Source organism: Nothobranchius furzeri, chromosome 13 (genome assembly GCF_043380555.1).
Source record: "Nothobranchius furzeri strain GRZ-AD chromosome 13, NfurGRZ-RIMD1, whole genome shotgun sequence".
NCBI classification, from domain to species: Eukaryota; Metazoa; Chordata; class Actinopteri; order Cyprinodontiformes; family Nothobranchiidae; genus Nothobranchius; species Nothobranchius furzeri.
The window spans coordinates 10119746-10191834 of NC_091753.1; positions in this window are offsets into that span (position 1 = coordinate 10119746).

Here is a 72089-nt window from a genome sequence, read left to right on the forward strand (position 1 = left end):
TACTCCAATCAACAGCCCCTACAACCACAAAAAGGAATGGAGTCATTAGCACTTATGGTTTGTAAGTGGCACCCAGAATTATGTTGCACGAAGCACAATTTCACATCATTCTGGGTCAATTTGTGTGAAAACAAGGTCCAATCCGGCTGAAACGCTACAAGAAGGTAGAATCTATTGAGTTGTAAGTGATCTGAACGTTTCAAGATGATCGCACATTCCTAAAGGGGGTCAAACCATGTCCCAAAGGTCACCGGGCCAAGTGTCACTTTAAAGAAGTAGTCCAGTTACACCTTTGTGGGCTTATAACTTGGCTTCTGAATGTCCTAGAGAGATCAGGTTTATTTTAATGTACTCCAATCAACAGCCCCTACAACCACAAAAAGGAATGGAGTCATTAGCACTTATGGTTTGTAAATGGCACCCAGAATTATTTTGCACGAAGCACAATTTCACATCATTCTGGGTTCATTTGTGTGAAAACAAGGTCCAATCAGGCTGAAACGTTACTGGAAGCTAGAATCTATTGAGTTGTAAGTGATCTGAACGTTTCATGATGATAGCGCTTTCCTAAGGGGGTCAAACCATGTCCCAAAGGTCACCGGATCTGGTGTCAATTTAAAGAAGTAGTCCATTTACACATTTGTGGGCTTATAACTTGGCTTCTGAATGTCCTAGAGAGATCAGGTTTATTTTAGTGTACTCCAATCAACAGCCCCTACAACCACAAAAAGGAATGGAGTCATTAGCACTTATGGTTCTTAAATGGCACCCAGAATTATGTTGCACTAAGCACAATTTCACATGATTCTGGGTCAATTTGTGTAAAAACAAGGTCCAATCCGGCTGAAACGCTACAAGAAGGTAGAATCTATTGAGTTGTAAGTTATCTGAACGTTTCAAGATGATCGCACATTCCTATAGGGGCTCAAACCATGTCCCAAAGGTCACCGGGCCAAGTGTCACTTTAAAGAAGTAGTACCAGTTACATCTTGGTGTGTGGGCTTATAACTTGGCTTCTGATTGTCCTAGAGAGATCAGGTTTGTTTTAGTGTACTCCAATCAACAGCCCCTAGAACCACAAAAAGGAATGGAGACATTAGCACTTATGGTTTTTAAATGGCACCCAGAATTATGTTGCACGAAGCACAATTTCACATCATTCTGGGTTCATTTGTGTGAAAACAAGGTCCAATCAGGCTGAAACGTTACAGGAAGGTAGAATCTATTGTGTTGCAAGTGATCTGAACGTTTCATGATGATAGCACTTTCCTAAGGGGGTCAAACCATGTCCCAAAGGTCACCGGATCTGGTGTCAATTTAAAGAAGTAGTCCAGTTACACATTTGTGGGCTTATAACTTGGCTTCTGAATGTCCTAGAGCGATCAGGTTTGTTTTAGTGTACTCCAATAAACAGCCCCTACAACCACAAAAAGGAATGGAGTCATTAGCACTTATGGTTTTTAAATGGCACCCAGAATTATGTTGCACGAAGCACAATTTCACATCATTCTGGGTTCATTTGTGTGAAAACAAGGTCCAATCAGGCTGAAACGTTACAGGAAGGTAGAATCTATTGAGTTGTAAGTGATCTGAACGTTTCATGATGATAGCACTTTCCTAAGGGGGTCAAACCATGTCCCAAAGGTCACCGGATCTGGTGTCAATTTAAAGAAGTAGTCCAGTTACACATTTGTGGGCTTATAACTTGGCTTCTGAATGTCCTAGAGAGATCAGGTTTGTTTTAGTGTACTCCAATCAACAGCCCCTACAACCACAAAAAGGAATGGAGTCATTAGCACTTATGGTTTGTAAATGGCACCCAGAATTATGTTGCACGAAGCACAATTTCACATCATTCTGGGTCCATTTGTGTGAAAACAAGGTCCAATCAGGCTGAAACATTACAGGAAGGTAGAATCTATTAAATTGTAAGTGATCTGAACGTTTCATGATGATAGCACTTCCCTAAGGGGGTCAAACCATGTCCCAAAGGTCACCGGATCTGGTGTCTAAAGAAGTAGTCCAGTTACACATTTGTGGGCTTATAACTTGGCTTCTGAATGTCCTAGAGAGATCAGGTTTGTTTTAGTATACTCCAATCAACAGCCCCTACAACCACAAAAAGGAATGGAGTCATTAGCACTTATGGTTTTTAAATGGCACCCAGAATTATGTTGCACGAAGCACAATTTCACATCATTCTGGGTTCATTTGTGTGAAAACAAGGTCCAATCAGGCTGAAACGTTACAGGAAGGTAGAATCTATTGAGTTGTAAGTGATCTGAACGTTTCATGATGATAGCACTTTCCTAAGGGGGTCAAACCATGTCCCAAATGTCACCGGATCTGGTGTCAATTTAAAGTAGCAGTCCAGTTACACATTTGTGGGCTTATAACTTGGCTTCTGAATGTCCTGGAGAGGTCAGGTTTGATTTAATGTACTCCAATCAATAGCCCCTACAACCACAAAAAGGAATGGAGTCATTAGCACTTATGGTTTGTAAATGGCACCCAGAATTATGTTGCAGGAAGCAAAATTTCACATCATTCTGGGTTCATTTGTGTGAAAACAAGGTCCAATCAGGCAGAAACGTTACAGGAAGGTAGAATCTATTGAGTTGTAAGTGATCTGAACGTTTCATGATGATAGCACTTTCCTATAGGGGGTCAAACCATGTCCCAAAGGTCACCGGGCCTGGTGTCACTTTAAAGAAGTAGTCCAGTTACACCTTTGTGGGCTTATAACTTGGCTTCTGAATGTCCTAGAGAGATCAGGGTTGTTTTAGTGTACTCCAATCAACAGCCCCTACACCCACAAAAAGGAACGGAGTCATTAGCACTTATGGTTCTTAAATGGCACCCAGAATTATGTTGCACGAAGCACAATTTCACATCATTCTGGGTCCATTTGTGTGAAAACAAGGTCCAATCAGGCTGAAACGTTACAGGAAGGTAGAATCTATTGAGTTGAAAGTGATCTGAACGTTTCAAGATGATCGCACATTCCTATAGGGGGTAAAACCATGTCCCAAAGGTCACCGGGCCTGGTGTCACTTTAAAGAAGTAGTCCAGTTACATCTTTGTAGGCTTATAACTTGGCTTCTGAATGTCCTAGAGAGATCAGGATTGTTTTAATGTACTCCAATCAACAGCCCCTACAACCACAAAAAGGAATGGAGTCATTAGCACTTATGGTTTGTAAATGGCACCCAGAATTATGTTGCACGAAGCACAATTTCACATCATTCTGGGTCCATTTGTGTGAAAACAAGGTCCAATCAGGCTGAAACGTTACAAGAAGGTAGAATCTATTGAGTTTTAAGTGATCTGAACGTTTCATGATGATAGCACTTTCCTAAGGGGGTCAAACCATGTCCCAAATGTCACCGGATCTGGTGTCAATTTAAAGTAGTCCAGTTACACATTTGTGGGCTTATAACTTGGCTTCTGAATGTCCTAGAGAGATCAGGTTTGTTTTAGTGTACTCCAATCAACAGCCCCTACAACCCCAAAAAGGAATGGAGTCATTAGCACTTATGGTTTGTAAATGGCACCCAGAATTATGTTGCACGAAGCACAATTTCACTTCATTCTGGGTCCATTTGTGTGAAAACAAGGTTCAATCAGGCTGAAACGCTATAAGAAGGTAGAATCTATTGAGTTGTAAGTGATCTGAACGTTTCAAGATGATCGCACATTCCTATAGGGGGTAAAACCATGTCCCAAAGGTCACCGGGCCTGGTGTCACTTTAAAGAAGTAGTCCAGTTACATCTTTGTGGGCTTATAACTTGGCTTCTGAATGTCCTAGAGAGGTTAGGTTTGTTTTAGTGTACTCCAATCAACAGACCCTACAACCACAAAAAGGAATGGAGTCATTAGCACTTATGGTTTGTAAATGGCACCCAGAATTATGTTGCACGAAGCACAATTTCACATCATTCTGGGTTAATTTGTGTGAAAACAAGGTCCAATCAGGCTGAAACGTTACAAGAAGGTAGAATCTATTGAGTTGTAAGTGATCTGAACGTTTCATGATGATCGCACATTCCTATAGGGGGTCAAACCATGTCCCAAAGGTCACCGGGCCTGGTGTCACTTTAAAGAAGTAGTCCAGTTACACATTTGTGGGCTTATAACTTGGCTTCTGAATGTCCTGGAGAGATCAGGTTTGTTTTAGTGTACTCCAATCAACAGCCCCTACAACCACAAAAGGAATGGAGTCATTAGCCTTATGGTTTGTAAATGGCACCCAGAATTATGTTGCACGAAGCACAATTTCACATCATTCTGGGTCCATTTTTGTGAAAACAAGGTCCAATCAGGCTGAAACATTACAAGAAGGTAGAATCTATTGAGTTGTAAGTGATCTGAACGTTTCATGATGATAGCACTTTCCTAAGGGGGTCAAACCATGTCCCAAAGGTCACCGGATCTGGTGTCAATTTAAAGAAGTAGTCCAGTTACACATTTGTGGGCTTAAAACTTGGATTCTGAATGTCCTAGAGCGATCAGGTTTGCTTTAGTGTACTCCAATCAACAGCCCCTACAACCACAAAAAGGAATGGAGTCATTAGCACTTATGGTTTGTAAATGGCACCCAGAATTATGTTGCACGAAGCACAATTTCACATCATTCTGGGTCCATTTGTGTGAAAACAAGGTCCAATCAGGCTGAAATGCTACAAGAAGGTAGAATCTATTGAGTTGTAAGTGATCTGAACATTTCAAGATGATCGCACATTCCTATAGGGGGTAAAACCATGTCCCAAAGGTCACAGGGCCTGGTGTCACTTTAAAGAAGTAGTCCAGTTACACCTTTGTGGGCTTATAACTTGGCTTCTGAATGTCCTAGAGAGGTCAGGTTTGTTTTAGTGTACTCCAATCAACAGTCCCTACAACCACAAAAAGGAATGGAGTCATTAGCACTTATGGTTTGTAAATGGCACCCAGAATTATGTTGCACGAAGCACAATTTCACTTCATTCTGGGTCCATTTGTGTGAAAACAAGGTCCAATCAGGCTGAAACGCTATAAGAAGGTAGAATCTATTGAGTTGTAAGTGATCTGAACGTTTCAAGATGATCACACATTCCTATAGGGGGTAAAACCATGTCCCAAAGGTCACCGGGCCTGGTGTCACTTTAAAGAAGTAGTCCAGTTACATCTTTGTGGGCTTATAACTTGGCTTCTGAATGTCCTAGAGAGGTTAGGTTTTTTTTAGTGTACTCCAATCAACAGCCCCTACAACCACAAAAAGGAATGGAGTCATTAGCACTTATGGTTTGTAAATGGCACCCAGATTTATGTTGCACGAAGCACAATTTCACATCATTCTGGGTTAATTTGTGTGAAAACAAGGTCCAATCAGACTGAAACGTTACAAGAAGGTAGAATCTATTGAGTTGTAAGTGATCTGAACGTTTCATGATGATCGCACATTCCTATAGGGGGTCAAACCATGTCCCAAAGGTCACCGGGCCTGGTGTCACTTTAAAGAAGTAGTCCAGTTACACATTTGTGGGCTTATAACTTGGCTTCTGAATGACCTGGAGAGATCAGGTTTGTTTTAGTGTACTCCAATCAGCAGCCCCTACAACCACAAAAAGGAATGGAGTCATTAGCACTTATGGTTTGTAAATGGCACCCAGAATTATGTTGCACGAAGCACAATTTCACATCATTCTGGGTCCATTTGTGTGAAAACAAGGTCCAATCAGGCTGAAACATTACAAGAAGGTAGAATCTATTGAGTTGTAAGTGATCTGAACGTTTCATGATGATAGCACTTTCCTAAGGGGGTCAAACCATGTCCCAAAGGTCACCGGATCTGGTGTCAATTTAAAGAAGTAGTCCAGTTACACATTTGTGGGCTTATAACTTGGCTTCGGAAGTCCTAGAGAGATCAGGTTTGTTTTAGTGTACTCCAATCAACAGCCCCTACAACCACAAAAAGGAATGGAGTCATTAGCACTTAAGGTTTGTAAATGGCACCCAGAATTATGTTGCACGAAGCACAATTTCACATCATTCTGGGTCCATTTGTGTGAAAACAAGGTCCAATCAGGCTGAAACGCTACAAGAAGGTAGAATCTCTTGAGTTGTAAGTGATCTGAACGTTTCAAGATGATCGCTCATTCCTATAGGGGGTAAAACCATGTCCCAAAGGTCACCGGGCCTGGTGTCACTTTAAAGAAGTAGTCCAGTTACACCTTTGTGGGCTTATAACTTGGTTTCTGAATGTCCTAGAGAGGTTAGGTTTGTTTTAGTGTTCTCCAATCAACAGCCCCTACAACCACAAAAAGGAATGGAGTCTTTAGCACTTATGGTTTGTAAATGGCACCCAGAATTATGTTGCACGAAGCACAATTTCACATCATTCTGGGTCCATTTGTGTGAAAACAAGGTCCAATCAGGCTGAAACGTTACAGGAAGGGAGAATCTTTTGAGTTGTAAGTGATCTGAACGTTTCATGATGATAACACTTTCCTAAGGGGGTCAAACCATGTCCCAAAGGTCACCGGATCTGGTGTCAATTTAAAGAAGTAGTCCAGTTACACATTTGTGGGCTTATAACTTGGCTTCTGAATGTCGTAGAGAGGTCAGGGTTGTTTTAGTGTACTCCAATCAACAGCCCCTGCAACCACAAAAAGGAATGGAGTCATTAGCACTGATGGTTTTTAAATGGCACCCAGAATTATGTTGCACGAAGCACAATTTCACATCATTCTGGGTTCATTTGTGTGAAAACAAGGTCCAATCAGGCTGAAACGTTACAGGAAGGTAGAATCTATTGAGTTGCAAGTGATCTGAACGTTTCATGATGATAGCACTTTCCTAAGGGGGTCAAACCATGTCCCAAAAGTCACCGGATCTGGTGTCAATTTAAAGAAGTAGTCCAGTTACACATTTGTGGGCTTATAACTTGGCGTCTGAATGTCCTAGAGAGATCAGGTTTGTTTTAGTGTACTCCAATCAACAGCCCCTACAACCACAAAAAGGAATGGTGTCATTAGCACTTATGGTTTGTAAATGGCACCCAGAATTATGTTGCACGAAGCACAATTTCACATCATTCTGGGTCCATTTGTGTGAAAACAAGGTCCAATCAGGCTGAAACGCTACAAGAAGGTAGAATCTATTGAGTTGTAAGTGATCTGAACGTTTCAAGATGACCGCACATTCCTATAGGGGGTAAAACCATGTCCCAAAGGTCACCGGGCCTGGTGTCAATTTAAAGTAGTAGTCCAGTTACACATTTGTGGGCTTATAACTTGGCTTCTGAATGTCCTAGAGAGGTTAGTTTGTTTTAGTGTACTCCAATCAACAGCCCCTAAAACCACAAAAAGGAATGGAGTCATTAGCACTTATGGTTTGTAAATGGCACCCAGAATTATGTTGCACGAAGCACAATTTCACATCATTCTGGGTTCATTTGTGTGAAAACAAGGTCCAATCAGGCTGAAACGTTACAGGAAGGTAGAATCTATTGAGTTGTAAGTGATCTGAACGTTTCATGATGATAGCACTTTCCTAAGGGGGTCAAACCATGTCCCAAAGGTCACCGGGCCTGGTGTAAATTTAAAGAAGTAGTCCAGTTACACATTTGTGGGCTTATAACTTGGCTTCTGAATGTCCTAGAGAGATCAGGTTTGTTTTAGTGTACTCCAATCAACAGCCCCTACAAGCACAAAAAGGAATGGAGTCATTAGCACTAATGGTTTGTAAATGGCACCAAGAATTATGTTGCACGAAGCACAATTTCACATCATTCTGGGTTCATTTGTGTGAAAACAAGGGCCAATCAGGCTGAAACGTTACAGGAAGGTAGAATCTATTGAGTTGTAAGTGATCTGAACGTTTCAAGATGACCGCACATTCCTATAGGGGGTAAAACCATGTCCCAAAGGTCACCGGGCCTGGTGTCAATTTAAAGTAGTAGTCCAGTTACACATTTGTGGGCTTATAACTTGGCTTCTGAATGTCCTAGAGAGGTTAGTTTGTTTTAGTGTACTCCAATCAACAGCCCCTAAAACCACAAAAAGGAATGGAGTCATTAGCACTTATGGTTTGTAAATGGCACCCAGAATTATGTTGCACGAAGCACAATTTCACATCATTCTGGGTTCATTTGTGTGAAAACAAGGTCCAATCAGGCTGAAACGTTACAGGAAGGTAGAATCTATTGAGTTGTAAGTGATCTGAACGTTTCATGATGATAGCACTTTCCTAAGGGGGTCAAACCATGTCCCAAAGGTCACCGGATCTGGTGTCAATTTAAAGAAGTAGTCCAGTTACACATTTGTGGGCTTATAACTTGGCTTCTGAATGTCCTAGAGAGATCAGGTTTGTTTTAGTGTACTCAAATCAACAGCCCCTACAACCACAAAAAGGAATGGAGTCATTAGCACTTAAGGTTTGTAAATGGCACCCAGAATTATGTTGCACGAAGCACAATTTCACATCATTCTGGGTCCATTTGTGTGAAAACAAGGTCCAATCAGGCTGAAACGCTACAAGAAGGTAGAATCTCTTGAGTTGTAAGTGATCTGAACGTTTCAAGATGATCGCTCATTCCTATAGGGGGTAAAACCATGTCCCAAAGGTCACCGGGCCTGGTGTCACTTTAAAGAAGTAGTCCAGTTACACCTTTGTGGGCTTATAACTTGGTTTCTGAATGTCCTAGAGAGGTTAGGTTTGTTTTAGTGTTCTCCAATCAACAGCCCCTACAACCACAAAAAGGAATGGAGTCATTAGCACTTATGGTTTGTAAATGGCACCCAGAATTATGTTGCACGAAGCACAATTTCACATCATTCTGGGTCCATTTGTGTGAAAACAAGGTCCAATCAGGCTGAAACGTTACAGGAAGGGAGAATCTATTGAGTTGTAAGTGATCTGAACGTTTCATCATGATAACACTTTCCAAAGGGGGTCAAACCATGTCCCAAAGGTCACCGGATCTGGTGTCAATTTAAAGAAGTAGTCCAGTTACACATTTGTGGGCTTATAACTTGGCTTCTGAATGTCGTAGAGAGGTCAGGGTTGTTTTAGTGTACTCCAATCAACAGCCCCTGCAACCACAAAAAGGAATGGAGTCATTAGCACTGATGGTTTTTAAATGGCACCCAGAATTATGTTGCACAAAGCACAATTTCACATCATTCTGGGTTCATTTGTGTGAAAACAAGGTCCAATCAGGCTGAAACGTTACAGGAAGGTAGAATCTATTGAGTTGCAAGTGATCTGAACGTTTCATGATGATAGCACTTTCCTAAGGGGGTCAAACCATGTCCCAAAAGTCACCGGATCTGGTGTCAATTTAAAGAAGTAGTCCAGTTACACATTAATGGGCTTATAACTTGGCTTCTGAATGTCCTAGAGGGATCAGGTTTGTTTTAGTGTACTCTAATCAACAGCCCCTACAACCACAAAAAGGAATGGAGTCATTAGCACTTATGGTTTGTAAATGGCACCCAGAATTATGTTGCACGAAGCACAATTTCACTTCATTCTGGGTCCATTTGTGTGAAAACAAGGTCCAATCAGGCTGAAACGCTACAAGAAGGTAGAATCTATTGAGTTGTAAGTGATCTGAATGTTTCAAGATGATCGCACATTCCTATAGGGGGTAAAACCATGTCCCAAAGGTCACCGGGCCTGGTGTCAATTTAAAGTAGTAGTCCAGTTACACATTTGTGGGCTTATAACTTGGCTTCTGAATGTCCTAGAGAGGTTAGTTTGTTTTAGTGTACTCCAATCAACAGCCCCTAAAACCACAAAAAGAAATGGAGTCATTAGCACTTATGGTTTGTAAATGGCACCCAGAATTATCTTGCACGAAGCACAATTTCACATCATTCTGGGTTCATTTGTGTGAAAACAAGGTCCAATCAGGCTGAAACGTTACAGGAAGGTAGAATCTATTGAGTTGTAAGTGATCTGAACGTTTCATGATGATAGCACTTTCCTAAGGGGGTCAAACCATGTCCCAAAGGTCACCGGATCTGGTGTCAATTTAAAGAAGTAGTCCAGTTACACCTTTGTGGGCTTATAACTTGGCTTCTGAATGTCCTAGAGAGATCAGGTTTGTTTTAGTGTACTCCAATCAACAGCCCCTACAACCACAAAAAGGAATGGAGTCATTATCACTTAAGGTTTGTAAATGGCACCCAGAATTATGTTGCACGAAGCACAATTTAACATCATTCTGGGTCCATTTGTGTGAAAACAAGGTCCAATCAGGCTGAAACGCTACAGGAAGGTAGAATCTATTGAGTTGTAAGTGATCTGAACTTTTCATGATGATAATACTTTCCTAAGGGGGTCAAACCATGTCCCAAAGGTCACCGGATCTGGTGTCAATTTAAAGAAGTAGTCCAGTTACACATCTGTGGGCTTATAACTTGGCTTCTGAATGTCCTAGAGAGATCAGGTTTGTTTTAATGTACTCCAACCAACAGCCCCTACAACCACAAAAAGGAATTGAGTCATTAGCACTTATGGTTTTTAAATGGCACCCAGAATTATGTTGCACGAAGCACAATTTCACATCATTCTGGGTCCATTTGTGTGAAAACAAGGTCCAATCAGGCTGAAACGTTACAGGAAGGTAGAATCTATTGAGTTGTAAGTGATCTGAACGTTTCAAGATGATCGCACATTCCTATAGGGGGTCAAACCATGTCCCAAAGGTCACCGGATCTGGTGTCAATTTAAAGAAGTAGTCCAGTTACACATTTGTGGGCTTATAACTTGGCTTCTGAATGTCCTAGAGAGATCAGGTTTGTTTTAATATACTCCAATCAACAGCCCCTACAACCACAAAAAGGAATGGAGTCATTAGCACTTATGGTTTGTAAATGGCACCCAGAAATATGTTGCACGAAGCACAATTTCACATCATTCTGGGTCCATTTGTGTGAAAACAAGGTCCAATCAGGCTGAAACGTTACAGGAAGGTAGAATCTATTGAGTTGTAAAAGATCTGAACGTTTCATGATGATAGCACTTTCCTAAGGGGGTCAAACCATGTCCCAAAGGTCACCGGATCTGGTGTCAATTTAAAGAAGTAGTCCAGTTACACATTTGTGGGCTTATAACTTGGCTTCTGAATGTCCAAGAGAGATCAGGTTTGTTTTAATGTACTCCATTCAACAGCCCCTACAACCACAACAAGGAATGGAGTCATTAGCACTTATGGTTTGTAAATGGCACCCAGAATTATGTTGCACGAAGCAAAATTTCACATAATTCTGGGTCCATTTGTGTGAAAACAAGGTCCAATCAGGCTGAAACGTTACAAGAAGGTAGAATCTATTGAGTTGTAAGTGATCTGAACATTTCATGATGATCGCACATTCCTATAGGGGGTCAGACCATGTCCCAAAGGTCACCGGGCCAAGTGTCATTTTAAAGAAGTAGTCCAGTTACACCTTTGTGGGCTTATAACTTGGCTTCTGAATGTCCTAGAGAGATCAGGTTTGTTTTAGTATACTCCAATCAACAGCCCCTACATTCACAAAAAGGAATGGAGTCATTAGCACTTATGGTTTGTAAATGGCACCCAGAATTATGTTGCACGAAGCACAATTTCAAATCATTCTGGGTTCATTTGTGTGAAAACAAGGTCCAATCAGGCTGAAACGTTACAGGAAGGTAGAATCTATTTAGTTGTAAGTGATCTGAACGTTTCATGATGATAGCGCTTTCCTAAGGGGATCAAACCATGTCCCAAAGGTCACCGGATCTGGTGTCAATTAAAAGAAGTAGTCCAGTTACACATTTGTGGGCTTATAACTTGGCTTCTGAATGTCCTAGAGAGATCAGGTTTGTTTTAGTGTACTCCAATCAACAGCCCCTACAACCACAAAAGAAATGGAGTCATTAGCACTTATGGTTTTTAAATGGCACCCAGAATTATGTTGCACGAAGCACAATTTCACATCATTCTGGGTCCATTTGTTGTGAAAACAAGGTCCAATCAGGCTGAAACGTTACAAGAAGGTATAATCTATTGACTTGTAAGTGATCTGAACATTTCATGATGATCGCACATTCCTATAGGGGGTCAGACCATGTCCCAAAGGTCACCGGGCCAAGTGTCACTTTAAAGAAGTAGTCCAGTTACACCTTTGTGGGCTTATAACTTGGCTTCTGAATGTCCTAGAGAGATCAGGTTTGTTTTAGTGTACTCCAATCAACAGTCCCTACAACCACAAAAAGGAATGGAGTCATTAGCACTTATGGTTTGTAAATGGCACCCAGAATTATGTTGCACGAAGTACAATTTCACATCATTCTGGGTCCATTTGTGTGAAAACAAGGTCCAATCAGGCTGAAACGTTACAGGAAGGTAGAATCTATTGAGTTGTAAGTGATCTGAACGTTTCATGATGATAGCACTTTCCTAAGGGGGTCAAACCATGTCCCAAAGGTCACCGGATCTGGTGTCAATTTAAAGAAGTAGTCCAGTTACACATTTGTGGACTTATAACTTGGCTTCTGAATGTCCTAGAGAGATCAGGTTTGTTTTAATGTACTCCAATCAACAGCCCCTACAACCACAAAAAGGAATGGAGTCATTAGCATTTATGGTTTGTAAATGGCACCCAGAATTATGTTGCACGAAGCACAATTTCACATCATTCTGGGTTCATTTGTGTGAAAACAAGGTCCAATCAGGCTGAAACGTTACAGGAAGGTAGAATCTAATGAGTTGTAAGTGATCTGAACGTTTCATGATGATAGCACTTTCCTAAGGGGGTCAAACCATGTCCCAAATGTCACCGGATATGGTGTCAATTTAAAGAAGTAGTCCAGTTACACATTTGTGGGCTTATAACTTGGCTTCTGAATGTCCTAGAGCGATCAGGTTTGCTTTAGTGTACTCCAATCAACAGCCCCTACAACCACAAAAAGGAATGGAGACATTAGCACTTATGGTTTTTAAATGGCACCCAGAATTATGTTGCACGAAGCACAATTTCACATCATTCTGGGTTCATTTGTGTGAAAACAAGGTCCAATCAGGCTGAAACAATACAGGAAGGTAGAATCTATTGAGTTGTAAGTGATCTGAACGTTTCATGATGATCACACTTTCCTAAGGGGGTCAAACCATGTCCCAAAGGTCACCGGATCTGGTGTCACTTTAAAGAAGTAGTCCAGTTACACATTTGTGGGCTTATAACTTGGCTTCTGAATGTCCTAGAGAGGTCAGGGTTGTTTTAGTGTACTCCAATCAACAGCCCCTACAACCACAAAAAGGAATGGAGTCATTAGCACTTATGGTTTTTAAATGGCACCCAGAATTATGTTGCACGAAGCACAATTTCACATCATTCTGGGTTCATTTGTGTGAAAACAAGGTCCAATCAGGCTGAAACGTTACAGGAAGGTAGAATCTACTGAGTTGTAAGTGATCTGAACGTTTCATGATGATAGCACTTTCCTAAGGGGGTCAAACCATGTCCCAAAGATCACCGGATCTGGTGTCAATTTAAAGAAGTAGTCCAGTTACACATTTGTGGGCTTATAACTTGGCTTCTGAATGTCCTAGAGAGATCAGGTTTGTTTTAGTGTACTCCAATAAACAGCCCCTACAACCACAAAAAGGAATGGAGTCATTAGCACTTATGGTTTGTAAATGGCACCCAGAATTATGTTGCACGAAGCACAATTTCACATCATTCTGGGTCCATTTGTGTGAAAACAAGGTCCAATGACGCTGAAACGCTACAAGAAGGTAGAATCTATTGAGTTGTAAGTGATCTGAACGTTTCTTGATGATCGCACATTCCTATAGGGGGTAAAACCATGTCCCAAAGGTCACCGGGCCTGCTGTCACTTTAAAGAAGTAGTCCAGTTACACCTTTGTGGGCTTATAACTTGGCTTCTGAATGTCCTAGAGAGGTTAGGTTTGTTTTAATGTACTCCAATCAACAGCCCCTACAACCACAAAAAGGAATGGAGTCATTAGCACTTATGGTTTGTAAATGGCACCCAGAATTATGTTGCACGAAGCACAATTTCACATCATTCTGGGTCCATTTGTGTGAAAACAAGGTCCAATCAGGCTGAAACGTTACAGGAAGGTAGAATCTATTGAGTTGTAAGTGATCTGAACGTTTCATGATGATAGCACTTTCCTAAGGGGGTCAAACCATGTCCCAAAGGTCACCGGATCTGGTGTCAATTTAAAGAAGTAGTCCAGTTACACATTTGTGGGCTTATAACTTGGCTTCTGAATGTCCTAGAGAGATCAGGTTTGTTTTAGTGTACTCCAATCAACAGCCCCTACAACCACAAAAGAAATGGAGTCATTAGCACTTATGGTTTGTAAATGGCACCCAGAATTATGTTGCACGAAGCACAATTTCACATCATTCTGGGTCCATTTGTGTGAAAACAAGGTCCAATCAGGCTGAAACGTTACAAGAAGGTAGAATCTATTGAGTTGTAAGTGATCTGAACGTTTCATGATGATCTCACATTCCCATAGGGGGTCAAACCATGTCCCAAAGGTCACCGGGCCTGGTGTCACTTTAAAGTAGTCCAGTTACACCTTTGTGGGCTTATAACTTGGCTTCTGAATGTCCTAGAGAGGTCAGGTTTGTTTTAGTGTACTCCAATCAACAGCCCCTACAACCACAAAAAGGAATGGAGTCATTAGCATTTATGGTTTGTAAATGGCACCCAGAATTATGTTGCACGAAGCACAATTTCACATCATTCTGGGTTCATTTGTGTGAAAACAAGGTCCAATCAGGCTGAAACGTTACAGGAAGGTAGAATCTATTGAGTTTTAAGTGATCTGAACGTTTCATGATGATAGCACTTTCCTAAGGGGGTCAAACCATGTCCCAAAGGTCACCGGATCTGGTGTCAATTTAAAGAAGTAGTCCAGTTACACATTTGTGGACTTATAACTTGGCTTCTGAATGTCCTAGAGAGATCAGGTTTGTTTTAATGTACTCCAATCAACAGCCCCTACAACCACAAAAAGGAATGGAGTCATTAGCATTTATGGTTTGTAAATGGCACCCAGAATTATGTTGCACGAAGCACAATTTCACATCATTCTGGGTTCATTTGTGTGAAAACAAGGTCCAATCAGGCTGAAACGTTACAGGAAGGTAGAATCTATTGAGTTGTAAGTCATCTGAACGTTTCATGATGATAGCACTTTCCTAAGGTGGTCAAACCATGTCCCAAAGGTCACCGGATCTGGTGTCAATTTAAAGAAGTAGTCCAGTTACACATTTGTGGGCTTATAACTTGGCTTCTGAATGTCCTAGAGCGATCAGGTTTGCTTTAGTGTACTCCAATCAACAGCCCCTACAACCACAAAAAGGAATGGAGACATTAGCACTTATGGTTTTTAAATGGCACCCAGAATTATGTTGCACGAAGCACAATTTCACATCATTCTGGGTTCATTTGTGTGAAAACAAGGTCCAATCAGGCTGAAACAATACAGGAAGGTAGAATCTATTGACTTGTAAGTGATCTGAACGTTTCATGATGATCGCACTTTCCTAAGGGGGTCAAACCATGTCCCAAAGGTCACCGGATCTGGTGTCACTTTAAAGAAGTAGTCCAGTTACACATTTGTGGGCTTATAACTTGGCTTCTGAATGTCCTAGAGAGGTCAGGGTTGTTTTAGTGTACTCCAATCAACAGCCCCTACAACCACAAAAAGGAATGGAGTCATTAGCACTTATGGTTTTTAAATGGCACCCAGAATTATGTTGCACGAAGCACAATTTCACATCATTCTGGGTTCATTTGTGTGAAAACAAGGTCCAATCAGGCTGAAACGTTACAGGAAGGTAGATTCTACTGAGTTGTAAGTGATCTGAACGTTTCATGATGATAGCACTTTCCTAAGGGGGTCAAACCATGTCCCAAAGATCACCGGATCTGGTGTCAATTTAAAGAAGTAGTCCAGTTACACATTTGTGGGCTTATAACTTGGCTTCTGAATGTCCTAGAGAGATCAGGTTTGTTTTAGTGTACTCCAATCAACAGCCCCTACAACCACAAAAAGGAATGGAGTCATTAGCACCTATGGTTTTTAAATGGCACCCAGAATTATGTTGCACGAAGCACAATTTCACATCATTCTGGGTTCATTTGTGTGAAAACAAGGTCCAATCAGGCTGAAACAATACAGGAAGGTAGAATCTATTGACTTGTAAGTGATCTGAACGTTTCATGATGATCGCACTTTCCTAAGGGGGTCAAACCATGTCCCAAAGGTCACCGGATCTGGTGTCAATTTAAAGAAGTAGTCCAGTTACACATTTGTGGGCTTATAACTTGGCTTCTGAACGTCCTAGAGCGATCAGGTTTGCTTTAGTGTACTCCAATCAACAGCCCCTACAACCACAAAAAGGAATGGAGACATTAGCACTTATGGTTTTTAAATGGCACCCAGAATTATGTTGCACGAAGCACAATTTCACATCATTCTGGGTTCATTTGTGTGAAAACAAGGTCCAATCAGGCTGAAACAATACAGGAAGGTAGAATCTATTGACTTGTAAGTGATCTGAACGTTTCATGATGATCGCACTTTCCTAAGGGGGTCAAACCATGTCCCAAAGGTCACCGGATCTGGTGTCACTTTAAAGAAGTAGTCCAGTTACACATTTGTGGGCTTATAACTTGGCTTCTGAATGTCCTAGAGAGGTCAGGGTTGATTTAGTGTACTCCAATCAACAGCCCCTACAACCACAAAAAGGAATGGAGTCATTAGCACTTATGGTTTTTAAATGGCACCCAGAATTATGTTGCACGAAGCACAATTTCACATCATTCTGGGTTCATTTGTGTGAAAACAAGGTCCAATCAGGCTGAAACATTACAGGAAGGTAGATTCTACTGAGTTGTAAGTGATCTGAACGTTTCATGATGATAGCACTTTCCTAAGGGGGTCAAACCATGTCCCAAAGATCACCAGATCTGGTGTCAATTTAAAGAAGTAGTCCAGTTACACATTTGTGGGCTTATAACTTGGCTTCTGAATGTCCTAGAGAGATCAGGTTTGTTTTAGTGTACTCCAATCAACAGCCCCTACAACCACAAAAAGGAATGGAGTCATTAGCACTTATGGTTTGTAAATGGCACCCAGAATTATGTTGCACGAAGCACAATTTCACATTATTCTGGGTCCATTTGTGTGAAAACAAGGTCCAATCAGGCTGAAACACTACAAGAAGGTAGAATCTATTGAGTTGTAAGTGATCTGAACGTTTCAAGATGATCTCACATTCCTATAGGGGGTAAAACCATGTCCCAAAGGTCACCGGGCCTGGTGTCACTTTAAAGAAGTAGTCCAGTTAAACCTTTGTGGGCTCATAACTTGGCTTCTGAATGTCCTAGAGAGGTTAGGTTTGTTTTAATGTACTCGAATCAACAGCCCCTACAACCACAAAAAGGAATGGAGTCATTAGCACTTATGGTTTGTAAATGGCACCCAGAATTATGTTGCACGAAGCACAATTTCACATCATTCTGGGTCCATTTGTGTGAAAACAAGGTCCAATCAGGCTGAAACGTTACAGGAAGGTAGAAACTATTGAGTTGTAAGTGATCTGAACGTTTCATGATGATAGCACTTTCCTAAGGGGGTCAAACCATGTCCCAAAGGTCACCGGATCTGGTGTCAATTTAAAGAAGTAGTCCAGTTACACATTTGTGGGCTTATAACTTGGCTTCTGAATGTCCTAGAGAGATCAGGTTTGTTTTAATGTACTCCAATCAACAGCCCCTACAACCACAAAAAGGAATGGAGTCATTAGCACTTATGGTTTGTAAATGGCACCCAGAATTATTTTGCACGAAGCACAATTTCACATCATTCTGGGTTCATTTGTATGAAAACAAGGTCCAATCAGGCTGAAACGTTACTGGAAGCTAGAATCTATTGAGTTGTAAGTGATCTGAACGTTTCATGATGATAGCGCTTTCCTAAGGGGGTCAAACCATGTCCCAAAGGTCACCGGATCTGGTGTCAATTTAAAGAAGTAGTCCAGTTACACATTTGTGGGCTTATAACTTGGCTTCTGAATGTCCTAGAGAGGTTAGGTTTGTTTTAGTGTTCTCCAATCAACAGCCCCTACAACCACAAAAAGGAATGGAGTCATTAGCACTTATGGTTTGTAAATGGCACCCAGAATTATGTTGCACGAAGCACAATTTCACATCATTCTGGGTCCATTTGTGTGAAAACAAGGTCCAATCTTGCTGAAACGTTACAGGAAGGTAGAATCTATTGAGTTGTAAGTGATCTGAACGTTTCATGATGATAACACTTTCCTAAGGGGGTCAAACCATGTCCCAAAGGTCACCGGATCTGGTGTCAATTTAAAGAAGTAGTCCAGTTACACATTTGTGGGCTTATAACTTGGCTTCTGAATGTCCTAGAGAGATCAGGTTTGTTTTAATGTACTCCAACCAACAGCCCCTACAACCACAAAAAGGTATTGAGTCATTAGCACTTATGGTTTTTAAATGGCACCCAGAATTATGTTGCACGAAGCACAATTTCACATCATTCTAGGTCCATTTGTGTGAAAACAAGGTCCAATCAGGCTGAAACGTTACAGGAAGGTAGAATCTATTGAGTTGTAAGTGATCTGAACGTTTCAAGATGATCGCACATTCCTATAGGGGGTCAAACCATGTCCCAAAGGTCACCGGATCTGGTGTCAATTTAAAGAAGTAGTCCAGTTACACATTTGTGGGCTTATAACTTGGCTTCTGAATGTCCTAGAGAGGTTAGGTTTGTTTTAATATACTCCAATCAACAGCCCCTACAACCACAAAAAGGAATGGAGTCATTAGCACTTATGGTTTGTAAATGGCACCCAGAAATATGTTGCACGAAGCACAATTTCACATCATTCTGGGTCCATTTGTGTGAAAACAAGGTCCAATCAGACTGAAACGTTACAGGAAGGTAGAATCTATTGAGTTGTAAAAGATCTGAACGTTTCATGATGATAGCACTTTCCTAAGGGGGTCAAACCATGTCCCAAAGGTCACCGGATCTGGTGTCAATTTAAAGAAGTAGTCCAGTTACACATTTGTGGGCTTATAACTTGGCTTCTGAATGTCCTAGAGAGATCAGGTTTTTTTTAATGTACTCCAATCAACAGCCCCTACAACCACAAAATGTAATGGAGTCATTAGCACTTATGGTTTGTAAATGGCACCCAGAATTATGTTGCACGAAGCACAATTTCACATCATTCTGGGTCCATTTGTGTGAAAACAAGGTCCAATCAGGCTGAAACGTTACAAGACGGTAGAATCTATTAAGTTGTAAGTGATCTGAACGTTTCATGATGATAGCACTTCCCTAAGGGGGTCAAACCATGTCCCAAAGGTCACCGGATCTGGTGTCAATTTAAAGAAGTAGTCTAGTTACACATTTGTGGGCTTAAACCTTGGCTTCTGAATGTCCTAGAGCGATCAGGTTTGTTTTAGTGTACTCCAATCAACAGCCCCTACAACCACAAAAAGGAATGGAGACATTAGCACTTATGGTTTTTAAATGGCACCCAGAATTATGTTGCACGAAGCACAATTTTACATCATTCTGGGTTCATTTGTGTAAAAACAAGGTCCAATCAGGCTGAAACAATACAGGAAGGTAGAATCTATTGAGTTGTAAGTGATCTGAACGTTTCAAGATGATCGCACATTCCTATAGGGGGTCAAACCATGTCCCAAATGTCACCGGGCCTGGTGTCACTTTAAAGAAGTAGTCCAGTTACACCTTTGTGGGCTTATAACTTGGCTTCTGAATGTCCTAGAGAGGTTAGGTTTGTTTTAGTGTACTCCAATCAACAGCCCCTACAACCACAAAAAGGAATGGAGTCATTAGCACTTATGGTTTGTAAATGAAACCCAGAATTACGTTGCACGAAGCACAATTTCACATCATTCTGGGTTCATTTGTATGAAAACAAGGTCCAATCAGGCTGAAATGTTACAGGAAGGTAGAATCTATTGAGTTGTAAGTGATCTGAACGTTTCATGATGATAGCACTTTCCTAAGGGGGTCAAACCATGTCCCAAAGGTCACCGGATCTGGTGTCTAAAGAAGTAGTCCAGTTACAAATTTGTGGGCTTATAACTTGGCTTCTGAATGTCCTAGAGAGATCAGGTTTGTTTTAGTATACTCCAATCAACAGCCCCTACAACCACAAAAAGGAATGGAGTCATTAGACTTATGGTTTTTAAATGGCACCCAGAATTATGTTGCACGAAGCACAATTTCACATCATTCTGGGTTCATTTGTGTGAAAACAAGGTCCAATCAGGCTGAAACGTTACAGGAAGGTAGAATCTATTGTTTTGTAAGTGATCTGAACGTTTCATGATGATAGCACTTTCCTAAGGGGGTCAAACCATGTCCCAAAGGTCACCGGATCTGGTTTCAATTTAAAGAAGTAGTCCAGTTACACATTTGTGGGCTTATAACTTGGCTTCTGAATGTCCTAGAGCGATCAGGTTTGTTTTAGTGTACTCCAATCAACAGCCCCTACAACCACAAAAAGGAATGGAGTCATTAGCACTTATGGTTTTTAAATGGCACCCAGAATTATGTTGCACGAAGCACAATTTCACATCATTCTGGGTTCATTTGTGTGAAAACAAGGTCCAATCAGGCTGAAACGTTACAGGAAGGTAGAATCTATTGAGTTGTAAGTGATCTGAACGTTTCATGATGATAGCACTTTCCTAAGGGGGTCAAACCATGTCCCAAAGGTCACCGGATCTGGTGTCAATTTAAAGAAGTAGTCCAGTTACACATTTGTGGGCTTATAACTTGGCTTCTGAATGTCCTAGAGAGATCAGGTTTGTTTTAGTGTACTCCAATCAACAGCCCCTACAACCACAAAAAGGAATGGAGTCATTAGCACTTATGGTTTGTAAATGGCACCCAGAATTATGTTGAACGAAGCACAATTTCACATCATTCTGGGTCCATTTGTGTGAAAACAAGGTCCAATCAGGCTGAAACATTACAGGAAGGTAGAATCTATTAAAATGTAAGTGATCTGAAGGTTTCATGGTGATAGCACTTCCCTAAGGGGGTCAAACCATGTCCCAAAGGTCACCGGATCTGGTGTCTAAAGAAGTAGTCCACTTACACATTTGTGGGCTTATAACTTGGCTTCTGAATGTCCTAGAGAGATCAGGTTTGTTTTAGTATACTCCAATCAACAGCCCCTACAACCACAAAAAGGAATGGAGTCATTAGCACTTATGGTTTTTAAATGGCACCCAGAATTAAGTTGCACGAAGAACAATTTCACATCATTCTGGGTTCATTTGTGTGAAAACAAGGTCCAATCAGGCTGAAACGTTACAGAAAGGTAGAATCTATTGAGTTGTAAGTGATCTGAACGTTTCATGATGATAGCACTTTCCTAAGGGGGTCAAACCATGTCCCAAATGTCACCGGATCTGGTGTCAATTTAAAGTAGTAGTCCAGTTACACATTTGTGGGCTTATAACTTGGCTTCTGAATGTCCTGGAGAGGTCAGGTTTGTTTTAATGTACTCCAATCAACAGCCCCTACAACCACAAAAAGGAATGGAGTCATTAGCACTTATGGTTTGTAAATGGCACCCAGAATTATGTTGCACGAAGCAAAATTTCACATCATTCTGGGTTCATTTGTGTGAAAACAAGGTCCAATCAGGCAGAAACGTTACAGGAAGGTAGAATCTATTGAGTTGTAAATGATCTGAACGTTTCATGATGATAGCACTTTCCTATAGGGGGTCAAACCATGTCCCAAAGGTCACCGGATCTGGTGTCAATTTAAAGTAGTAGTCCAGTTACACATTTGTGGGCTTATAACTTGACTTCTGAATGTCCTAGAGAGATCAGGTTTGTTTTAATGTACTCCAATCAACAGCCCCTACAACCACAAAAAGGAATGGAGTCATTAGCACTTATGGTTTGTAAATGGCACCCAGAATTATGTTGCACGAAGCACAATTTCACATCATTCTGGGTCCATTTGTGTGAAAACAAGGTCCAATCAGGCTGAAACGCTACAAGAAGGTAGAATCTATTGAGTTGTAAGTGATCTGAAGGTTTCAAGATGATCGCACATTCTTATAGGGGGTAAAACCATGTCCCAAAGGTCACCGGGCCTGGTGTCACTTTAAAGAAGTTGTCCAGTTACACCTTTGTGGGCTTATAACTTGGATTCTGAATGTCCTAGAGAGATCAGGTTTGTTTTAGTGTACTCCAATCAACAGCCCCTACAACCACAAAAAGGAATGGAGTCATTAGCACTTATGGTTTGTAAATGGCACCCAGAATTATGTTGCACGAAGCACAATTTCACATCATTCTGGGTTCATTTGTGTGAAAACAAGGTCCAATCAGGCTGAAACGTTACAGGAAGGTAGAATCTATTGAGTTGTAAGTGATCTGAATGTTTCATGATGATAGCACTTTCCTAAGGGGGTCAAACCATGTCCCAAAGGTCACCGGATCTGGTGTCAATTTAAATAAGTAGTCCAGTTACACATTTGTGGGCTTATAACTTGGCTTCTGAATGTCCTAGAGAGATCAGGTTTATTTTAGTGTACTCCAATCAACAGCCCCTACAACCACAAAAAGGAATGGAGTCATTAGCACTTATGGTTTTTAAATGGCACCCAGAATTATGTTGCACAAAGCACAATTTCACATCATTCTGGGTCCATTTGTGTGAAAACAAGGTCCAATCAGGCTGAAACGTTACAGGAAGGTAGAATCTATTGAGTTGTAAGTGATCTGAACGTTTCATGATGATAGCACTTTCCTAAGGGGGTCAAACCATGTCCCAAAGGTCACTGGATCTGGTGTCAATTTAAAGAAGTAGTCCAGTTACACATTTGTGGGCTTATAACTTGGCTTCTGAATGTCCTAGAGAGATCAGGTTTGTTTTAATGTACTCCAATCAACAGCCCCTACAACCACAAAAATGAATGGAGTCTTTAGCACTTATGGTTTGTAAGTGGCACCCAGAATTATGTTGCACGAAGCACAATTTCACATTATTCTGGGTCAATTTGTGTGAAAACAAGGTCCAATCCGGCTGAAACGCTACAAGAAGGTAGAATCTATTGAGTTGTAAGTGATCTGAACGTTTCAAGATGATCGCACATTCCTATAGGGGGTCAAACGATGTCCCAAAGGTCACCGGGCCAAGTGTCACTTTAAAGAAGTAGTCCAGTTACACCTTTGTTGGCTTATAACTTGGCTTCTGAATGTCCTAGAGAGGTTAGGTTTGTTTTAGTGTACTCCAATCAACAGCCCCTACAACCACAAAAAGGAATGGAGTCATTAGCACTTATGGTTTGTAAATGGCACCCAGAATTATTTTGCACGAAGCACAATTTCACATCATTCTGGGTTCATTTGTGTGAAAACAAGGTCCAATCAGGCTGAAACGTTACTGGAAGCTAGAATCTATTGAGTTGTAAGTGATCTGAACGTTTCATGATGATAGCGCTTTCCTAAGGGTGTCAAACCATGTCCCAAAGGTCACCGGATCTGGTGTCAATTTAAAGAAGTAGTCCAGTTACACATTTGTGGGCTTATAACTTGGCTTCTGAATGTCCTAGAGAGATCAGGTTTATTTTAGTGTACTCCAATCAACAGCCCCTACAACCACAAAAAGGAATGGAGTCATTAGCACTTATGGTTCTTAAATGACACCCAGAATTATGCTGCACTAAGCACAATTTCACATGATTCTGGGTCAATTTGTGTGAAAACAAGGTCCAATCCGGCTGAAACGCTACAAGAAGGTAGAATCTATTGAGTTGTAAGTGATCTGAACGTTTCAAGATGATCGCATATTCCTATAGGGGGTCAAACCATGTTCCAAAGGTCACCGGGCCAAGTGTCACTTTAAAGAAGTAGTCCAGTTACATCTTTGTGTGTGGGCTTATAACTTGGCTTCTGAATGTCCTAGAGAGATCAGGTTTGTTTTAGTGTACTCCAATCAACAGCCCCTAGAACCACAAAAAGGAATGGAGACATTAGCACTTATGGTTTTTAAATGGCACCCAGAATTATGTTGCACGAAGCACAATTTCACATCATTCTGGGTTCATTTGTGTGAAAACAAGGTCCAATCAGGCTGAAACGTTACAGGAAGGTAGAATCTATTGTTGTAAGTGATCTGAACGTTTCATGATGATAGCACTTTCCTAAGGGGGTCAAACCATGTCCCAAAGGTCACCGGATCTGGTGTCTAAAGAAGTAGTCCAGTTACAAATTTGTGGGCTTATAACTTGGCTTCTGAATGTCCTAGAGAGATCAGGTTTGTTTTAGTATACTCCAATCAACAGCCCCTACAACCACAAAAAGGAATGGAGTCATTAGACTTATGGTTTTTAAATGGCACCCAGAATTATGTTGCACGAAGCACAATTTCACATCATTCTGGGTTCATTTGTGTGAAAACAAGGTCCAATCAGGCTGAAACGTTACAGGAAGGTAGAATCTATTGCGTTGTAAGTGATCTGAACGTTTCATGATGATAGCACTTTCCTAAGGGGGTCAAACCATGTCCCAAAGGTCACCGGATCTGGTGTCAATTTAAAGAAGTAGTCCAGTTACACATTTGTGGGCTTATAACGTGGCTTCTGAATGTCCTAGAGCGATCAGGTTTGTTTTAGTGTACTCCAATCAACAGCCCCTACAACCACAAAAAGGAATGGAGTCATTAGCACTTATGGTTTTTAAATGGCACCCAGAATTATGTTGCACGAAGCACAATTTCACATCATTCTGGGTTCATTTGTGTGAAAACAAGGTCCAATCAGGGTGAAACGTTACAGGAAGGTAGAATCTATTGAGTTGTAAGTGATCTGAACGTTTCATGATGATAGCACTTTCCTAAGGGGGTCAAACCATGTCCCAAAGGTCACCGGATCTGGTGTCAATTTAAAGAAGTAGTCCAGTTACACATTTGTGGGCTTATAACTTGGCTTCTGAATGTCCTAGAGAGATCAGGTTTGTTTTAGTGTACTCCAATCAACAGCCCCTACAACCACAAAAAGGAATGGAGTCATTAGCACTTATGGTTTGTAAATGGCACCCAGAATTATGTTGCACGAAGCACAATTTCACATCATTCTGGGTCCATTTGTGTGAAAACAAGGTCCAATCAGGCTGAAACATTACAGGAAGGTAGAATCTATTAAAATGTAAGTGATCTGAAGGTTTCATGATGATAGCACTTCCCTAAGGGGGTCAAACCATGTCCCAAAGGTCACCGGATCTGGTGTCTAAAGAAGTAGTCCAGTTACACATTTGTGGGCTTATAACTTGGCTTCTGAATGTCCTAGAGAGATCAGGTTTGTTTTAGTATACTCCAATCAACAGCCCCTACAACCACAAAAAGGAATGGAGTCATTAGCACTTATGGTTTTTAAATGGCACCCAGAATTATGTTGCACGAAGCACAATTTCACATCATTCTGGGTTCATTTGTGTGAAAACAAGGTCCAATCAGGCTGAAACGTTACAGGAAGTTAGAATCTATTGAGTTGTAAGTGATCTGAATGTTTCATGATGATAGCACTTTCCTAAGGGGATCAAACCATGTATCAAAGGTCACCGGATCTGGTGTCTAAAGAAGTAGTCCAGTTACATCTTTGTAGGCTTATAACTTGGCTTCTGAATGTCCTAGAGAGATCAGGTTTGTTTTAATGTACTCCAATCAACAGCCCCTACAGCCACAAAAAGGAATGGAGTCATTAGCACTTATGGTTTGTAAATGGCACACAGAATTATGTTGCACGAAGCACAATTTCACATTCTGGGTTCATTTGTGTGAAAACAAGGTCCAATCAGGCAGAAACGTTACAGGAAGGTAGAATCTATTGAGTTGTAAGTGATCTGAAGGTTTCATGATGATAGCACTTTCCTAAGGGGGTCAAACCATGTCGCAAAGGTCACCGGATCTGGTGTCACTTTAAAGAATTAGTCCAGTTACACATTTGTGGGCTTATAACTTGGCTTCTGAATGTCCTAGAGCGGTCAGGTTTGTTTTAGTGTACTCCAATCAACAGCCCCTACAACCACAAAAAGGAATGGAGTCATTAGCACTTATGGTTTGTAAATGGCACCCAGAATTATGTTGCACGAAGCACAATTTCACATCATTCTGGGTCCATTTGTGTGAAAACAATGTCCAATCAGGCTGAAACGTTACAAGAAGGTAGAATCTATTGAGTTGTAAGTGATCTGAACGTTTCATGATGATAGCACTTTCCTAAGGGGGTCAAACCATGTCCCAAAGGTCACCGGATCTGGTGTCAATTTAAAGAAGTAGTCCAGTTACATCTTTGTGGGCTTATAACTTGGCTTCTGAATGTCCTAGAGAGGTTAGGTTTGTTTTAGTGTACTCCAATCAACAGCCCCTACAACCACAAAACGGAATGGAGTCATTAGCACTTATGGTTTGTAAATGGCACCCAGAATTATGTTGCACGAAGCACAATTTCACATCATTCTGGGTTCATTTGTGTGAAAACAAGGTCCAATCAGGCTGAAACGTTACAAGAAGGTAGAATCTATTGAGTTGTAAGTGATCTGAACGTTTCATGATGATCGCACATTCCTATAGGGGGTCAAACCATGTCCCAAAGGTCACCGGGCCTGGTGTCACTTTAAAGAAGTAGTCCAGTTACACATTTGTGGGCTTATAACTTGGCTTCTGAATGTCCTGGAGAGATCAGGTTTGTTTTAGTGTACTCCAATCAACAGCCCCTACAACCACAAAAAGGAATGGAGTCATTAGCACTTATGGTTTGTAAATGGCACCCAGAATTATGTTGCATGAAGCACAATTTCACATCATTCTGGGTCCATTTGTGTGAAAACAAGGTCCAATCAGGCTGAAACGTTACAAGAAAGTAGAATCTATTGAGTTGTAAGTGATCTGAACGTTTCATGATGATAGCACTTTCCTAAGGGGGTCAAACCATGTCCCAAAGGTCACCGGATCTGGTGTCAATTTAAAGAAGTAGTCCAGTTACACATTTGTGGGCTTATAACTTGGCTTCTGAATGTCCTAGAGAGATCAGGTTTGTTTTAGTGTACTCCAATCAACAGCCCCTACAACCACAAAAAGGAATGGAGTCATTAGCACTTATGGTTTGTAAATGGCACCCAGAATTATGTTGCACGAAGCACAATTTCACTTCATTCTGGGTCCATTTGTGTGAAAACAAGGTCCAATCAGGCTGAAACGTTACAAGAAGGTAGAATCTATTGAGTTGTAAGTGATCTGAACGTTTCTTGATGATCGCACATTCCTATAGGGGGTCAAACCATGTCCCAAAGGTCACCGGACCTGGTGTCACTTTAAAGAAGTAGTCCAGTTACACATTTGTGGGCTTATAACTTGGCTTCTGAATATCCTAGAGAGGTCAGGTTTGTTTTAGAGTACTCCAGTTAACAGCCCCCATTACCCCAAAGAGGAATGGAGTCATTAGCACTTATGGTTTTTAAATGGCACCCAGAATTATGTTGCACGAAGCACACTTTCACATCATTCTGGGTTCATTTGTGTGAAAACAAGGTCCAATCAGGCTGAAACGTTACAGGAAGTTAGAATCTATTGAGTTGTAAGTGATCTGAACGTTTCATGATGATAGCACTTTCCTAAGGGGGTCAAACCATGTCCCAAAGGTCACCGGATCTGGTGTAAATTTAAAGAAGTAGTCCAGTTACACATTTGTGGGCTTATAACGTGGCTTCTGAATGTCCTAGAGAGATCAGGTTTGTTTTAGTATACTCCAATCAACAGCCCCTACAACCACAAAAAGGAATGGAGTCATTAGCACTTATGATTTTTAAATGGCACCCAGAATTATGTTGCACGAAGCACAATTTCACATGATTCTGGGTCCATTTGTGTGAAAACAAGGTCCAATCAGGCTGAAACGTTACAGGAAGGTAGAATCTATTGAGTTGTAAGTGATCTGAACGTTTCATGATGATAGCACTTTCCTAAGGGGGTCAAACCATGTCCCAAAGGTCACCGGATCTGGTGTCAATTTAAAGAAGTAGTCCAGTTACACATTTGTGGGCTTATAACTTGGCTTCTGAATGTCCTAGAGAGATCAGGTTTATTTTAGTGTACTCCAATCAACAGCCCCTACAACCACAAAAAGGAATGGAGTCATTATCAGTCATTAGTAGTACGTTTGCTAGTTCTACGTGCTTCCACGGATCGGGCGTGGGCACGCGCTTGTTTTAGAGGCGTTTTCGTGCAGCCTCTACCCCGCACGACCGCTCGTGGCCACACTAGCTATATTTATCTTTATTTGTTTCACACACACACACACACACACACACACACACACACACACACACACACACACACACACACACACACACACACACACACACACACACACACACACACACACACACACACACACACACACACACAGGCCCTTGCGTGCAAACCCCGGTCAGGCCTGCAGTGTACACATCAGAGACATGATGTTCTTTCACAGAACTGAGGTTGTTCATTACTAAATGACTTTTACAGGAATATTGTTATATTCAACAGGTTGATCATAATGATGTGTATTAAACCCACAACCTAGCACTGAGGACAGAGGGACTTTATTTAAATTAGTACTTAATGGAAACGATACATAATGATACATAAGAGCCATGTCATACATTCAGCCTAGGAATAGTAGCATTGTGCACTATTAAAAATATACACATCAATTGCTCGAATCCCATTGTTGCAAAGTAAAACTCTAATAAAACTCTAGTCTGACATCAACAGAGAAGACTTAGTGTATGTACTACAAATACAGCATTAGGATTTCGAGTGGACCGTGCACCTTGTGAACCATCAGAGGCTTATGATGCAACATATCTTCCAGTTGCTATTAGACAAGTTATAATTCTCGACCATTTTTCGGAACTGGTTTCTTGGGTCCGTGAGTAAATGCCAAATGAGATGATAGTCCTTAAGTAAGTTCCTGGCGATCCCATGTCACCCTCTTGCCCATCAGCCGGTGAACGCTGAGACGGAACTCGATGAGAGCGATGTATTTTTTAAGTGCTCCGAATGTACTTCTAACAAGCGTGCGATTCACTTCGTGAGTAAACCGCAGCTGCAGCTGATTCAAACAGTCGAGCCAACTTTCTACATCACAATATGCGTTTTGTAGTTAGTCGAGTTACCTTTTGTGTGGCGCATGCACGGGTCGTTAGCTTCCAGCTCCCAGCTTATAGAGTCCTGTATTGACACAGACGTCAATACATCTCGATGTCATGCAACACACAAAGTCTGTCGTATACAGGTGGGTTAACACATGTACGATACCTTTTGTGTGGCGCTTGCATGGGTCGTTAGCGTCCAGCTCCCGGCTTATAGAGAGTCCTGTATTGACACAGACGTCAATACATCTCGATGTCATGCAACACACAAAGTCTGTCGCATACAGGTGGGTTAACACACATGTACGATGTGTGCGATGGCGCGCCCGTTTACAATGGGACACGACGATGATCATTGTTAACCAAATTCTTGTTTCTCACGACAGGTGGTAGCGTTGTCTCCTGCACCTGGTCTTCGTGCACAGAGGGTGTTGTAATGTGCTCGTCATAGTCGCGATCGTTGTCACTCGAATCCGTTGTTCTCACGACAGGTGGTAGCGTTGTCTCCTGCATGTTGTCTTCGCGTGCGGCAAGCGTTGTGCTGTGCTCGTTATAATGGTTGTCTTCGTACAAAGGGGGTGTTGAATACTCCTTCGCGAGTAGTCTAGGAGGTGGTGTGATGGGACGTATCTCAGAGGCGTTATGTGAGCGTATCACCATGGCCTGAGCAACTGCGACTACTGAGAGTACACCCAGTACATACAGCGAGATCATTTTTTTTCTTGGGTGTTGTACGTGTGGGTACAGCCGCTTTAATGGCAGTGAGAGCAAGTGGGTATATGTATTTATAGGTCACTAGCAGAAACTAAGGCACGTGGTCATAGTGTAATCGTAACCACCTAAAGTAGCTCTTGTCATAATTTAATATACATAGAAATCAGAAACGGGCATGTCAGGATAGACATCACGAGTGATAATGCGGCCAGTATCTGTGTGCGCTTGAGAGCACCTTGTTGTTCTACTGTGGTGCCCATGCCGCCGGGTCTGTAAATGTCATCGACCTTCTTTATATACGCATACGCTAAAGACCGTATATTCTCTATGGATTTGAACACGTCCTTTGTTTCGCGTAACGCTTGAGCTGTCTCGAGCGTGATGTTGTGAGCGTACACCAGAGTTTCGCGTGCACCGAGGTCCGAAAGGGCGTGCGCTACAACTATTAACCTTGGTTTGGGAGTGTGGCGAAACGCTCGCTCCACTGTAATGGGCGGATGCAATGTTATCACCTGGTACGTTTCGTTAGTCGGGTCGTAGCACACCGGTCCGTGTCACGGACCGTCACATTGTATGGGGCAAAGTAAGGACAACACGCCGCCGACCGTGACTTCGCACTCGACCGCGGTGGTGTTGTCGATTTGCAAAGGATCACATACGCCTCTCCAGTCGCAATGAGGCACATTGTAGTCGACGCGACCGTCGGTCACCATAGCTTTCGTCAGCCAACACACTCGATTGCCCTTCGAAACATCGGCGATCAACGTGAGCGTAGAGGTCGCCGTCGCTTTAATGTGCGCCAGGATATCCGTGTGTGAGTGCACGCTTGACGTCGATTGACAACCGGTCATGTCAGACCTGATCAGACCTTCCGAACACATGCCCATTAGTTGTTGTGCAGCAGAGAGTATCGCGATCATACCGTTGAGATGTGTAGAAAGCGCGTACACGCCAGCCTTCCACGTTTCCAAAGTTTCCAGCAGTCTAGAGGGACTTGTCTTAGCGCTACGGCTGTGCTGAATTTGCGTTGAGTAGACACAACGGCTTCGACCTCGCTTAGGATCTGTGGGCTCATGTACTCGTGGTAGGCCAAGACGTGTATAGCCGAGCGCGGTGATGCCCCGAACACTTGACCCGGTTTTGTTGTGGCGATATGCGTGTCCAGTAACGCGGCAAAGTCCGCGTGTCTAGCTTGTATTGATTTTACAGCTCGCTCATACCCCAACAGTACGGTCCGTAGAAGTTCGTTCACTTGTTTGCATGCGCTCGCGGAACACAGGACATCGCAACCTCTGTGATACTCAAGTAAAGCGTCACACACCAGCTGCTTGCACGTTGGAAATACAATCGGTAGTAACTTCTTACTCTACTCTATGTTGAACTCGTATAGTATGTATATGGGCGGTTGCGGCGATTTGCACATTTTCTATCTACCCTACGCTAATATGACTCTGTGGTTTGTCTCCTGAGATGGTGCGGTTGGAACTTGCGAGAGTGCACTATCGACGGTCGGCGTTTCCATTTCGTCAACTGTGCCATTTTCAGCCGCTGGCAAACGGCCGTCGACGGTCGATACGAGACACCAACATAACGTTAGACCGTGACCCTCATGCCAGTTTTCTGTAGTACTGGTTGTAGTTTCTGGTTCACACTCGATACGCCATTAAGATCACAATTACGTTGATTAATAAATCCAGTGTTGTAGCGACTGCAGCCAGCGCCGTCGCGCAACTCGTGTCGGTGTTATCTCTCGATACTTTCATTCGTATCCGAGCGTATGCAGAATCTACGGATCTGGTGAAGTTGCTTGTCACTAGCTTGCGCACGTTTGATATGGCACTTTGTGCGAGACTCACACAACCTGCAGTGGCGACCGTCGCGTCAGTGCAAAGTTTTTCCGATATATCGCTCGCAACATCGTTTGTCATTTGCTGTACACTGCGCACAATGGCCGCGAGGTCGCGGAGAGGGTTTTCTTTACGAGTTGTGTAATATCCGCTGACTTGCCGATTCAATTCTGGTGGCGCTGACCCAAACGAGAACGCTTTTAAGGCGCATGTCGTGGTAACTCTGGTAGCGCCGTGGTTGACGAGGACGATCATCTTTAGCAATAGTTCATCTCGAAGCGCAACGATGGTGAGGGCGACGGGTTGGCCGGTTCCGCCTTCAGGCCACTCGGTTGCCGCTAGATTGCCCAATGCCACACATGCAGACGAACCCTGTACACACTCAATGACCCGTGTGCGATCGTTGATTTCTGCTAGTACGTTTGCTAGTTCTACGTGCTTCCACGGATCGGGCGTGGGCACGCGCTTGTTTTAGAGGCGTTTTCGCGCAGCCTCTACCCTGCACGACCGCTCGTGGCCGCACTAGCTATATTTATCTTTATTTGTTTCACACACACACACACACACACACACACACACACACACACACACACACACACACACACACACACACACACACACACACACACACACACACAGGCCCTTGCGTGCAAACCCCGGTCAGGCCTGCAGTGAACACATCAGAGACATGATGTTCTTTCACAGAACTGAGGTTGTTCATTACTAAATGACTTTTACAGGAATATTGTTATTATACTATTCAACAGGTTGATCATAATAATGTGTATTAAACCCACAACCTAGCACTGAGGACAGAGGGACTTTATTTAAATTAGTACTTAATGGAAACGATACATAATGATACATAAGAGCCATGTCATACATTCAGCCTAGGAATAGTAGCATTGTGCACTATTAAAAATATACACATCAATTGCTCGAATCCCATTGTTGCAAAGTAAAACTCTAATAAAACTCTAGTCTGACATCAACAGAGAAGACTTAGTGTATGTACTACAAATACAGCATTAGGATTTCGAGTGGACCGTGCACCTTGTGAACCATCAGAGGCTTATGATGCAACATATCTTCCAGTTGCTATTAGACAAGTTATAATTCTCGACCATTTTTCGGAACTGGTTTCTTGGGTCCGTGAGTAAATGCCAAATGAGATGATAGTCCTTAAGTAAGTTCCTGGCGATCCCATGTCACGCTCTTGCCCATCAGCCGGTGAACGCTGAGACGGAACTCGATGAGAGCGATGTATTTTTTAAGTGCTCCGAATGTATTTCTAACAAGCGTGCGATTCACTTCGTGAGTAAACCGCAGCTGCAGCTGATTCAAACAGTCGAGCCAACTTTCTAAATCACAATATGCGTTTTGTAGTTAGTCGAGTTACCTTTTGTGTGGCACATGCACGGGTCGTTAGCGTCCAGCTCCCAGCTTATAGAGTCCTGTATTGACACAGACGTCAATACATCTCGATGTCATGCAACACACAAAGTCTGTCGTATACAGGTGGGTTAACACATGTACGATACCTTTTGTGTGGCGCATGCACGGGTCGTTAGCGTCCAGCTCCCGGCTTATAGAGAGTCCTGTATTGACACAGACGTCAATACATCTCGATGTCAAGCAACACACAAAGTCTGTCGCATACAGGTGGGTTAACACACATGTACGATGTGTGCGATGGCGCGCCCGTTTACAATGGGACACGACGATGATCATTGTTAACCAAACTACTTTAAAGAAGTAGTCCAGTTACACATTTGTGGGCTTATAACTTGGCTTCTGAATGTCCTAGAGCGATCAGGTTTGTTTTAGTGTACTCCAATCAACAGCCCCTACAACCACAAAAAGGAATGGAGTTATTAGCACTTATGGTTTTTAAATGGCACCCAGAATTATGTTGCACGAAGCACAATTTCACATCATTCTGGGTTCATTTGTGTGAAAACAAGGTCCAATCAGGCTGAAACGTTACAGGAAGGTAGAATCTATTGAGTTGTAAGTGATCTGAACGTTTCATGATGATAGCACTTTCCTAAGGGGGTCAAACCATGTCCCAAAGGTCACCGGATCTGGTGTCAATTTAAAAAAGTAGTCCAGTTACACATTTGTGGGCGTATAACTTCGCTTCTGAATGTCCTAGAGATATCAGGTTTGTTTTAGTGTACTCCAATCAACAGCCCCTACAACCACAAAAAGGAATGGAGTCATTAGCACTTATGGTTTGTAAATGGCACCCAGAATTATGTTGCACGAAGCACAATTTCACATCATTCTGGGTCCATTTTTGTGAAAACGAGGTCCAATCAGGCTGAAACGTTACAAGAAGGTAGAATCTATTGAGTTGTAAGTGACCTGAACATTTCATGATGATCGCACATTCCTCTAGGGGGTCAAACCATGTCCCAAAGGTCACCGGGCCTGGTGTCACTTTAAAGAAGTAGTCCAGTTACACCTTTGTGGGCTTATAACTTGGCTTCTGAATGTCCTAGAGAGGTCAGGTTTGTTTTAGTGTACTCCAATCAACAGCCCCTAAAACCACAAAAAGGAATGGAGTCATTAGCACTTATGGTTTGTAAATGGCACCCAGAATTATGTTGCACGAAGCACAATTTCACATCATTCTGGGTTCATTTGTGTGAAAACAAGGTCCAATCAGGCTGAAACGTTACAGGAAGGTAGAATCTATTGAGTTGTAAGTGATCTGAACGTTTCATGATGATAGCCCTTTCCTAAGGGGGTCAAACCATGTCCCAAAGGTCACCGGATCTGGTGTCAATTTAAAGAAGTAGTCCAGTTACACATTTGTGGGCTTATAACTTGGCTTCTGAATGTCCTAGAGAGGTCAGGTTTGTTTTAGTGTACTCCAATCAACAGCCCCTACAACCACAAAAAGGAATGGAGTCATTAGCACTTATGGTTTGTAAATATCACCCAGAATTATGTTGCACGAAGCACAATTTCACATCATTCTGGGTCCATTTGTGTTAAAACAAGGTCCAATCAGGCTGAAACATTACAGGAAGGTAGAATCTATTAAGTTGTAAGTGATCTGAACGTTTCATGATGATAGCACTTCCCTAAGGGGGTCAAACCATGTCCCAAAGGTCACCGGATCTGGTGTCCAAAGAAGTAGTCCAGTTACAAATTTGTGGGCTTATAACTTGGCTTCTGAATGTCCTAGAGAGATCAGGTTTGTTTTAGTATACTCCAATCAACAGCCCCTACAATCACAAAAAGGAATGGAGTCATTAGACTTATGGTTTTTAAATGGCACCCAGAATTATGTTGCACGAAGCACAATTTCACATCATTCTGGGTTCATTTGTGTGAAAACAAGGTCCAATCAGGCTGAAACGTTACAGGAAGGTAGAATCTATTGCGTTGTAAGTGATCTGAACGTTTCATGATGATAGCACTTTCCTAAGGGGGTCAAACCATGTCCCAAAGGTCACCTGATCTGGTTTCAATTTAAAGAAGTAGTCCAGTTACACATTTGTGGGCTTAAACCTTGGCTTCTGAATGTCCTAGAGCGATCAGGTTTGTTTTAGTGTACTCCAATCAACAGCCCCTACAACCACAAAAAGGAATGGAGACATTAGCACCTATGGTTTTTAAATGGCACCCAGAATTATGTTGCACGAAGCACAATTTCACATCATTCTGGGTTCATTTGTGTAAAAACAAGGTCCAATCAGGCTGAAACAATACAGGAAGGTAGAATCTATTGAGTTGTAAGTGATCTGAACGTTTCAAGATGATCGCACATGCCTATAGGGGGTCAAACCATGTCCCAAATGTCACCGGGCCTGGTGTCACTTTAAAGAAGTAGTCCAGTTACACCTTTGTGGGCTTATAACTTGGCTTCTGAATGTTCTAGAGAGGTTAGGTTTGTTTTAGTGTACTCCAATCAACAGCCCCTACAACCACAAAAAGGAATGGAGTCATTAGCACTTATGGTTTTTAAATGGCACCCAGAATTATGTTGCACGAAGCACAATTTCACATCATTCTGGGTCCATTTGTGTGAAAACAAGGTCCAATCAGGCTGAAACGTTACAGGAAGGTAGAATCTATTGAGTTGTAAGTGATCTGAACGTTTCATGATGATAGCACTTTCCTAAGGGGGTCAAACCATGTCCCAAAGGTCACCGGATCTGGTGTCATTTTAAAGAAGTAGTCCAGTTACACATTTGTGGGCTTACAACTTGGCTTCTGAATGTCCTAGAGAGATCAGGTTTGTTTTAGTGTACTCCAATCAACAGCCCCTACAACCACAAAAAGGAATGGAGTCATTAGCACTTATGGTTTGTAAATGGCACCCAGAATTATGTTGCACGAAGCACAATTTCACATCATTCTGGGTCCATTTGTGTGAAAACAAGGTCCAATCAGGCTGAAACATTACAGGAAGGTAGAATCTATTAAGTTGTAAGTGATCTGAACGTTTCATGATGATAGCACTTCCCTAAGGGGGTCAAACCATGTCCCAAAGGTCACCGGATCTGGTGTCTAAAGAAGTAGTCCAGTTACACATTTGTGGGCTTATAACTTGGCTTCTGAATGTCCTAGAGAGATCAAGTTTGTTTTAGTGTACTCCAATCAACAGCCCCTACAACCACAAAAGGAATGGAGTCATTAGCACTTATGGTTTGTAATTGGCACCCAGAATTATGTTGCACGAAGCACAATTTCACATCATTCTGGGTCCATTTGTGTGAAAACAAGGTCCAATCAGGCTGAAACGTTACAAGAAGGTAGAATCTATTGAGTTGTAAGTGATCTGAACGTTTCATGATGATCTCACATTCCCATAGGGGGTCAAACCATGTCCCAAAGGTCACCGGGCCTGGTGTCACTTTAAAGAAGTAGTCCAGTTACACCTTTGTGGGCTTATAACTTGGCTTCTGAATGTCCTAGAGAGGTCAGGTTTCTTTTAGTGTACTCCAATCAACAGCCCCTACAACCACAAAAAGGAATGGAGTCATTAGCACTTATGGTTTGTAAATGGCACCCAGAATTATGTTGCACGAAGCACAATTTCACATCATTCTGGGTCCATTTGTGTGAAAACAAGGTCCAATCAGGCTGAAACATTACAGGAAGGTAGAATCTATTAAGTTGTAAGTGATCTGAACGTTTCATGATGATAGCACTTCCCTAAGGGGGTCAAACCATGTCCCAAAGGTCACCGGATCTGGTGTCTAAAGAAGTAGTCCAGTTACACATTTGTGGGCTTATAACTTGGCTTCTGAATGTCCTAGAGAGATCAAGTTTGTTTTAGTGTACTCCAATCAACAGCCCCTACAACCACAAAAGGAATGGAGTCATTAGCACTTATGGTTTGTAATTGGCACCCAGAATTATGTTGCACGAAGCACAATTTCACATCATTCTGGGTCCATTTGTGTGAAAACAAGGTCCAATCAGGCTGAAACGTTACAAGAAGGTAGAATCTATTGAGTTGTAAGTGATCTGAACGTTTCATGATGATCTCACATTCCCATAGGGGGTCAAACCATGTCCCAAAGGTCACCGGGCCTGGTGTCACTTTAAAGAAGTAGTCCAGTTACACCTTTGTGGGCTTATAACTTGGCTTCTGAATGTCCTAGAGAGGTCAGGTTTGTTTTAGTGTACTCCAATCAACAGCCCCTACAACCACAAAAAGGAATGGAGTCATTAGCACTTATGGTTTGTAAATGGCACCCAGAATTATGTTGCACGAAGCACAATTTCACATCATTCTGGGTCCATTAGTGTGAAAACAAGGTCCAATCAGGCTGAAACGTTACAGGAAGGTAGAATCTATTGAGTTGTAAGTGATCTGAACGTTTCATGATGATAGCACTTTCCTAAGGGGGTCAAACCATGTCCCAAAGGTCACCGGATCTGGTGTCAATTTAAAGTAGTAGTCCAGTTACACATTTGTGGACTTATAACTTGGCTTCTGAATGTCCTAGAGAGATCAGGTTTGTTTTAATGTACTCCAATCAACAGCCCCTACAACCACAAAAAGGAATGGAGTCATTAGCATTTATGGTTTGTAAATGGCACCCAGAATTATGTTGCACGAAGCACAATTTCACATCATTCTGGGTTCATTTGTGTGAAAACAAGGTCCATTCAGGCTGAAACAATACAGGAAGGTAGAATCTATTGAGTTGTAAGTGATCTGAACGTTTCATGATGATCGCACTTTCCTAAGGGGGTCAAACCATGTCCCAAAGGTCACCGGATCTGGTGTCACTTTAAAGAAGTAGTCCAGTTACACATTTGTGGGCTTATAACTTGGCTTCTGAATGTCCTAGAGAGGTCAGGGTTGTTTTAGTGTACTCCAATCAACAGCCCCTACAACCACAAAAAGGAATGGAGTCATTAGCACTTATGGTTTTTAAATGGCACCCAGAATTATGTTGCACGAAGCACAATTTCACATCATTCTGGGTTCATTTGTGTGAAAACAAGGTCCAATCAGGCTGAAACGTTACAGGAAGGTAGAATCTACTGAGTTGTAAGTGATCTGAACGTTTCATGATGATAGCACTTTCCTAAGGGGGTTAAACGATGTCCCAAAGATCACCGGATCTGGTGTCAATTTAAAGAAGTAGTCCAGTTACACATTTGTGGGCTTATAACTTGGCTTCTGAATGTCCTAGAGAGATCAGGTTTGTTTTAGTGTACTCCAATCAACAGCCCCTACAACCACAAAAAGGAATGGAGTTATTAGCACTTATGGTTTGTAAATGGCACCCAGAATTATGTTGCACGAAGCACAATTTCACATCATTCTGGGTCCATTTGTGTGAAAACAAGGTCCAATCAGGCTGAAACGTTACAAAAAGGTAGAATCTATTGAGTTGTAAGTGATCTGAACGTTTCATGATGATCTCACATTCCCATAGGGGGTCAAACCATGTCCCAAAGGTCACCGGGCCTGGTGTCACTTTAAAGAAGTAGTCCAGTTACACCTTTGTGGGCTTATAACTTGGCTTCTGAATGTCCTAGAGAGGTCAGGTTTGTTTTAGTGTTCTCCAATCAACAGCCCCTACAACCACAAAAAGGAATGGAGTCATTAGCACTTATGGTTTGTAAATGGCACCCAGAATTATGTTGCACGAAGCACAATTTCACATCATTCTGGGTCCATTTGTGTGAAAACAAGGTCCAATCAGGCTGAAACGCTACAAGAAGGTAGAATCTATTGAGTTGTAAGTGATCTGAACATTTCAAGATGATCGCACATGTGTGTTAACCCACCTGTATGCGACAGACTTTGTGTGTTGCTTGACATCGAGATGTATTGACGTCTGTGTCAATACAGGACTCTCTATAAGCCGGGAGCTGGACGCTAACGACCCGTGCATGCGCCACACAAAAGGTATCGTACATGTGTTAACCCACCTGTATACGACAGACTTTGTGTGTTGCATGACATCGAGATGTATTGACGTCTGTGTCAATACAGGACTCTATAAGCTGGGAGCTGGACGCTAACGACCCGTGCATGTGCCACACAAAAGGTAACTCGACTAACTACAAAACGCATATTGTGATTTAGAAAGTTGGCTCGACTGTTTGAATCAGCTGCAGCTGCGGTTTACTCACGAAGTGAATCGCACGCTTGTTAGAAATACATTCGGAGCACTTAAAAAATACATCGCTCTCATCGAGTTCCGTCTCAGCGTTCACCGGCTGATGGGCAAGAGCGTGACATGGGATCGCCAGGAACTTACTTAAGGACTATCATCTCATTTGGCATTTACTCACGGACCCAAGAAACCAGTTCCGAAAAATGGTCGAGAATTATAACTTGTCTAATAGCAACTGGAAGATATGTTGCATCATAAGCCTCTGATGGTTCACAAGGTGCACGGTCCACTCGAAATCCTAATGCTGTATTTGTAGTACATACACTAAGTCTTCTCTGTTGATGTCAGACTAGAGTTTTATTAGAGTTTTACTTTGCAACAATGGGATTCGAGCAATTGATGTGTATATTTTTAATAGTGCACAATGCTACTATTCCTAGGCTGAATGTATGACATGGCTCTTATGTATCATTATGTATCGTTTCCATTAAGTACTAATTTAAATAAAGTCCCTCTGTCCTCAGTGCTAGGTTGTGGGTTTAATACACATTATTATGATCAACCTGTTGAATAGTATAATAACAATATTCCTGTAAAAGTCATTTAGTAATGAACAACCTCAGTTCTGTGAAAGAACATCATGTCTCTGATGTGTTCACTGCAGGCCTGACCGGGGTTTGCACGCAAGGGCCTGTGTGTGTGTGTGTGTGTGTGTGTGTGTGTGTGTGTGTGTGTGTGTGTGTGTGTGTGTGTGTGTGTGTGTGTGTGTGTGTGTGTGTGAAACAAATAAAGATAAATATAGCTAGTGCGGCCACGAGCGGTCGTGCAGGGTAGAGGCTGCGCGAAAACGCCTCTAAAACAAGCGCGTGCCCACGCCCGATCCGTGGAAGCACGTAGAACTAGCAAACGTACTAGCAGAAATCAACGATCGCACACGGGTCATTGAGTGTGTACAGGGTTCGTCTGCATGTGTGGCATTGGGCAATCTAGCGGCAACCGAGTGGCCTGAAGGCGGAACCGGCCAACCCGTCGCCCTCACCATCGTTGCGCTTCGAGATGAACTATTGCTAAAGATGATCGTCCTCGTCAACCACGGCGCTACCAGAGTTACCACGACATGCGCCTTAAAAGCGTTCTCGTTTGGGTCAGCGCCACCAGAATTGAATCGGCAAGTCAGCGGATATTACACAACTCGTAAAGAAAACCCTCTCCGCGACCTCGCGGCCATTGTGCGCAGTGTACAGCAAATGACAAACGATGTTGCGAGCGATATATCGGAAAAACTTTGCACTGACGCGACGGTCGCCACTGCAGGTTGTGTGAGTCTCGCACAAAGTGCCATATCAAACGTGCGCAAGCTAGTGACAAGCAACTTCACCAGATCCGTAGATTCTGCATACGCTCGGATACGAATGAAAGTATCGAGAGATAACACCGACACGAGTTGCGCGACGGCGCTGGCTGCAGTCGCTACAACACTGGATTTATTAATCAACGTAATTGTGATCTTAATGGCGTATCGAGTGTGAACCAGAAACTACAACCAGTACTACAGAAAACTGGCATGAGGGTCACGGTCTAACGTTATGTTGGTGTCTCGTATCGACCGTCGACGGCCGTTTGCCAGCGGCTGAAAATGGCACAGTTGACGAAATGGAAACGCCGACCGTCGATAGTGCACTCTCGCAAGTTCCAACCGCACCATCTCAGGAGACAGACCACAGAGTCATATTAGCGTAGGGTAGATAGAAAATGTGCAAATCGCCGCAACCGCCCATATACATACTATACGAGTTCAACATAGAGTAGAGTAAGAAGTTACTACCGATTGTATTTCCAACGTGCAAGCAGCTGGTGTGTGACGCTTTACTTGAGTATCACAGAGGTTGCGATGTCCTGTGTTCCGCGAGCGCATGCAAACAAGTGAACGAACTTCTACGGACCGTACTGTTGGGGTATGAGCGAGCTGTAAAATCAATACAAGCTAGACACGCGGACTTTGCCGCGTTACTGGACACGCATATCGCCACAACAAAACCGGGTCAAGTGTTCGGGGCATCACCGCGCTCGGCTATACACGTCTTGGCCTACCACGAGTACATGAGCCCACAGATCCTAAGCGAGGTCGAAGCCGTTGTGTCTACTCAACGCAAATTCAGCACAGCCGTAGCGCTAAGACAAGTCCCTCTAGACTGCTGGAAACTTTGGAAACGTGGAAGGCTGGCGTGTACGCGCTTTCTACACATCTCAACGGTATGATCGCGATACTCTCTGCTGCACAACAACTAATGGGCATGTGTTCGGAAGGTCTGATCAGGTCTGACATGACCGGTTGTCAATCGACGTCAAGCGTGCACTCACACACGGATATCCTGGCGCACATTAAAGCGACGGCGACCTCTACGCTCACGTTGATCGCCGATGTTTCGAAGGGCAATCGAGTGTGTTGGCTGACGAAAGCTATGGTGACCGACGGTCGCGTCGACTACAATGTGCCTCATTGCGACTGGAGAGGCGTATGTGATCCTTTGCAAATCGACAACACCACCGCGGTCGAGTGCGAAGTCACGGTCGGCGGCGTGTTGTCCTTACTTTGCCCCATACAATGTGACGGTCCGTGACACGGACCGGTGTGTTACGACCCGACTAACGAAACGTACCAGGTGATAACATTGCATCCGCCCATTACAGTGGAGCGAGCGTTTCGCCACACTCCCAAACCAAGGTTAATAGTTGTAGCGCACGCCCTTTCGGACCTCGGTGCACGCGAAACTCTGGTGTACGCTCACAACATCACGCTCGAGACAGCTCAAGCGTTACGCGAAACAAAGGACGTGTTCAAATCCATAGAGAATATACGGTCTTTAGCGTATGCGTATATAAAGAAGGTCGATGACATTTACAGACCCGGCGGCATGGGCACCACAGTAGAACAACAAGGTGCTCTCAAGCGCACACAGATACTGGCCGCATTATCACTCGTGATGTCTATCCTGACATGCCCGTTTCTGATTTCTATGTATATTAAATTATGACAAGAGCTACTTTAGGTGGTTACGATTACACTATGACCACGTGCCTTAGTTTCTGCTAGTGACCTATAAATACATATACCCACTTGCTCTCACTGCCATTAAAGCGGCTGTACCCACACGTACAACACCCAAGAAAAAAAATGATCTCGCTGTATGTACTGGGTGTACTCTCAGTAGTCGCAGTTGCTCAGGCCATGGTGATACGCTCACATAACGCCTCTGAGATACGTCCCATCACACCACCTCCTAGACTACTCGCGAAGGAGTATTCAACACCCCCTTTGTACGAAGACAACCATTATAACGAGCACAGCACAACGCTTGCCGCACGCGAAGACAACATGCAGGAGACAACGCTACCACCTGTCGTGAGAACAACGGATTCGAGTGACAACGATCGCGACTATGACGAGCACATTACAACACCCTCTGTGCACGAAGACCAGGTGCAGGAGACAACGCTACCACCTGTCGTGAGAAACAAGAATTTGGTTAACAATGATCATCGTCGTGTCCCATTGTAAACGGGCGCGCCATCGCACACATCGTACATGTGTGTTAACCCACCTGTATGCGACAGACTTTGTGTGTTGCATGACATCGAGATGTATTGACGTCTGTGTCAATACAGGACTCTCTATAAGCCGGGAGCTGGACGCTAACGACCCATGCATGCGCCACACAAAAGGTATCGTACATGTGTTAACCCACCTGTATACGACAGACTTTGTGTGTTGCATGACATCGAGATGTATTGACGTCTGTGTCAATACAGGACTCTATAAGCTGGGAGCTGGAAGCTAACGACCCGTGCATGCGCCACACAAAAGGTAACTCGACTAACTACAAAACGCATATTGTGATGTAGAAAGTTGGCTCGACTGTTTGAATCAGCTGCAGCTGCGGTTTACTCACGAAGTGAATCGCACGCTTGTTAGAAGTACATTCGGAGCACTTAAAAAATACATCGCTCTCATCGAGTTCCGTCTCAGCGTTCACCGGCTGATGGGCAAGAGGGTGACATGGGATCGCCAGGAACTTACTTAAGGACTATCATCTCATTTGGCATTTACTCACGGACCCAAGAAACCAGTTCCGAAAAATGGTCGAGAATTATAACTTGTCTAATAGCAACTGGAAGATATGTTGCATCATAAGCCTCTGATGGTTCACAAGGTGCACGGTCCACTCGAAATCCTAATGCTGTATTTGTAGTACATACACTAAGTCTTCTCTGTTGATGTCAGACTAGAGTTTTATTAGAGTTTTACTTTGCAACAATGGGATTCGAGCAATTGATGTGTATATTTTTAATAGTGCACAATGCTACTATTCCTAGGCTGAATGTATGACATGGCTCTTATGTATCATTATGTATCGTTTCCATTAAGTACTAATTTAAATAAAGTCCCTCTGTCCTCAGTGCTAGGTTGTGGGTTTAATACACATCATTATGATCAACCTGTTGAATATAACAATATTCCTGTAAAAGTCATTTAGTAATGAACAACCTCAGTTCTGTGAAAGAACATCATGTCTCTGATGTGTACACTGCAGGCCTGACCGGGGTTTGCACGCAAGGGCCTGTGTGTGTGTGTGTGTGTGTGTGTGTGTGTGTGTGTGTGTGTGTGTGTGTGTGTGTGTGTGTGTGTGTGTGTGTGTGTGTGTGTGTGTGTGTGTGTGTGTGTGTGTGTGTGTGTGTGTGTGTGTGTGTGAAACAAATAAAGATAAATATAGCTAGTGTGGCCACGAGCGGTCGTGCGGGGTAGAGGCTGCACGAAAACGCCTCTAAAACAAGCGCGTGCCCACGCCCGATCCGTGGAAGCACGTAGAACTAGCAAACGTACTACTAATGACTGATAATGACTCCATTCCTTTTTGTGGTTGTAGGGGCTGTTGATTGGAGTACACTAAAATAAACCTGATCTCTCTAGGACATTCAGAAGCCAAGTTATAAGCCCACAAATGTGTAACTGGACTACTTCTTTAAATTGACACCAGATCCGGTGACCTTTGGGACATGGTTTGACCCCCTTAGGAAAGTGCTATCATCATGAAACGTTCAGATCACTTACAACTCAATAGATTCTACCTTCCTGTAACGTTTCAGCCTGATTGGACCTTGTTTTCACACAAATGGACCCAGAATCATGTGAAATTGTGCTTCGTGCAACATAATTCTGGGTGCCATTTAAAAATCATAAGTGCTAATGACTCCATTCCTTTTTGTGGTTGTAGGGGCTGTTGATTGGAGTATACTAAAACAAACCTGATCTCTCTAGGACATTCAGAAGCCACGTTATAAGCCCACAAATGTGTAACTGGACTACTTCTTTAAATTTACACCAGATCCGGTGACCTTTGGGACATGGTTTGACCCCCTTAGGAAAGTGCTATCATCATGAAACGTTCAGATCACTTACAACTCAATAGATTCTAACTTCCTGTAACGTTTCAGCCTGATTGGACCTTGTTTTCACACAAATGAACCCAGAATGATGTGAAAGTGTGCTTCGTGCAACATAATTCTGGGTGCCATTTAAAAACCATAAGTGCTAATGACTCCATTCCTCTTTGGGGTAATGGGGGCTTGTTCTAAAATAAAATGTTTTATTTTATTTTAATTACCTTAAAAGACTCAAAGTCTCTTTTTACACTTTATATTTATTTAATCAGGATCGTTGTCAAGTCGACGCCAGAAACAATGAAACACAACTTGAATATTAGAGGAACAACAAGGCTTTATTCAACCAGCATTCATACAAGTTATCAATCATGAACAAAACATTTCTCTTACCGTTGCTTATGGGTGGAGAGCTGAACACCCCAGTTAGAAAACGTAATCCATGAACCTCGTCAAATAGAATCCTTCAAACAGCTCTAACAGCTCTGAGCTCTGCTCTGCTCCTTATACATTCCCTGATGTGCGTGCAAAGCTGCACACCTCCACCAGGATTACCTTGATTACATCCTCATGATCACATTATGTTCGGCTCTCCTTGATTACATCCTCATGATAAGTGTGATTGACAAACAGTAGTGATCAATAACTTGTATAAAGCAATTATACAACAGATGACAAGTTCATTTTTATTACATTCCACTCTTGAACTTTTCATCTAATTTATGTAACATATCCATCACCATTTCCCCATCAAAACCAACGTCATTTATAACATACCTTGTAGTTCCACTTTAATTTTCATCGTAGTCTTTGCATTATTACCCAATTTATTTCTCTTCTTAATCGAATAACATACCAACAAATAATAAGATTACACAATGTTAGAATGCTGATTATAATTAATGCTGCAATCATAGGTGGAATTAGCACTTTATTAGCGGTACTCGACATGCCTGTAAATATATCCCACCAATGATGAGCGGAAGCCTGTTCAATCAATGTAGCAACATGTTTTATTTCCCCTTGTGCCACAAGAGTAGACACCATAAGCCTGGAAAGGTTGGACCTATGAGAGTCAATCAATTTTGCCACTTCAGTGGAACCATCCAATGCGCATTTGAATCGTTCCAGTGAGAGTGTCCAAGGGGAGTGTAAAACCTCCCATTGTATCTTAGTCAGCCGACTAGATACAGTGTAATTACTCAACCAATAGGTCACGTTATTCCATTCCCACATATGTATACCCTTGAGACAACCTGAAAAGGGAACTGAAGGTACCTGTGGGGAATTGGTCATTGTAGCCACGCATAAGGTGTTAGGACCCACCTGCCAAAACTGTTCCTCTGGGGGTGTGACCGTCCAATCACAGAGTACGACCCTTGAATCAGTGAAACATGGATTGCTATGTCCTTTTACCAATGGGCAGGCTAAACCCTTATCAGTCTCATCACAGTGTTTTACTTCATATGTTCGATTTGTTTTAACATCCCACCACTCTCCACTAACATGGAGATACCAAAACCCTTTAGTGGTTATCACCGGCAGTATCTGATATCTACACACAGTCATTACTGATGTCATATTATACTGATCCCAGTATCCAGTACACATAGATTTATTACAAATCGTCATTTCTGCATGTAGCTGTAGCCATAATGAACTACTGATGTTCCATAATGTTCGCCATGCATGATAGTTATTACTCATTACCTGTATTTGAAACCTATTTCTCTGTGTCTCAGCATGAATAGTCTGCAAGGAACAGACTGTCCAATTACCTATGTGTGACAAATTATGCAATGCATCATAAGTTTCATTCCAAAGCTTTAGATTCCATTTAAATACACTTTTCCACACATCACTTCCTTCTAGCTGACTAGATACAGTCGAAGGCATCCATCTTGCAGTCTTGGTGACAGCTTGTGCGGTGTATTCTCCAGTGTTGGACAGCATAGTTCGTGTTACCTCATTGTTTGCTGTGTTAGCCAGACCATACAAAGTTCCAGTTCCTCCTAGCACGGTGTCATACCATGCTCGCCTCCTCCTGTTGCAAGGCGGAATAGGAGGGAATTTCACAGTCCATCGCACATATTCGGCTACCCTTATTTGTCCCATTTGTTGACAAGTGTGAACCAGGGGAGCTACAGCTGTCTGCGTAGCTCTAGCTGTGTCGGGCAGCACCCAGAATATGTACAAATAGGCGCGTCCTCCTGTGATTACAGTTCCATTCCTGATCCGGAAATCGCGATCAACCTTCATACTCCAATTTGTGCCATTTTGTATGCAAGTACCATTCCCCTGATGGTATGCACAGATGCACGCTGCAGAATTAAAGGTTACTGTTGATCCTTGAACCAACACCCCTGGGCTGATCACCCTTCCTCGGATTTTAAGACATCCTCTGCACCGGTACATCTTACCGGTAGATGTTAGGTTTCCCAAGTAGCAAGCGTCATTTGCTCTGCATGTGAATGTGCCTTGAGTGCGGTTGGACATACTGCTAACCAATTCCAGATGGCCCATGACCCCTTCTTCCAACACTTGTCCTTCCGTGAGCCCCCAACAGAAATGTGCCCTCAGTGCGATGACAGCGAGGACATGGAGGACGATGACCAAACATCCGACACCACCAGGTCCGCGGAGCCCATCCATCGCCTCGACAAAGGTTCAATCCTTTTGTAGGGGAAGGGGACCCAGTCAACCACCGTCACTCAGACACCCGCCTATGGGATACATACAAAACTGCAGATAGAATGACAAGCATTAATTTTCTCTCCTGTAACATTTGTTTATCGGAATATTAATCCATTTTTCCTCTCCGGGGAACAATACACTTACCACAGCATCTTTTCCCTGTGCAATAATCTCTCCAGCTCTGGGAGGACCATTGAGCTGCTCCACCCACACTTTTGCCCCCGCAGTAAAGTCTGATGATCCAAACCCAGTTTCACCCCTCTGAGTGATAGTGGTAGGTTTAGTAATCTCTTCAACTTTGGACATTACACACCGTTTGATTACTAACTGAGCTATCTTGTCTCCTTTTTCCAGTACCAACGGTTCTTTACCTGTATGCTGACACACCACACCTATTTCCCCTTGATAGTCTGAGTCTATTACCCCAGCTAAAATGGTTAGACCCCTCAAAGCTAAACCACTTCTTGGACACACATGAGCATAAGTTCCTGGTGGACATTGTATTCCCAATCCTGTTTTTACCACTGTCACTTTATTGGTTACTAAAGTGATGCTTTCCAAGATTTTAAGATCTAATCCCACAGAGCCCGCAGTTGCTCTAACAGGGAGTTCTGCCTCAGAAGTTAGTTTCCACATTCGTATAGGAGGGTCAGTAGAAGTTGTTTCCCTTCCTGCCCTGGCAACCATTAGCATCAGTGGAGTAACTCCATCCCCCACGGGTCTGTTATTTAACTGATGTACTGCCCTAGTCAGATTTTCTCTCCATTTGTCCAAAGAATTAATAACCGATAGTTTCCTTAGTTTCTCTTTCAGTAACCCATTCATTCTCTCAATGAGTCCACTAGCTTTCGGGTGATATGCTACATGATAGATCCATTCTACCGCGTTGTTCTCTGCCCATTCTTTGACCTTATTTCCAGTGAAATGGGTACCATTATCAGTCTGAACCTGCAAAGGTAGTCCATAATAGGTCTCTATTAATGACAGACATTTCAATGTAGCCTCCTGATTGGCGTTATGACACGGATGCACCACCAGTACCCCTGACACCGTATCCACGGCTGTGCATGCATACTTACAGTTTTTACTTTTTGGCAATGGTCCAATGAAATCAATCTGCCAACACTGTCCCGCTTGTTTACCTCGATGTATCTGTCCCTGTATATGTCGAGGGATTCTCTTTTTCTGATGTTGACAAGGTTCACAATCTTCTATGGCAGTTTTAATATCATCAATGATGAGATCTATTCCTCTGTCCCTCGCCCATTTCAATGTTCCCTGCACACCCCAATGTCCAGCAGTAACGTGAGCCCATTTGGCTAATCCAGGACTTGATTGTCTTACAGCCTGAATTTTCACTATCTTATCTACAGTCTGATTATGCAGGGATTCAGGATCATTGTTATTAGTATGAGCATCCACATGTAATACTGACACAGGAATATTTTGGCATTTCTCCCAAATGTCCTTCCATAGGTCAGCTCCCCAAACCTCTTTTGAATGTATCTTCCATTGTGTAGCATGCCAAGTTGGCATCCAAGTTAACATTCCTTGGGCTACTGACCAGGAGTCAGTATAAATACTTACTCCCTGCACCCCAGCCGTCATTATTACCATGTGTACTACTTTCAACTCCGCCCATTGACTACTCTTTCCTGTCCCTGTGAGTTCCATAACTTGTTGTGTACCAGGGTTAAATGCCCCAGCCTTCCATTTCCTGGTTCCTGCCACATATTGACAGGAACCATCAGTGAACCAGGCTCGCTCCTGCTGCTCTGGGGTGAGTTCGCTCCATCTTACCCCCAGTTTCACAGGAGAATCCTGGATTGGTTTTACCTCAAAAGGCACTTCATCCATTTCTGGAACGTCTGCCACTTGCTCGTGGAGCATTGATACTCCTTTTTCTACAATGTTTCCCTTTATTTTATCAGGATTGCCATGAATTACCGAGGCCTCCGCCCCAGTGTCAACCAATGCCATTACTGTCTGTACTGATTTTTTCCAATAAATCTGTAATTCCACATGTGGTCTGATATCATTTATTGACCATCCTGAGGCACTGGCAACAACCTGAGCTTGACCTTCATCCTATTCATCATCATGTTCCCTTCGGTGCTGTTTTTTCTTTCTACGCTTCACTGCCGCCACCTGATAACACTCATCTGAACTCTCCTCCTCTGAAGATTCCTTGGGAGGGGCGGAAGGTTCAGCAGGCTTCGACGCCACCTCCCTGATCACATTCTGCAACATTCCAACCAATTCTGACACAGACATCCTGTCGTCCTTTTCAGGACAATGTCTGAACTGACAATGGACCTTCAGTCCCATTTGGCTGCATTTCTCCATCAATGCATTAGTGGGCAATCCATCAATCTCCTCAAACGGCACTCCCGCTTGTCGCAGTGCCCTCCACAGATCTGTTCTAGAGGGGCCCATTGCCCCCCCTTTACGACCCCTTGAATGTGGATCAATCCTGGGTTTATTTTCAGTTCTAGCTCCCTCTCTCCTCGTCTCAGACCAATCACCCAGCGTGGTGAGTTCGCCAAGACGATCTTTTATCGCGGCAAAAGTCTGGTCTGCCGCGCCAAACAACAAGCTGGTCACCATGGGTTTATAATGTGGTGGGGCATGTCTGATGAGGTGATCTCTAGTTGCCTTAGAGATGTTACAGTCCACCACTCCAGCTCCCCCGTTTCGAGCCACTTGCTCTCTAATAGTGAGTCTGGTGAGCCGCTGAATGGCATCTCTCACTGTCTGCCATTGCCCTTTAATCTCAGACCAGTCCGCCGTGGTAGGATAGATTACATGACATGCCAGAGCATATGCATCCCCCACATTGAAATCTTCATCAGCTGGCAATGCCCGGACTGTAGCCCGGTATTCAGCATTTATCTGTGCATCAGTACTTAATCCTGAAAATCTCATGGCATCACCGGCATCTATGGCTATATCACACGCGCCATCCTCCATAAGGCGATTAAGCCAGGAGTCAGTTGGTTCGCCTGGGCGCTGTTTCAGCTTCCCATTCATGTGATTTAACTCATCTTGTGAATAATCCTCTAGCGTTGTTAGCAGCCTAGGGGCGGGTTGTGGCTGCTGTTGTAACATCCTTCTTATATTACCCGCCTCATCGAGTTCCGGCCGTCCCTGATCATCCACCATATCTACCAGTATTGGTGGAATAATTTGCTGTTCTCGCCGACGCCTAGTAATAGGTCTTTGTTCTGACATCTTTATCCTCTGTAATGATGGATACAAGGGCTGAGGTGGTGGGTCAGGTTTAATCACCCACTCCTCCTCCTCATCATCCCCCCAAAGATCCCCGTTCCATTTCTGCGGGTCCCAATCTTCACCAACATTCTTTACAAACGCCCGGATCTGAGCAGGACCTGTTCTACGAGGTCGCTTCTTTTCCTTCCTTTGCGCTCGAGACACAAAAGTCAGCGTTTTATCCAAAACATTCTGAGCATGCTTTAGCTCTTTCCCCATCACACACACTCTCTGCTCAAACTCTGAGCATGATTTCTCAACTTCTTCAGCATGGATTTTCTCCTGCGCCGCTCGCTCTCTACAACTGCTCAATTCTAACTCCTGTTTTTTCCATGCTTCTGCAAAAAGCCACATCATATCTCTCACTCCTGCCAGCGGCGCTTTTTTTTTAACTTCTATCCGCGTCAAACGGTCCAGCACCACGGCGGGGCTGACCACTCCATTTAACTCTCCCCACGGCCCAGGGCGTCCACCGCGCTGCCTTAACATATCACCAATGGATCGGAACTCCTCCGTTTCCCAGCCGGGAATCGGCACGGGAATCGGCGTTCCCTCCCCAGAAGCACTCGGCTCCTTTTTGCTTCTCCAAAAACACTTCATTGTTGCTGGAATAGCTTGACTGATCCTGTTCGTGACGCCAAAAATGTTCTAAAATAAAATGTTTTATTTTATTTTAATTACCTTAAAAGACTCAAAGTCTCTTTTTACACTTTATATTTATTTAATCAGGATCGTTGTCAAGTCGACGCCAGAAACAATGAAACACAACTTGAATATTAGAGGAACAACAAGGCTTTATTCAACCAGCATTCATACAAGTTATCAATCATGAACAAAACATTTCTCTTACCGTTGCTTATGGGTGGAGAGCTGAACACCCCAGTTAGAAAACGTAATCCATGAACCTCGTCAAATAGAATCCTTCAAACAGCTCTAACAGCTCTGAGCTCTGCTCTGCTCCTTATACATTCCCTGATGTGCGTGCAAAGCTGCACACCTCCACCAGGATTACCTTGATTACATCCTCATGATCACATTATGTTCGGCTCTCCTTGATTACATCCTCATGATAAGTGTGATTGACAAACAGTAGTGATCAATAACTTGTATAAAGCAATTATACAACAGATGACAAGTTCATTTTTATTACAGGGCTGTTAACTGGAGTACTCTAAAACAAACCTGACCTCTCTAGGATATTCAGAAGCCAAGTTATAAGCCCACAAATGTGTAACTGGACTACTTCTTTAAAGTGACACCAGGTCCGGTGACCTTTGGGACATGGTTTGACCCCCTATAGGAATGTGCGATCATCAAGAAACGTTCAGATCACTTACAACTCAATAGATTCTACCTTCTTGTAACGTTTCAGCCTGATTGGACCTTGTTTTCACACAAATGGACCCAGAATGAAGTGAAATTGTGCTTCGTGCAACATAATTCTGGGTGCCATTTACAAACCATAAGTGCTAATGACTCCATTCCTTTTTGTGGTTGTAGGGGCTGTTGATTGGAGTACACTAAAACAAACCTGATCTCTCTAGGACATTCAGAAGCCAAGTTATAAGCCCACAAATGTGTAACTGGACTACTTCTTTAAATTGACACCAGATCCGGTGACCTTTGGGACATGGTTTGACCCCCTTAGGAAAGTGCTATCATCATGAAACGTTCAGATCACTTACAACTCAATAGATTCTACTTTCTTGTAACGTTTCAGCCTGATTGGACCTTGTTTTCACACAAATGGACCCAGAATGATGTGAAATTGTGCTTCATGCAACATAATTCTGGGTGCCATTTACAAACCATAAGTGCTAATGACTCCATTCCTTTTTGTGGTTGTAGGGGCTGTTGATTGGAGTACACTAAAACAAACCTGATCTCTCCAGGACATTCAGAAGCCAAGTTATAAGCCCACAAATGTGTAACTGGACTACTTCTTTAAAGTGACACCAGGCCCGGTGACCTTTGGGACATGGTTTGACCCCCTATAGGAATGTGCGATCATCATGAAACGTTCAGATCACTTACAACTCAATAGATTCTACCTTCTTGTAACGTTTCAGCCTGATTGGACCTTGTTTTCACACAAATGAACCCAGAATGATGTGAAATTGTGCTTCGTGCAACATAATTCTGGGTGCCATTTACAAACCATAAGTGCTAATGACTCCATTCCGTTTTGTGGTTGTAGGGGCTGTTGATTGGAGTACACTAAAACAAACCTAACCTCTCTAGGACATTCAGAAGCCAAGTTATAAGCCCACAAAGATGTAACTGGACTACTTCTTTAAATTGACACCAGATCCGGTGACCTTTGGGACATGGTTTGACCCCCTTAGGAAAGTGCTATCATCATGAAACGTTCAGATCACTTACAACTCAATAGATTCTACCTTCTTGTAACGTTTCAGCCTGATTGGACATTGTTTTCACACAAATGGACCCAGAATGATGTGAAATTGTGCTTCGTGCAACATAATTCTGGGTGCCATTTACAAACCATAAGTGCTAATGACTCCATTCCTTTTTGTGGTTGTAGGGGCTGTTGATTGGAGTACACTAAAACAAACCTGACCGCTCTAGGACATTCAGAAGCCAAGTTATAAGCCCACAAATGTGTAACTGGACTAATTCTTTAAAGTGACACCAGATCCGGTGACCTTTGCGACATGGTTTGACCCCCTTAGGAAAGTGCTATCATCATGAAACCTTCAGATCACTTACAACTCAATAGATTCTACCTTCCTGTAACGTTTCTGCCTGATTGGACCTTGTTTTCACACAAATGAACCCAGAATGTGAAATTGTGCTTCGTGCAACATAATTCTGTGTGCCATTTACAAACCATAAGTGCTAATGACTCCATTCCTTTTTGTGGCTGTAGGGGCTGTTGATTGGAGTACATTAAAACAAACCTGATCTCTCTAGGACATTCAGAAGCCAAGTTATAAGCCTACAAAGATGTAACTGGACTACTTCTTTAGACACCAGATCCGGTGACCTTTGATACATGGTTTGATCCCCTTAGGAAAGTGCTATCATCATGAAACATTCAGATCACTTACAACTCAATAGATTCTAACTTCCTGTAACGTTTCAGCCTGATTGGACCTTGTTTTCACACAAATGAACCCAGAATGATGTGAAATTGTGCTTCGTGCAACATAATTCTGGGTGCCATTTAAAAACCATAAGTGCTAATGACTCCATTCCTTTTTGTGGTTGTAGGGGCTGTTGATTGGAGTATACTAAAACAAACCTGATCTCTCTAGGACATTCAGAAGCCAAGTTATAAGCCCACAAATGTGTAACTGGACTACTTCTTTAGACACCAGATCCGGTGACCTTTGGGACATGGTTTGACCCCCTTAGGGAAGTGCTATCATCATGAAACCTTCAGATCACTTACATTTTAATAGATTCTACCTTCCTGTAATGTTTCAGCCTGATTGGACCTTGTTTTCACACAAATGGACCCAGAATGATGTGAAATTGTGCTTCGTGCAACATAATTCTGGGTGCCATTTACAAACCATAAGTGCTAATGACTCCATTCCTTTTTGTGGTTGTAGGGGCTGTTGATTGGAGTACACTAAAACAAACCTGATCTCTCTAGGACATTCAGAAGCCAAGTTATAAGCCCACAAATGTGTAACTGGACTACTTCTTTAAATTGACACCAGATCCGGTGACCTTTGGGACATGGTTTGACCCCCTTAGGAAAGTGCTATCATCATGAAACGTTCAGATCACTTACAACTCAATAGATTCTACCTTCCTGTAACGTTTCACCCTGATTGGACCTTGTTTTCACACAAATGAACCCAGAATGATGTGAAATTGTGCTTCGTGCAACATAATTCTGGGTGCCATTTAAAAACCATAAGTGCTAATGACTCCATTCCTTTTTGTGGTTGTAGGGGCTGTTGATTGGAGTACACTAAAACAAACCTGATCGCTCTAGGACATTCAGAAGCCACGTTATAAGCCCACAAATGTGTAACTGGACTACTTCTTTAAATTGACACCAGATCCGGTGACCTTTGGGACATGGTTTGACCCCCTTAGGAAAGTGCTATCATCATGAAACGTTCAGATCACTTACAACGCAATAGATTCTACCTTCCTGTAACGTTTCAGCCTGATTGGACCTTGTTTTCACACAAATGAACCCAGAATGATGTGAAATTGTGCTTCGTGCAACATAATTCTGGGTGCCATTTAAAAACCATAAGTCTAATGACTCCATTCCTTTTTGTGGTTGTAGGGGCTGTTGATTGGAGTATACTAAAACAAACCTGATCTCTCTAGGACATTCAGAAGCCAAGTTATAAGCCCACAAATTTGTAACTGGACTACTTCTTTAGACACCAGATCCGGTGACCTTTGGGACATGGTTTGACCCCCTTAGGAAAGTGCTATCATCATGAAACGTTCAGATCACTTACAACAATAGATTCTACCTTCCTGTAACGTTTCAGCCTGATTGGACCTTGTTTTCACACAAATGAACCCAGAATGATGTGAAATTGTGCTTCGTGCAACATAATTCTGGGTGCCATTTAAAAACCATAAGTGCTAATGTCTCCATTCCTTTTTGTGGTTCTAGGGGCTGTTGATTGGAGTACACTAAAACAAACCTGATCTCTCTAGGACATTCAGAAGCCAAGTTATAAGCCCACACACAAAGATGTAACTGGACTACTTCTTTAAAGTGACACTTGGCCCGGTGACCTTTGGAACATGGTTTGACCCCCTATAGGAATATGCGATCATCTTGAAACGTTCAGATCACTTACAACTCAATAGATTCTACCTTCTTGTAGCGTTTCAGCCGGATTGGACCTTGTTTTCACACAAATTGACCCAGAATCATGTGAAATTGTGCTTAGTGCAGCATAATTCTGGGTGTCATTTAAGAACCATAAGTGCTAATGACTCCATTCCTTTTTGTGGTTGTAGGGGCTGTTGATTGGAGTACACTAAAATAAACCTGATCTCTCTAGGACATTCAGAAGCCAAGTTATAAGCCCACAAATGTGTAACTGGACTACTTCTTTAAATTGACACCAGATCCGGTGACCTTTGGGACATGGTTTGACACCCTTAGGAAAGCGCTATCATCATGAAACGTTCAGATCACTTACAACTCAATAGATTCTAGCTTCCAGTAACGTTTCAGCCTGATTGGACCTTGTTTTCACACAAATGAACCCAGAATGATGTGAAATTGTGCTTCGTGCAAAATAATTCTGGGTGCCATTTACAAACCATAAGTGCTAATGACTCCATTCCTTTTTGTGGTTGTAGGGGCTGTTGATTGGAGTACACTAAAACAAACCTAACCTCTCTAGGACATTCAGAAGCCAAGTTATAAGCCAACAAAGGTGTAACTGGACTACTTCTTTAAAGTGACACTTGGCCCGGTGACCTTTGGGACATCGTTTGACCCCCTATAGGAATGTGCGATCATCTTGAAACGTTCAGATCACTTACAACTCAATAGATTCTACCTTCTTGTAGCGTTTCAGCCGGATTGGACCTTGTTTTCACACAAATTGACCCAGAATAATGTGAAATTGTGCTTCGTGCAACATAATTCTGGGTGCCACTTACAAACCATAAGTGCTAAAGACTCCATTCATTTTTGTGGTTGTAGGGGCTGTTGATTGGAGTACATTAAAACAAACCTGATCTCTCTAGGACATTCAGAAGCCAAGTTATAAGCCCACAAATGTGTAACTGGACTACTTCTTTAAATTGACACCAGATCCAGTGACCTTTGGGACATGGTTTGACCCCCTTAGGAAAGTGCTATCATCATGAAACGTTCAGATCACTTACAACTCAATAGATTCTACCTTCCTGTAACGTTTCAGCCTGATTGGACCTTGTTTTCACACAAATGGACCCAGAATGATGTGAAATTGTGCTTTGTGCAACATAATTCTGGGTGCCATTTAAAAACCATAAGTGCTAATGACTCCATTCCTTTTTGTGGTTGTAGGGGCTGTTGATTGGAGTACACTAAAATAAACCTGATCTCTCTAGGACATTCAGAAGCCAAGTTATAAGCCCACAAATGTGTAACTGGACTACTTATTTAAATTGACACCAGATCCGGTGACCTTTGGGACATGGTTTGACCCCCTTAGGAAAGTGCTATCATCATGAAACATTCAGATCACTTACAACTCAATAGATTCTACCTTCCTGTAACGTTTCAGCCTGATTGGACCTTGTTTTCACACAAATGAACCCAGAATGATGTGAAATTGTGCTTCGTGCAACATAATTCTGGGTGCCATTTACAAACCATAAGTGCTAATGACTCCATTCCTTTTTGTGGTTGTAGGGGCTGTTGATTGGAGTACACTAAAACAAACCTGATCTCTCTAGGACATTCAGAATCCAAGTTATAAGCCCACAAAGGTGTAACTGGACAACTTCTTTAAAGTGACACCAGGCCCGGTGACCTTTGGGACATGGTTTTACCCCCTATAAGAATGTGCGATCATCTTGAAACCTTCAGATCACTTACAACTCAATAGATTCTACCTTCTTGTAGCGTTTCAGCCTGATTGGACCTTGTTTTCACACAAATGGACCCAGAATGATGTGAAATTGTGCTTCGTGCAACATAATTCTGGGTGCCATTTACAAACCATAAGTGCTAATGACTCCATTCCTTTTTGTGGTTGTAGGGGCTGTTGATTGGAGTACATTAAAACAAACCTGATCTCTCTAGGACATTCAGAAGTCAAGTTATAAGCCCACAAATGTGTAACTGGACTACTACTTTAAATTGACACCAGATCCGGTGACCTTTGGGACATGGTTTGACCCCCTATAGGAAAGTGCTATCATCATGAAACGTTCAGATCATTTACAACTCAATAGATTCTACCTTCCTGTAACGTTTCTGCCTGATTGGACCTTGTTTTCACACAAATGAACCCAGAATGATGTGAAATTTTGCTTCGTGCAACATAATTCTGGGTGCCATTTACAAACCATAAGTGCTAATGACTCCATTCCTTTTTGTGGTTGTAGGGGCTGTTGATTGGAGTACATTAAAACAAACCTGACCTCTCCAGGACATTCAGAAGCCAAGTTATAAGCCCACAAATGTGTAACTGGACTACTACTTTAAATTGACACCAGATCCGGTGACATTTGGGACATGGTTTGACCCCCTTAGGAAAGTGCTATCATCATGAAACGTTCAGATCACTTACAACTCAATAGATTCTACCTTTCTGTAACGTTTCAGCCTGATTGGACCTTGTTTTCACACAAATGAACCCAGAATGATGTGAAATTGTTCTTCGTGCAACTTAATTCTGGGTGCCATTTAAAAACCATAAGTGCTAATGACTCCATTCCTTTTTGTGGTTGTAGGGGCTGTTGATTGGAGTATACTAAAACAAACCTGATCTCTCTAGGACATTCAGAAGCCAAGTTATAAGCCCACAAATGTGTAAGTGGACTACTTCTTTAGACACCAGATCCGGTGACCTTTGGGACATGGTTTGACCCCCTTAGGGAAGTGCTATCACCATGAAACCTTCAGATCACTTACATTTTAATAGATTCTACCTTCCTGTAATGTTTCAGCCTGATTGGACCTTGTTTTCACACAAATGGACCCAGAATGATGTGAAATTGTGCTTCGTTCAACATAATTCTGGGTGCCATTTACAAACCATAAGTGCTAATGACTCCATTCCTTTTTGTGGTTGTAGGGGCTGTTGATTGGAGTACACTAAAACAAACCTGATCTCTCTAGGACATTCAGAAGCCAAGTTATAAGCCCACAAATGTGTAACTGGACTACTTCTTTAAATTGACACCAGATCCGGTGACCTTTGGGACATGGTTTGACCCCCTTAGGAAAGTGCTATCATCATGAAACGTTCAGATCACTTACAACTCAATAGATTCTACCTTCCTGTAACGTTTCAGCCTGATTGGACCTTGTTTTCACACAAATGAACCCAGAATGATGTGAAATTGTGCTTCGTGCAACATAATTCTGGGTGCCATTTAAAAACCATAAGTGCTAATGACTCCATTCCTTTTTGTGGTTGTAGGGGCTGTTGATTGGAGTACACTAAAACAAACCTGATCGCTCTAGGACATTCAGAAGCCAAGTTATAAGCCCACAAATGTGTAACTGGACTACTTCTTTAAATTGAAACCAGATCCGGTGACCTTTGGGACATGGTTTGACCCCCTTAGGAAAGTGCTATCATCATGAAACGTTCAGATCACTTACAAAACAATAGATTCTACCTTCCTGTAACGTTTCAGCCTGATTGGACCTTGTTTTCACACAAATGAACCCAGAATGATGTGAAATTGTGCTTCGTGCAACATAATTCTGGGTGCCATTTAAAAACCATAAGTCTAATGACTCCATTCCTTTTTGTGGTTGTAGGGGCTGTTGATTGGAGTATACTAAAACAAACCTGATCTCTCTAGGACATTCAGAAGCCAAGTTATAAGCCCACAAATTTGTAACTGGACTACTTCTTTAGACACCAGATCCGGTGACCTTTGGGACATGGTTTGACCCCCTTAGGAAAGTGCTATCATCATGAAACGTTCAGATCACTTACAACTCAATAGATTCTACCTTCCTGTAACATTTCAGCCTGATTGGACCTTGTTTTCATACAAATGAACCCAGAATGATGTGAAATTGTGCTTCGTGCAACGTAATTCTGGGTTTCATTTACAAACCATAAGTGCTAATGACTCCATTCCTTTTTGTGGTTGTAGGGGCTGTTGATTGGAGTACACTAAAACAAACCTAACCTCTCTAGGACATTCAGAAGCCAAGTTATAAGCCCACAAAGGTGTAACTGGACTACTTCTTTAAAGTGACACCAGGCCCGGTGACATTTGGGACATGGTTTGACCCCCTATAGGAATGTGCGATCATCTTGAAACGTTCAGATCACTTACAACTCAATAGATTCTACCTTCCTGTATTGTTTCAGCCTGATTGGACCTTGTTTTTACACAAATGAACCCAGAATGATGTAAAATTGTGCTTCGTGCAACATAATTCTGGGTGCCATTTAAAAACCATAAGTGCTAATGTCTCCATTCCTTTTTGTGGTTGTAGGGGCTGTTGATTGGAGTACACTAAAACAAACCTGATCGCTCTAGGACATTCAGAAGCCAAGGTTTAAGCCCACAAATGTGTAACTAGACTACTTCTTTAAATTGACACCAGATCCGGTGACCTTTGGGACATGGTTTGACCCCCTTAGGGAAGTGCTATCATCATGAAACGTTCAGATCACTTACAACTTAATAGATTCTACCGTCTTGTAACGTTTCAGCCTGATTGGACCTTGTTTTCACACAAATGGACCCAGAATGATGTGAAATTGTGCTTCGTGCAACATAATTCTGGGTGCCATTTACAAACCATAAGTGCTAATGACTCCATTACATTTTGTGGTTGTAGGGGCTGTTGATTGGAGTACATTAAAAAAAACCTGATCTCTCTAGGACATTCAGAAGCCAAGTTATAAGCCCACAAATGTGTAACTGGACTACTTCTTTAAATTGACACCAGATCCGGTGACCTTTGGGACATGGTTTGACCCCCTTAGGAAAGTGCTATCATCATGAAACGTTCAGATCTTTTACAACTCAATAGATTCTACCTTCCTGTAACGTTTCAGTCTGATTGGACCTTGTTTTCACACAAATGGACCCAGAATGATGTGAAATTGTGCTTCGTGCAACATATTTCTGGGTGCCATTTACAAACCATAAGTGCTAATGACTCCATTCCTTTTTGTGGTTGTAGGGGCTGTTGATTGGAGTATATTAAAACAAACCTAACCTCTCTAGGACATTCAGAAGCCAAGTTATAAGCCCACAAATGTGTAACTGGACTACTTCTTTAAATTGACACCAGATCCGGTGACCTTTGGGACATGGTTTGACCCCCTATAGGAATGTGCGATCATCTTGAAACGTTCAGATCACTTACAACTCAATAGATTCTACCTTCCTGTAACGTTTCAGCCTGATTGGACCTTGTTTTCACACAAATGGACCTAGAATGATGTGAAATTGTGCTTCGTGCAACATAATTCTGGGTGCCATTTAAAAACCATAAGTGCTAATGACTCAATACCTTTTTGTGGTTGTAGGGGCTGTTGGTTGGAGTACATTAAAACAAACCTGATCTCTCTAGGACATTCAGAAGCCAAGTTATAAGCCCACAAATGTGTAACTGGACTACTTCTTTAAATTGACACCAGATCCGGTGACCTTTGGGACATGGTTTGACCCCCTTAGGAAAGTGTTATCATCATGAAACGTTCAGATCACTTACAACTCAATAGATTCTACCTTCCTGTAACGTTTCAGCAAGATTGGACCTTGTTTTCACACAAATGGACCCAGAATGATGTGAAATTGTGCTTCGTGCAACATAATTCTGGGTGCCATTTACAAACCATAAGTGCTAATGACTCCATTCCTTTTTGTGGTTGTAGGGGCTGTTGATTGGAGAACACTAAAACAAACCTAACCTCTCTAGGACATTCAGAAGCCAAGTTATAAGCCCACAAATGTGTAACTGGACTACTTCTTTAAATTGACACCAGATCCGGTGACCTTTGGGACATGGTTTGACCCCCTTAGGAAAGCGCTATCATCATGAAACGTTCAGATCACTTACAACTCAATAGATTCTAGCTTCCAGTAACGTTTCAGCCTGATTGGACCTTGTTTTCATACAAATGAACCCAGAATGATGTGAAATTGTGCTTCGTGCAAAATAATTCTGGGTGCCATTTACAAACCATAAGTGCTAATGACTCCATTCCTTTTTGTGGTTGTAGGGGCTGTTGATTGGAGTACATTAAAACAAACCTGATCTCTCTAGGACATTCAGAAGCCAAGTTATAAGCCCACAAATGTGTAACTGGACTACTTCTTTAAATTGACACCAGATCCGGTGACCTTTGGGACATGGTTTGACCCCCTTAGGAAAGTGCTATCATCATGAAACGTTCAGATCACTTACAACTCAATAGTTTCTACCTTCCTGTAACGTTTCAGCCTGATTGGACCTTGTTTTCACACAAATGGACCCAGAATGATGTGAAATTGTGCTTCGTGCAACATAATTCTGGGTGCCATTTACAAACCATAAGTGCTAATGACTCCATTCCTTTTTGTGGTTGTAGGGGCTGTTGATTCGAGTACATTAAAACAAACCTAACCTCTCTAGGACATTCAGAAGCCAAGTTATGAGCCCACAAAGGTTTAACTGGACTACTTCTTTAAAGTGACACCAGGCCCGGTGACCTTTGGGACATGGTTTTACCCCCTATAGGAATGTGAGATCATCTTGAAACGTTCAGATCACTTACAACTCAATAGATTCTACCTTCTTGTAGTGTTTCAGCCTGATTGGACCTTGTTTTCACACAAATGGACCCAGAATAATGTGAAATTGTGCTTCGTGCAACATAATTCTGGGTGCCATTTACAAACCATAAGTGCTAATGACTCCATTCCTTTTTGTGGTTGTAGGGGCTGTTGATTGGAGTACACTAAAACAAACCTGATCTCTCTAGGACATTCAGAAGCCAAGTTATAAGCCCACAAATGTGTAACTGGACTACTTCTTTAAATTGACACCAGATCTGGTGATCTTTGGGACATGGTTTGACCCCCTTAGGAAAGTGCTATCATCATGAAACGTTCAGATCACTTACAACTCAGTAGAATCTACCTTCCTGTAATGTTTCAGCCTGATTGGACCTTGTTTTCACACAAATGAACCCAGAATGATGTGAAATTGTGCTTCGTGCAACATAATTCTGGGTGCCATTTAAAAACCATAAGTGCTAATGACTCCATTCCTTTTTGTGGTTGTAGGGGCTGTTGATTGGAGTACACTAAAACAACCCTGACCTCTCTAGGACATTCAGAAGCCAAGTTATAAGCCCACAAATGTGTAACTGGACTACTTCTTTAAAGTGACACCAGATCCGGTGACCTTTGGGACATGGTTTGACCCCCTTAGGAAAGTGCGATCATCATGAAACGTTCAGATCACTTACAAGTCAATAGATTCTACCTTCCTGTATTGTTTCAGCCTGATTGGACCTTGTTTTCACACAAATGAACCCAGAATGATGTGAAATTGTGCTTCGTGCAACATAATTCTGGGTGCCATTTAAAAACCATAAGTGCTAATGTCTCCATTCCTTTTTGTGGTTGTAGGGGCTGTTGATTGGAGTACACTAAAGCAAACCTGATCGCTCTAGGACGTTCAGAAGCCAAGTTATAAGCCCACAAATGTGTAACTGGACTACTTCTTTAAATTGACACCAGATCCGGTGACCTTTGGGACATGGTTTGACCCCCTTAGGAAAGTGCGATCATCATGAAACGTTCAGATCACTTACAAGTCAATAGATTCTACCTTCCTGTATTGTTTCAGCCTGATTGGACCTTGTTTTCACACAAATGAACCCAGAATGATGTGAAATTGTGCTTCGTGCAACATAATTCTGGGTGCCATTTAAAAACCATAGGTGCTAATGACTCCATTCCTTTTTGTGGTTGTAGGGGCTGTTGATTGGAGTACACTAAAACAAACCTGATCTCTCTAGGACATTCAGAAGCCAAGTTATAAGCCCACAAATGTGTAACTGGACTACTTCTTTAAATTGACACCAGATCCGGTGATCTTTGGGACATGGTTTGACCCCCTTAGGAAAGTGCTATCATCATGAAACGTTCAGATCACTTACAACTCAGTAGAATCTACCTTCCTGTAACGTTTCAGCCTGATTGGACCTTGTTTTCACACAAATGAACCCAGAATGATGTGAAATTGTGCTTCGTGCAACATAATTCTGGGTGCCATTTAAAAACCATAAGTGCTAATGACTCCATTCCTTTTTGTGGTTGTAGGGGCTGTTGATTGGAGTACACTAAAACAACCCTGACCTCTCTAGGACATTCAGAAGCCAAGTTATAAGCCCACAAATGTGTAACTGGACTACTTCTTTAAAGTGACACCAGATCCGGTGACCTTTGGGACATGGTTTGACCCCCTTAGGAAAGTGCGATCATCATGAAACGTTCAGATCACTTACAAGTCAATAGATTCTACCTTCCTGTATTGTTTCAGCCTGATTGGACCTTGTTTTCACACAAATGAACCCAGAATGATGTGAAATTGTGCTTCGTGCAACATAATTCTGGGTGCCATTTAAAAACCATAAGTGCTAATGTCTCCATTCCTTTTTGTGGTTGTAGGGGCTGTTGATTGGAGTACACTAAAGCAAACCTGATCGCTCTAGGACATTCAGAAGCCAAGTTATAAGCCCACAAATGTGTAACTGGACTACTTCTTTAAATTGACACCAGATCCGGTGACCTTTGGGACATGGTTTGACCACCTTAGGAAAGTGCTATCATCATGAAACGTTCAGATGACTTACAACTCAATAGATTCTACCTTCCTGTAACGTTTCAGCCTGATTGGACCTTGTTTTCACACAAATGAACCCAGAATGATGTGAAATTGTGCTTCGTGCAACATAATTCTGGGTGCCATTTACAAACCATAAATGCTAATGACTCCATTCCTTTTTGTGGTTGTAGGGGCTGTTGATTGGAGTACATTAAAACAAACCTGATCTCTCTAGGACATTCAGAAGCCAAGTTATAAGTCCACAAATGTGTAACTGGACTACTTCTTTAAATTGACACCAGATCCGGTGACCTTTGGGACATGGTTTGACCCCCTTAGGAAAGTGCTATCATCATGAAACGTTCAGATCACTTAAAACTCAATAGATTCTACCTTCCTGTAACGTTTCAGCCTGATTGGACCTTGTTTTCACACAAATGAACCCAGAATGATGTGAAATTGTGCTTCGTGCAACATAATTCTGGGTGCCATTTACAAACCATAAATGCTAATGACTCCATTCCTTTTTGTGGTTGTAGGGGCTGTTGATTGGAGTACACTAAAACAAACCTGACCTCTCTAGGACATTCAGAAGCCAAGTTATAAGCCCACAAAGGTGTAACTGGACTACTTTAAAGTGACACCAGGCCCGGTGACCTTTGGGACATGGTTTGACCCCCTATGGGAATGTGAGATCATCATGAAACGTTCAGATCACTTACAACTCAATAGATTCTACCTTCTTGTAACGTTTCAGCCTGATTGGACCTTGTTTTCACACAAATGGACCCAGAATGATGTGAAATTGTGCTTCGTGCAACATAATTCTGGGTGCCATTTACAAACCATAAGTGCTAATGACTCCATTTCTTTTGTGGTTGTAGGGGCTGTTGATTGGAGTACACTAAAACAAACCTGATCTCTCTAGGACATTCAGAAGCCAAGTTATAAGCCCACAAATGTGTAACTGGACTACTTCTTTAAATTGACACCAGATCCGGTGACCTTTGGGACATGGTTTGACCCCCTTAGGAAAGTGCTATCATCATGAAACGTTCAGATCACTTACAACTCAATAGATTCTACCTTCCTGTAACGTTTCAGCCTGATTGGACCTTGTTTTCACACAAATGGACCCAGAATGATGTGAAATTGTGCTTCGTGCAACATAATTCTGGGTGCCATTTACAAACCATAAGTGCTAATGACTCCATTCCTTTTTGTGGTTGTAGGGGCTGTTGATTGGAGTACATTAAAACAAACCTAACCTCTCTAGGACATTCAGAAGCCAAGTTATAAGCCCACAAAGGTGTAACTGGACTACTTCTTTAAAGTGACAGCAGGCCCGGTGACCTTTGGGACATGGTTTTACCCCCTATAGGAATGTGCGATCATCAAGAAACGTTCAGATCACTTACAACTCAATAGATTCTACCTTCTTGTAGCGTTTCAGCGTCATTGGACCTTGTTTTCACACAAATGGACCCAGAATGATGTGAAATTGTGCTTCGTGCAACATAATTCTGGGTGCCATTTACAAACCATAAGTGCTAATGACTCCATTCCTTTTTGTGGTTGTAGGGGCTGTTTATTGGAGTACACTAAAACAAACCTGATCTCTCTAGGACATTCAGAAGCCAAGTTATAAGCCCACAAATGTGTAACTGGACTACTTCTTTAAATTGACACCAGATCCGGTGATCTTTGGGACATGGTTTGACCCCCTTAGGAAAGTGCTATCATCATGAAACGTTCAGATCACTTACAACTCAGTAGATTCTACCTTCCTGTAACGTTTCAGCCTGATTGGACCTTGTTTTCACACAAATGAACCCAGAATGATGTGAAATTGTGCTTCGTGCAACATAATTCTGGGTGCCATTTAAAAACCATAAGTGCTAATGACTCCATTCCTTTTTGTGGTTGTAGGGGCTGTTGATTGGAGTACACTAAAACAACCCTGACCTCTCTAGGACATTCAGAAGCCAAGTTATAAGCCCACAAATGTGTAACTGGACTACTTCTTTAAAGTGACACCAGATCCGGTGACCTTTGGGACATGGTTTGACCCCCTTAGGAAAGTGTGATCATCATGAAACGTTCAGATCACTTACAACTCAATAGATTCTACCTTCCTGTATTGTTTCAGCCTGATTGGACCTTGTTTTCACACAAATGAACCCAGAATGATGTGAAATTGTGCTTCGTGCAACATAATTCTGGGTGCCATTTAAAAACCATAAGTGCTAATGTCTCCATTCCTTTTTGTGGTTGTAGGGGCTGTTGATTGGAGTACACTAAAGCAAACCTGATCGCTCTAGGACATTCAGAAGCCAAGTTATAAGCCCACAAATGTGTAACTGGACTACTTCTTTAAATTGACACCATATCCGGTGACATTTGGGACATGGTTTGACCCCCTTAGGAAAGTGCTATCATCATGAAACGTTCAGATCACTTACAACTCATTAGATTCTACCTTCCTGTAACGTTTCAGCCTGATTGGACCTTGTTTTCACACAAATGAACCCAGAATGATGTGAAATTGTGCTTCGTGCAACATAATTCTGGGTGCCATTTACAAACCATAAATGCTAATGACTCCATTCCTTTTTGTGGTTGTAGGGGCTGTTGATTGGAGTACATTAAAACAAACCTGATCTCTCTAGGACATTCAGAAGCCAAGTTATAAGTCCACAAATGTGTAACTGGACTACTTCTTTAAATTGACACCAGATCCGGTGACCTTTGGGACATGGTTTGACCCCCTTAGGAAAGTGCTATCATCATGAAACGTTCAGATCACTTACAACTCAATAGATTCTACCTTCCTGTAACGTTTCAGCCTGATTGGACCTTGTTTTCACACAAATGGACCCAGAATGATGTGAAATTGTACTTCGTGCAACATAATTCTGGGTGCCATTTACAAACCATAAGTGCTAATGACTCCATTCCTTTTTGTGGTTGTAGGGACTGTTGATTGGAGTACACTAAAACAAACCTGATCTCTCTAGGACATTCAGAAGCCAAGTTATAAGCCCACAAAGGTGTAACTGGACTACTTCTTTAAAGTGACACTTGGCCCGGTGACCTTTGGGACATGGTCTGACCCCCTATAGGAATGTGCGATCATCATGAAATGTTCAGATCACTTACAAGTCAATAGATTATACCTTCTTGTAACGTTTCAGCCTGATTGGACCTTGTTTTCACAACAAATGGACCCAGAATGATGTGAAATTGTGCTTCGTGCAACATAATTCTGGGTGCCATTTACAAACCATAAGTGCTAATGACTCCATTTCTTTTGTGGTTGTAGGGGCTGTTGATTGGAGTACACTAAAACAAACCTGATCTCTCTAGGACATTCAGAAGCCAAGTTATAAGCCCACAAATGTGTAACTGGACTACTTCTTTTAATTGACACCAGATCCGGTGACCTTTGGGACATGGTTTGATCCCCTTAGGAAAGCGCTATCATCATGAAACGTTCAGATCACTTACAACTAAATAGATTCTACCTTCCTGTAACGTTTCAGCCTGATTGGACCTTGTTTTCACACAAATGAACCCAGAATGATTTGAAATTGTGCTTCGTGCAACATAATTCTGGGTGCCATTTACAAACCATAAGTGCTAATGACTCCATTCCTTTTTGTGAATGTAGGGGCTGTTGATTGGAGTATACTAAAACAAACCTGATCTCTCTAGGACATTCAGAAGCCAAGTTATAAGCCCACAAAGGTGTAACTGGACTACTTCTTTAAAATGACACTTGGCCCGGTGACCTTTGGGACATGGTCTGACCCCCTATAGGAATGTGCGATCATCATGAAATGTTCAGATCACTTACAACTCAATAGATTCTACCTTCTTGTAACGTTTCAGCCTGATTGGACCTTGTTTTCACACAAATGGACCCAGAATTATGTGAAATTTTGCTTCGTGCAACATAATTCTGGGTGCCATTTACAAACCATAAGTGCTAATGACTCCATTCCTTGTTGTGGTTGTAGGGGCTGTTGAATGGAGTACATTAAAACAAACCTGATCTCTCTTGGACATTCAGAAGCCAAGTTATAAGCCCACAAATGTGTAACTGGACTACTTCTTTAAATTGACACCAGATCCGGTGACCTTTGGGACATGGTTTGACCCCCTTAGGAAAGTGCTATCATCATGAAACGTTCAGATCTTTTACAACTCAATAGATTTTACCTTCCTGTAACGTTTCAGCCTGATTGGACCTTGTTTTCACACAAATGGACCCAGAATGATGTGAAATTGTGCTTCGTGCAACATATTTCTGGGTGCCATTTACAAACCATAAGTGCTAATGACTCCATTCCTTTTTGTGGTTGTAGGGGCTGTTGATTGGAGTATATTAAAACAAACCTGATCTCTCTAGGACATTCAGAAGCCAAGTTATAAGCCCACAAATGTGTAACTGGACTACTTCTTTAAATTGACACCAGATCCGGTGACCTTTGGGACATGGTTTGACCCCCTATAGGAATGTGCGATCATCTTGAAACGTTCAGATCACTTACAACTCAATAGATTCTACCTTCCTGTAACGTTTCAGCCTGATTGGACCTTGTTTTCACACAAATGGACCCAGAATGATGTGAAATTGTGCTTCGTGCAACATAATTCTGGGTGCCATTTAAAAACCATAAGTGCTAATGACTCAATTCCTTTTTGTGGTTGTAGGGGCTGTTGGTTGGAGTACATTAAAACAAACCTGATCTCTCTAGGACATTCAGAAGCCAAGTTATAAGCCCACAGATGTGTAACTGGACTACTTCTTTAAATTGACACCAGATCCGGTGACCTTTGGGACATGGTTTGACCCCCTTAGGAAAGTATTATCATCATGAAAAGTTCAGATCACTTACAACTCAATAGATTCTACCTTCCTGTAGCGTTTCAGCCTGATTGGACCTTGTTTTCACACAAATGGACCCAGAATGATGTTAAATTGTGCTTCGTGCAACATAATTCTGGGTGCCATTTACAAACCTTAAGTGATAATGACTCCATTCCTTTTTGTGGTTGTAGGGGCTGTTGATTGGAGTACACTAAAACAAACCTGATCTCTCTAGGACATTCAGAAGCCAAGTTATAAGCCCACAAATGTGTAACTGGACTACTTCTTTAAATTGACACCAGATCCGGTGACCTTTGGGACATGGTTTGACCCCCTTAGGAAAGTGCTATCATCATGAAACGTTCAGATCACTTACAACTCAATAGATTCTACCTTCCTGTAACGTTTCAGCCTGATTGGACCTTGTTTTCACACAAATGAACCCAGAATGATGTGAAATTGTGCTTCGTGCAAGATAATTCTGGGTGCCATTTACAAACCATAAGTGCTAATGACTCCATTTCTTTTTGTGGTTTTAGGGGCTGTTGATTGGAGTACACTAAAACAAACTAACCTCTCTAGGACATTCAGAAGCCAAGTTATAAGCCCACAAATGTGTAACTGGACTACTACTTTAAATTGACACCAGGCCCGGTGACCTTTGGGACATGGTTTTACCCCCTATAGGAATGTGCGATCATCTTGAAACATTCAGATCACTTACAACTCAATAGATTCTACCTTCTTGTAGCGTTTCAGCCTGATTGGACCTTGTTTTCACACAAATGGACCCAGAATGAAGTGAAATTGTGCTTCGTGCAACATAATTCTGGGTGCCATTTACAAACCATAAGTGCTAATGACTCCATTCCTTTTTGTGGTTGTAGGGGCTGTTGATTAGAGTACACTAAAACAAACCTGATCCCTCTAGGACATTCAGAAGCCAAGTTATAAGCCCATTAATGTGTAACTGGACTACTTCTTTAAATTGACACCAGATCCGGTGACTTTTGGGACATGGTTTGACCCCCTTAGGAAAGTGCTATCATCATGAAACGTTCAGATCACTTGCAACTCAATAGATTCTACCTTCCTGTAACGTTTCAGCCTGATTGGACCTTGTTTTCACACAAATGAACCCAGAATGATGTGAAATTGTGCTTTGTGCAACATAATTCTGGGTGCCATTTAAAAACCATCAGTGCTAATGACTCCATTCCTTTTTGTGGTTGCAGGGGCTGTTGATTGGAGTACACTAAAACAACCCTGACCTCTCTACGACATTCAGAAGCCAAGTTATAAGCCCACAAATGTGTAACTGGACTACTTCTTTAAATTGACACCAGATCCGGTGACCTTTGGGACATGGTTTGACCCCCTTTGGAAAGTGTTATCATGATGAAACGTTCAGATCACTTACAACTCAATAGATTCTCCCTTCCTGTAACGTTTCAGCCTGATTGGACCTTGTTTTCACACAAATGGACCCAGAATGATGTGAAATTGTGCTTCGTGCAACATAATTCTGGGTGCCATTTACAAACCATAAGTGCTAATGACTCCATTCCTTTTTGTGGTTGTAGGGGCTGTTGATTGGAGAACACTAAAACAAACCTAACCTCTCTAGGACATTCAGAAACCAAGTTATAAGCCCACAAAGGTGTAACTGGACTACTTCTTTAAAGTGACACCAGGCCCGGTGACCTTTGGGACATGGTTTTACCCCCTATAGGAATGAGCGATCATCTTGAAACGTTCAGATCACTTACAACTCAAGAGATTCTACCTTCTTGTAGCGTTTCAGCCTGATTGGACCTTGTTTTCACACAAATGGACCCAGAATGATGTGAAATTGTGCTTCGTGCAACATAATTCTGGGTGCCATTTACAAACCTTAAGTGCTAATGACTCCATTCCTTTTTGTGGTTGTAGGGGCTGTTGATTTGAGTACACTAAAACAAACCTGATCTCTCTAGGACATTCAGAAGCCAAGTTATAAGCCCACAAATGTGTAACTGGACTACTTCTTTAAATTGACACCAGATCCGGTGACCTTTGGGACATGGTTTGACCCCCTTAGGAAAGTGCTATCATCATGAAACGTTCAGATCACTTACAACTCAATAGATTCTACCTTCCTGTAACGTTTCAGCCTGATTGGACCTTGTTTTCACACAAATGAACCCAGAATGATGTGAAATTGTGCTTCGTGCAACATAATTCTGGGTGCCATTTACAAACCATAAGTGCTAATGACTCCATTCCTTTTTGTGGTTTTAGGGGCTGTTGATTGGAGTACACTAAAACAAACTAACCTCTCTAGGACATTCAGAAGCCAAGTTATAAGCCCACAAATGTGTAACTGGACTACTACTTTAAATTGACACCAGGCCCGGTGACCTTTGGGACATGGTTTTACCCCCTATAGGAATGTGCGGTCATCTTGAAACGTTCAGATCACTTACAACTCAATAGATTCTACCTTCCTGTAACGTTTCAGCCTGATTGGCCCTTGTTTTCACACAAATGAACCCAGAATGATGTGAAATTGTGCTTCGTGCAACATAATTCTTGGTGCCATTTACAAACCATTAGTGCTAATGACTCCATTCCTTTTTGTGCTTGTAGGGGCTGTTGATTGGAGTACACTAAAACAAACCTGATCTCTCTAGGACATTCAGAAGCCAAGTTATAAGCCCACAAATGTGTAACTGGACTACTTCTTTAAATTGACACCAGGCCCGGTGACCTTTGGGACATGGTTTGACCCCCTTAGGAAAGTGCTATCATCATGAAACGTTCAGATCACTTACAACTCAATAGATTCTACCTTCCTGTAACGTTTCAGCCTGATTGGACCTTGTTTTCACACAAATGAACCCAGAATGATGTGAAATTGTGCTTCGTGCAACATAATTCTGGGTGCCATTTACAAACCATAAGTGCTAAT